Genomic DNA, 72,089 nt, shown 5'->3' with positions numbered 1-72,089 from the left:
TATATAGAAATGAATGAAATGACTGACTTAATAAGACACAATCTACCAATCTTATTAAGGAGTAGCCCTTTTCAGCTAGCAAGATGCCTTTAAATTTTGTCAATAACCACTTGAGTACAATTTCTGTTGATCTGATATGATTCAAATTAATTTCAAGATATTTTTTAAATTTTTAGTAAATTGAATGTTAGATAAACATGTAAAAATATTTCTCCTACTGAGAAGAAATATATTTCAAGCAAAAGGCTTTAGACTTATTGAGGGTAACTTTTATTCCAGAAATCTTGCAAAAAGAATTCATAACATCTATGTTCATCTCGATTTGTTGCTTAGTTGCCTTACAAAATAGAAAAAGATTATCAGTAAACATAAGATGAGAGATTTTAGATCCTTCTCAAAATATTGCAACAAAAGTCCAATTATTCAAAAAAAATTTATGAGTTATGAGATAAGCCAATCTCTCCATACAAATTACAAAGAGATAAGAGACATAGGATCTTTTTGTCTCAATCTTCGCTATAGTTGAAAGTTCTTCAACCTGCTTCCATTCTAAAAATAAACAGAGATGATGAGAAGATAATTTATAATAAATTAGATAGTGCTCTTAAAAAAAATCAAACTCATTTAAGGAATGTTCGAAAAACCCCTAATCTAATATATTATAAACTTTTTTAAGATCAATTTAAAAAACTAAGACACATTTTTGATTTGGTTTTTCACATAAAATAAAAAATTTTTTGGACAATGATAATATTTTTTGAAATACTTCTACCAAAAATAAAATCACCTTAAAGCAGCCCCACCACCTCTTTCAAGTGGAGCAAAAACGATCCTTCTTCTTAATATCATATAAATAGATTTTTTAAATTTAATTCATACTTTATTTTGTTAATAATTTATACTTATATTATCCTACGTCAAAATAAAAATAAAAATAATAATTATTATTATTTATCTCTAATAAGTAATACCCCAAAAAAAACTTTTTAAAAAGAACTCCTAATCCTTTTTATTTTCCGCAAAACCCTAAATTGCACATATATAGAGGTTCCGAATTCGCCTCCCCTTCCCTCCTCTCGCAGCAGCACAGTAGCTATGGTGAGAACACTGAACTCACATTTTATCTTTCTCTCTCCCTTTTCTATTTCCACATCTGATGAATTGAACCCCAATCGGATCAATCTTTTTTAGTTTTTTCTCATTCCATTTTCTGTCATTGTTTTTATTAATTATTAGGCCCCCAAAAGAGGTGTTAAAGCTCCGGTTCCAGCTGCCAAGAAGAAACCCGTACGTTCAGTAACTAATTAACTTCATCGATTTCACATACGCCATTTTCAAATTTATTATTTGAATTCCAATTATTATTGTTATTTGATTCAGGAGAAGGTTACGAATCCGCTGTTTGAGAAGCGGCCTAAGCAGTTTGGGATCGGTGGAGCCTTGCCGCCGAAGAGGGACCTGACGCGGTTCGTGAAGTGGCCGAAGACTGTTCAAATCCAAAGGAAGAAGAGAATCCTCAAGCAGAGGTTGAAGGTCCCTCCAGCTTTGAACCAGTTCACCAAAACCCTTGACAAGAACCTTGGTCAGTCATTAACTCAATCATTTTTCTAATATTTATTTCTCTGATGCATTATTGATTAATTTATTGGATACATATACATTGCTATTGTGAAGTGATTGTTTTGTGCACTACATCCATAAACCCCTAGAGGTATTAGTAATTATTGAATGTGATGTTTTATACCTCTTAGTCAAGGCAGAGAAAAGATTTTACCTGAAGTCGGAAAAGTAAAAGATAAAATCATAACAAGATTTAAACATTAAAATCGTCTGACCTAGTAAAAATTTTGTAAAATCTGTTAACTCATTTAAAATTGTTATAACCGAAGATTTTAAGAATTAAATCGAGATTCTAGCTACTATGCCTCTTACAAAATTTTCATATGGAAATTCAGTAACTTTCTTTGATTTTGTGCCATTGTTGAATATGTTACTCCTCTCACTCGCTTTGTGGCAAAATGCTAGTTTTTTGGACTGTGTGAGTTGCTTGTGAGATATTTTGTTATTCTACTGTAGGTTTTGTTTTGATGTTCTTCATTTTATTTGCTTCCTGTATATCGGTTTTGTGACAAGATGCGCGTTAGTTTGCATTTCTCATATCATAAAGATCTCTTAATGCCTTTATAATGTCGCTTGTAGCAACAAGCCTGTTCAAGATACTACTCAAGTATAGGCCTGAGGATAAAGCAGAGAAGAAGGAGCGGCTTTTGAAAAGGGCTCAGGCTGAAACTGAGGGAAAAACTGTTGAGGCCAAGAAGCCAATTGTTGTGAAGTATGGCCTCAATCATGTTACCTACCTTATTGAGCAGGTTGTGTTCTGTATTAGTTAGCACTATACAGTTGTAGTTCTTTTCCAGTGATTTCTCATGATGTGATGAATGACTTGTTAATCTACGTGTTCCTTGCAGAACAAAGCACAGCTGGTTGTGATTGCTCATGACGTGGACCCGATTGAATTGGTTGTTTGGCTTCCTGCATTGTGCAGGAAGATGGAAATTCCATACTGCATTGTGAAGGGCAAGGCTCGCTTGGGATCAGTAAGTTTATGTTTGTATATTGTTTCAACACCCTTAAGTATCTCAAACTTTTTGACTCATTTAATCTATGTGTTTTTACAACAGATTGTCCATAAGAAAACTGCTTGTGTTTTGTGCTTGACAAGCGTTAAGAATGAAGACAAATTGGAGTTCAGCAGAGTCCTTGAGGCTATCAAGGTGGAGACTGAATCAAGTTCATTTTGTTTAGTTTTCTGCTGTTTTATTGTTCAGGTCATAAGCTTGAGAGTATTTGTGCTTTGGTTTCTTTTCAGGCTAACTTCAATGACAAGTTTGACGAGTACAGGAAGAAGTGGGGTGGCGGTATCATGGGTTCCAAATCCCAAGCCAAAACCAAGGCAAAGGAAAGACTTCTTGCCAAAGAAGCTGCTCAGAGGATGTCTTAGAGGCTTCATATATTTTTGTTGGTTTAGGATTTTCATTTTTGTGTTTTAACTTAAATTCAAGGTTAGTTTTCGAAGATATGTTGCTGAATTGTCTCTACACAAATTTTGATTGTCTTGTGCATTTCATTGTTTTGTTCTTATCAGTTATTACTACCTTTTACTGTCCAAATTCTTAATACAAGACAAGGTCTAAACTTGAAACCGATGTCATTAGTCATTTCTTTATATTTCGATTTCTACCTTCCCTTAGTCCTCTTCTCTCATGGTTCCCTTTTATATAAATTTATGAAAAATCTTAAATGATCCGTGATAATTACTCCAAATGATAATGAGATTTTCAACAAACAAGAAATTTCCTTTCGGTTTTTTATTTTTATTATTGTGAAACTGGTTGGTCTCATCAATGCTTTTCTTTTCGGATTAATAGAATATGTCTACTTGGCACACGGTAAATTGTTGATTTGTCTCTTAAGTGTAAGTATCGGTGATAGATTTTTTTTTTGTTTAGGGTTTGGTTGTCTTTTGGAGATAATTGTTAAAGATTAAATAGGATTTTTTTAATTTTTTTTATATTCATTAGTTAAATTTATTGACTAAAAATTGAGAGGTATTAATGATTTTTAATTTTTAATTTTTAATTTAGGATAACTATTAAAAATGCATTTAAATTATTTTATTGCTGATAAAAATATTTTCAAATTTTATTATCAATAAAAATATCTTCAAATTATTTAAAAATGTGACAAAATATCCTAACTTAATTAAATACTTGTTCTATTAATGAAAAATTGTGATATGAAAAAGATAATAAAAAATAGAAAAAGAATGGAGGAATCAGTTGATTAACTAAAATTTTGATTTATATTTTTTTAACTAATTTTTAAAAAAAAAGCTGGCTGGTTTATTTAATTTTTTATCTCGGACGAGTTGAGTGTTGAGGTGGCATTTTCTTAAATATTGGTGTCAAAACAATATTTATTATAAAAATGTCCATGCAGCGAGATTGGTAATTTGTTTAGGGATGAAAATGGGGTGAATTTTCACATTATCCGATTTCACCCCGTCCTTGTATAGACTTCACTCTACTGTTACCTATGAATAATAAAAATTTACATCCTATCCCATCCTTTTTTTTTTTTGAAAGCAACTTGCTCAACACAATAGCAGTGGAGCACCATAAGACATCCAATTGTTAAAAAAGAACAATTCTAAAAAGAAAAAACAATAACCACACTAAATCCGTCCCCATGTCATCTCCGGCATAGCCATCAACAACTAAAGGGGTCATCACCGCTCCACTCGTTAGCACTATTTGAAGACATGTTGATAATTTCTTCAACTCCTTTGCTCGTTTGCTGAAAAATCCGTCTATTCCTTTCCAACCATAAGTTCCAAACGATCGCGGAGAAGCATCTCAACCGGTGATTACGCTCTTCCAACCTCCTCGGTTCCTCTGTCCAACTAATAAAGTGTTCTTTCATTGATCCTGGATAAGTCCAGCGTCGACCAAAAACTAAGATCCAAGCGCTCCACACCTGCCAAGCAAATACACATCCTAGAAACAAGTGACGTACATCTTCCACCTCATTGTTACAAAGAACACAAGTAACATCGTCCTGGCTAATGATTCCAAACCGGCTCAACCTGTCCTTTGTATTCACTCTTCCTATTAGAACAAACCAAACAAACAGCTCCACTCTAGGCGGAACCAGCCCCTTCCAAATAGTCCTAGTGAAGCTGTAGCTAGTTACCTCCTCTGGGATCAGTTCCTCCTGCATCACCTGCACAAATGAGTTAGTTGTAAAAATACCTCTCCTATCATATTTCCACACCACTCTGTCCTCTCTATTGTTAATTAATTTCACAGGTCTCAAAGACTCATGCAATGCACTCAGAAGTTCCAACTCCCATTGGAAGAGCTCTCTCCTCCATTGGAAACTCCAAACCCACTCAAACCCATCCCAAAAACCACACTCCCCTATAACAGATCCAACTTGGTTTGAAACAGAGAAGAGCCTCGGAAAACGATCCTTTAGAGACCCCCCAACCAACCATACATCCTCCCAAAAACGAGTCCGACGTCCGTCACCAACCTCCATGGACAGGCCTGCGACCATCTTATCCCTTAAATGTTGGTTCCTAATTTGTAGCTGACTAATATCCTTCCATGGTCCACCTCTAGCAGGCAGTTCTTGTGTCGATAGTGGCTCATTGGGATTCAGATTATGACAGGAACATACAACCTTTTTCCACAGTGGACACTCTTCCTTTGCAAATCGCCACCACCATTTAAACAATAGCGCTGTGTTACGAACCATAGCGTCCCCAACTCCCAAGCCACCTAATTTCTTCGGCGCCTGCACTACTTCCCACTTTACTAATGCGATCCCAGTTCTACCTTCTTCAGAACTCCATAGAAACCTCCTCTGAAGCGAAATCAATTTCTCAGCAACAGCTTTCGGCATCTTGAATAAGCTCAAATAGTATATTGGCAGACTGTTCAACACTGATTTAATAAGCACCAACTTGCCAGCTTTGTTCAACACCTTAGCTTTCCACAAGCTGAGTTTCTCCTCCACCTTGTCTATTATAGGCCTCCATGTCTTCACCCTCCTTGGATTAGCTCCTAGAGGGATTCCAAGGTATTTCACTGGAAGGGCATCTCCTTTGCAACCCAGCAAATTGCACATACGCTCAACCCATTGCTCCTCACAATTAATTGGAATCAGGCTGGATTTATCAAAATTGATACTCAGACCAGACATCAACTCGAAGACTCGCAATAGCCTCTTGTAGTTCTTGATAGTCTCCTCTTCTGGTGGGCAAAAGAGGATAGTGTCATCAGCGAACTGAAGGTGTGATAATGCTACACTATCTCTACCAACTAGCAACGGCGCTATACGACCATTCCTCACTGCCTCTCCAATCATTCTGTGCAACACATCCACCACCAGTACAAACAAGAATGGGGATAGAGGGTCGCCTTGTCTCAAGCCTCTTTCCATGTTGAAAGGCTTAGACGGCGAGCCGTTTATCAACACCGACATAGATGCAGTAGCTACACACTCCATTACCCATGCTCTCCATTTATGCCCAAATCCCATCTTTTGCAGTACAATGTTCACAAAACTCCACTTGACCCTGTCATATGCTTTTTGGAAATCAAGTTTAATTAGGGCTGCCTCTTGTTTCCTCAGTTTCAGCCAGTTAACTGTTTCACACGCAATAAGTGCTCCGTCATGAATTTTCCTCCCCTGTACAAACGCACTCTGGGTCTCTCCTACCAATGCTGGCATCACTGATCTCATCCTCCTAACTAGCACCTTCGAAATAACCTTATACACGCACCCCACCATACTGATTGGTCGCAAGTCTTTGATCTCCTTCGCACCTATGAACTTAGGTGCCAACGCCACCCAAGTGATATTGGCATCCGCCGGTAACCTGGCTGTCTGGAAAAACCCCATCACTGCAGCCGTAAATTCAGGTCCAATCTCATCCCAGCATCTCTTAATGAAGTTCATGTTGTATCCGTCACACCCTGGCGCCTTGGAGGATTCACAGTCCCACACAGCCTCTCTGATCTCCTCTGCTGATGGCAACACTTCTAAAGCCGATGCATCTTCCTCACCTATTGGAGCCACCAATCCATCTCTGAATCCCAGAATAGGAGAGTCTTCCTGATGGTACAAATCCTTGTAAAAGTTTCTGATAGCCACCTTAATTCTTGCCTGATTCCGAACCAGCCTGCCATTGATAACCAGAGTATCGATTCTATTGTTCCTTCTTCTTGCTGAAGCTATATTGTGAAAGTACCTTGTATTTCTGTCCATATTTTTCACGTGGCGAGACCGCGACATCTGCTTCCAATGCACCTCTTTTCTCACATACCATCTCTCACAGCACTTAACCAACGCCTTTCTTCTAGCCTCTAGAGTTCCATCATAAACTCCATTGCTGACCATATCATCAATCCTCTTGATCTCCTCCTCAAACTTTGTAATCTTCTTGTCCATCTCACCGAAATTTGCCTTATGCCATCTTCCCAGAGGTTCTGTTAGCGCCTTCAATTTATCTGTGAACTGTAACTCCCCCAAGCCTCTCCATTCCTCCCTCACCATCCTGAGAAAGCCCTCATGTGTAAACCATGAATCAAGGCTTCGGAACGGCCTCGGACCTCCTCTCAGCTTCCTACCCTCCACTATTAACGGGCAGTGATCTGACAAACCCCTTGGTCCACCTCGCAAATGTGCCTCTGGGAACTCTTCCAGCCACTCCACACTAACCAGAACTCTATCTATGCGACTGCAGGATTGCCCTCTAAACCATGTAAACTTCCGGTCGGTGAGCGGCAGATCCACTAAGTTCATGTCCTGTATCCAAAACTTGAAATCTTCCGCAGACCGTGTCAACCCAACCACACCTTTCCGTTCCTCTACATGTACTATTTCATTAAAGTCTCCCATAAAACAGCACGGAACCTGACATAACCCCGCTATATAGCTCAGCTCCTCCCAAACATGAATCTTCTCATCTCTATCATGTGCACCATAAACCAAGACAAACGCACAGTTGAAACTATTTTTTAATATCACTCCTTCAGCACACAACCACCTCTCTCCCTGGTAGCAGTTATTTACTTTAAACACCTCCTCATCCCACATTAACAAAAGTCCACCAGACGCCCCATCAGAGCCTACATATTCCCAGCCTGGACTACCTTGTCCCCATATACATGTAACATCAAACCTCGTCAAAATCTGCCTTTTAGTTTCAATCAAGCCTAACATTTGTAGCCTATGTTTATTTCTTAGGTCCTTCACCATTCTCTTCTTTCCATCTCCCCTCAACCCCCTAACATTCCATGAACTGAAAATCATTTTAAAGATTTTTTACACACCTGTTTTGCATGTTTGGGTCTGCACCGTCTCATTTTCGCTTTCTGCTTTGCTATTTTCCGTTTGCGAGCTATTTCTTCATTCTGTGCTCGTAAGATTTCCATAATGTCATCTTCTTCATTATATAATAGCGCCCCTGATTCGTGTGCCAGCTCCCAAGTCTTTCTATTTTCTTCCAATTGCTCCTCCACCTCTGTTTGTTGGTTGTCGCCTGCTTCAGCTGCACCCGCATCATTCCCCCTTTCCTCTTGGCCTGGTTCATTCTGTCCTATGTCGTCCTCCGTCTGATTGCATAGCACCCTTCTGGTTTGTACACGACATTGATGTCTTCCTGGGCTTCGTTCACCCCAAGTATCATTTCTTGGTCTGGCATTCTGGTTCCCATGCCTCCCCTTTATACCGCAAGCCACCCACGCACCTCCTTCCTTGCAGTTCTCAGGTAGGTCGTGACTTGATCCTTCCCCTGCTTCCTTCTGGATTGCATCGCCACACAAGCCATGGTCGATCGCCGCTGAGTGTGTCTCTTCACTATCCCCGTCCTCAATCCCCACCTCTTCATCATCGCCAATCCTGACCGCCGCTGAACAGAGCTCTTTCCCGTCGCCGGCGTCACTCCCCTCATCTTCAATAGCACCAGACTCGCTGTTTTGGAGGCGGCCATCTCGATCGCACACCATCTGCCCTCCCAACCTTGCGCCAAGTCCAGCTCCTCCGCGGCCGTCCTCGTCGATCTCTCCGTGCCTTCCAGCGACAAGGAATTCTCCAAGGGCGCCGCGGCTGTCTCTCCTGGATGCAAGGGTTTCAGAACCGCGACCCGCTACCCCCACAGATGGCCGACCCGGACGCTCTCTCACTTGCCTCTGACCCGAGCCCGTCAACACATGGAGTGATTGGCCCAACCCATTCTGCCTGGCCCCATCCTGTTCTGACTTGTATAAGGCCCAATTATTTCCTGAACGTGGCTTGATTTGTTTTGCATAGGAATAGTCCTTAGTCAGCCCAATTAGATCACAAGTTTCCGTTTTTTCTGAACCTTCCTCATAGAGCATAACGGCGTTTCCCCCCAAATCAAGCCTATCATGATTGTCCTTAGTTAATGACAGATACGTTACAATTTCCCCGCGATCACGATACGCCCGGTCATTACTCCATTCATTCAAAATTGTGTCCGTAATTACCTTTCTGCCCTTGTCTTCTTCCTCACTCCGTGAAACCCACAACAATCGCTCTTCATCCTGTATCCCTACTTGCAATGGCCCTGCTTCAAGTTTCTGCATTAATTCCTCACCGACACTGTTACTCTTGCTATCGGAGTTCCTTATTGCAGTTGTTTTTTCATCCTCTGATTTACCGGTGCAAAACAGATTACATGCCTCATGCCCAACCTCTCTCACCAGAACATTAAAGTCGTCTGTACCAATTGTTACATGAACCCATTCTTGAATCACATCCATTATGCAAGTGTCAATCTGTACCCGACCTACAGTGAAAGAGCTACATATTTCTGTTTCTCTGGCACATCCAACGACTTCACCCCCATTGGCCTCCTATTGTTTTAAAGGTGTTAACAGACCAAGCGTGCAACGGGACCCCAAAGCATTCCAGCCATACCCGTCGAGTTTCACTATGTTCCGACTCCTCCCATCGCCACACTCTATGGAACAACTGTAAGAGGCTATTCATGTTAAAGGTGTAAGCGTCATCGGCATGGCTGACACTGTCAAAGGTCAGCAGTGCTTTGTACGCGCCCATCTCCCGCACCTGAACAACGTTAGGCACATTCTTGGCGATCATTTCCTTTAAAGAAGCAAAGTTAATGGCTTTGGTCGTACCCCCGACGAGGCTCCTCTGTAGCCATTCCAAATTCTCTGTTGCCACTGCTACTTTCACTTTTTTTTTATATCCATTTCCATGGAGGCCCTTGTCGATTTCCTGTTTCTGTACCTCGTTCCCAAGAGCCTCAGGACAATGCTGATCAACTTTCCTACGTGGCTGCCATATTGCTATTTGAGACTTGTCCCCCTCCGCCCGTCTATTACTTAAAGGTGATGATCCCGGCGTTCTTCTGTATTTTGCTTCTTCCACAAAAACTATCTTCCCTCTCAGTCTCTGGTGATTCATTTCTGCTACAGCCTTCAAAGCTCCTCCTTTCGTTGTGTACCGCACGAAAGCAATCATGTATACATTTCCACTTTTTTGTTTCCGTGATAAATATATATCATTGATGCGTCCCGTCCAGTTGAACAAATGGAATAACTCTCTCTTGGATATGTCATTTGGCAGATTACTCACAAAAACAGAGAAGGATTCATTTTCCAGTCGTCGATACTCTTCTCGATTCCAAACCCTTGGATCCTTGTGTAGTTCCCTACGCTTACCCCTCCCTGTGTATTCCACTCCCACTCCCTCTCTCTCTCTCTCCCTCATTATATAATTACATCCTATCCCATCCTTATAACCTTTTAAATGTTTTATTAACTTTTATACATACATATACCTCCGCTCTGCCCTCCATTGGCTAGAGACGGATCAGAGATACCTCCAAATTCTATTGTCATTCCTAAACTTATTTGTGAGGATTCTATAATATAACAATAGAAAAAGTTCCTTTTTTAGAAAAACAAAACACAACCTAATATTTCTAGAAAACATTTTTTATTGTTGTTCTCGAAACAGAGGCAAAAAGAAATTAGGATTTTGTTTTCGTATTTTTGAAAAGAAATAATATTTTTTTCCCTCTCAGTTACAAATTTATCCATCAAAGTCTCATGAAATCTCACTCTATTCCCAGTCACTTTGTGGGTTCTTCCTTCTAAATATGTTGAAGCCTTAATTGTAATCTTAAGAGAAAAAAAAATTACAGTAAATACTCCTGTAATTTGAGAGATATTAGATAACAATTTAATTAGACATGTTAAATTATTTTATAATTCTTAATTGATAATTTCATATAAAAATAAATACATGTGAATTTTCACCTAAAAATACATTTATGATATCCAAATAATTTAACAACAATTCTCATAAAAAAAATGTACTTATACAGTTATATTTAAAATCTAAGGATGAGTTTAATAAAGTTTATCAGAGAAGTATCTGTGTTCTTAAAAATATAAAAACTTCAATTTACGTTTGATAAATAAGCAAATTCTATATTTGTATTTTTAAGTTTTTGAAAGATAAAGATACTTTTAAAAATAACAATAAATATATTTTCAAAAGAATAGATTGTGTTTTTTTCAATATTAAAAAGTATAATATAATATTATATATTAATAAATATTTATTTTTATGATATTTTTATTGTTAAAATTATTTTAACTCTTAAAAATAATTTTACTAAACACTATTATTACAACTTATACATATCTATATATATATATATATATATATATATTAAAAATGTTTTTATTATAATTTACCAAATATAAATAGAACTTTTGAAAGAAAAAAAAAGCAATTTTGCGCTTTTTAAAGGAATCTGTTCTAAAAGGTTTAATTATTTTTTTAATTAGATCTCTATACTATTTTTAATTTTATAATTAGGTCCTTTCTAGTATAAAAAATGTTATAGTTAACTAAATACAGTAATATTAGAGAGACAAAATAAAGTCATAATTTATCTTATTTAATATCCATTAATTATTGTAATAATTAATAAATACTAAATAAAATAAATTTTGGCTATTTTTAGCTAATTTATTTTGGTTATCAGACATTTTAAAACTGAATATATCTCCAGCAAATTGAAAGTATCCATATTTAAGAACCTAATTAGATCTTTAACTATATATATTTTAGAAAAAATATTTTGTTAATTTTAATATTTTTGACATAAAAAAGATCTAATTACAAAATTAAAGTAGTATAGGAATCAATTAGAAAAAAACAAAAATATAAAATTCTAATTACAAATTTGATAAAATTATATGGATTAATAGAATAATTAAACTGTTCTAAAATGATAAGTAATAAATTAAAAAGTTGACAATTCTTGCCTAATAAAGAAAAGGCCAGAAGGGGAACCATGAGATAGAAGTGCTAATCTGACAACACTTGCAGCACCTTCACTCACAGATAAGATTCCAGTGTTCCTATTTATGTCTGTTTTCACAAAACCAGGGCAGAGACAATTGATGCACAAGTTTGGATGCTTCTTTGCCAGAATTCTTGTGTAAGAATTCAATGCTGCTTTTGATACTCTATTTGCAGATAACAAGGTTGGCCACCCATTGCTTTCTATCAAACCTTCTTTGAAGTCTTCCATAAACTCCTTCAACACCTCATCTATTCTCTCTTCTGTTAGATTCTCATCATCATCTAGCACCCCTTTTGCCCATTTGTTTGATATGTGCTGACACCACCACCATACACAATCTCATTCAAATATAATGTCAAATAAAATTATCAATCAACGCTCAAGAACGATTTTAATACAATTGTACCTTTAACAATCCTCCTCGCGAGGAAACATTAACGATAATAGGTGAATCAGATAACTTGAGAAGGGGTAGAAATGCCTCAGTTGTGTCCTTAGCACCATAGTAATTTGTCAATATGCATTTTTCAGCCATTTCATAAGTTTGAGTCAGTTCTTCCCAGATGATTGTTGCTTCCCCCTGCAGCATCCATTTATTATTATTTGAAACTCACACCATTTTTTAGAGACTTAATCTCACATGTCAACAAAATATGAACACTGACCTTTTCATCTGGATTCACACCACTTATTCCTGCATTGTTCACCTGCACAACAATTTGGAACACATGATATAGGATAACAAAGTAGGTTACTTTACTTCTAAGCTATATACCCTTTAATGTTTGGATTATCTTAAACTGAATCACTGATTACTTTATTGGAAAGAAATAAAAGAATTTTTTAAAACAAGATACTCAGGTGTAGCAGAAATTACTACAGATCACTCAAGAGCTATAAAAAGTAGAGTGGAGTTGATTTTTTTTATTATTGATAACAATACCGAAAATAATAAGAGAATTAGCTTTAGCTTGTTTTTGTTTGTTCTTTTTTATTAGTTTTCTTGCTCCACCTTATTATGTCGAGCTTCTTTGTCTCAGGAAAAAAAAGCAGCCTAGTATACAAATATTCCGTGTAACGCAGGATTTGAGAAAAAGGCCGCACCCAAAGAAGGTAATATATGCAACCTGAATCTAAGATCACACGGAAACAACTCAACCATTGCTCTAAGACTTCTTTTCTCTCAAAAAAAAAAAGTACAATTTAGTAAGATGGTAGCAAGACAATAAATCCTTACCAATATATCAAGTCTCCCAAAGTGTGTGTTAACAAATTGTACCAAAGATGAAATGCTAGCATGGTCAGTGACATCAAGCTGGTGAAGAACCACAAAGTCAGAGAGGCCAAAATCTTTCAATTTTTCAATGGCTTCATTGCCTTTCTTCTCATCTCTTGCTGTGAGAACCACCTTGATTCCATTTGAGGCCAATTCCTTAACTGTCTCAAATCCTATCCCTCTGTTTGACCCTGTAACAACAGCATACCTAATACACACAAACCCTTCAAATGCTACACATTATGTGAACATATTTTTACTATAAAGTTTCACATAATTCTTCTCTTAATGTGGGGTTAAACTTAAGGAAACAATGTATAAAACACATGTATATGACTAATGCCATCTAAAAATAATATATACACACTAAAAATCAGCCATTTAAATAGTCATTGTTATTTATATATATGGATACACATTTTTGTAACTAAATAATCAGTTATTAAAAAAAATCAAACTTGTCGTTGCAAAATAACAAAAACTTTTTATAGTAAAATAATATTTTTTTTATAAATACTAAATAAACATTTTTATATTTATGATTGATTTTGTTTGTACACGTACAATCATCACATAAATTGAAGTTTGTCACAGAAAAATAATGTCACCGAAAAAAAGTATGAATATCATGGCCTCAGAAAAGCTGAAGAAAACAAAGAGTCAACTAGTGTTGAGTAATGTAAGTAATAAAAATAGTATACCTTAGTTTTGCTTCTGCCATGGATGCTAAATGAACGGTGAACAAGACGACTAGGTAGGTATATATTGTATACTATAATGTTAATTAATGCCTTTCAAAAAGAAAAAAGAAAAAAATAGAATAATTGGTTAGAAAATATAGTCAAAAGGAACTCAAATTTAAAGGATTTTCTTTTAGTTTAGTTGATGATGATAATGTGGTTTCATTCAAGTGTGGGCTATTTATAGAAGATAGAGTTGTACGTAATAGATGACATGTTTCTCTAGTAGCCACAAAACTTATAGGGAGACACAACACAAAGATCCAAAAGAATTTCACACCTAATCCTCTGATTATGACTAGTGTGTTTGAGAGAGTATTGTGAATTTGCAGTTTGCAATAAGATGAAATAGCTCACTAAGCTTGAGGAGTCCATGGTTTTTTATTTTTGTGCTGAAAGTGAGAGAGATGATTAAGAATTTTGTCACATCATAAATAGCGCTTTCAACAATAAAGAATGGTTTAAGAACCCTAACTCTGGCAAATTCATTGCGTTTGATAGGGAAGAGCTTGCATTGTTGGTCTGTATTTTCAGTTTCTCATCATATCTTAGAGGGCATTTTTTTTTAAAGAGAAATATTAAAAGTTCATAAGAATTTATTATTTTTTGTTAGGGAGCCACTTAAATAAAGATGTTAAAAACGTCTTTTTCTAAAGATGTTTTTTAAAAATTAAAATTTAACACATATAATCAGTTAAATTATATTATTTTTATTAAAATTAGAGTGGACAAATCAGTTTAACACAAAAATTAATAAATTAAATTTTGAATTGGTGTAAATTAATATTTTTTATAAAAAATTACTATAATATTCCTATTATAAAACACAACTAAAATATCTCTATTATATATATATATATATATATATATATATATATATATTAATTTTAAAAACTTTAAATTCTAACCTTATAACAATAGAGAAAAAGGACTAGAATTTAGAATTTTCAAAATTAATATATATAATAAGAGTATTTTAATCATTTTATATAATAGGGGTATTGTAGTAATTTTTTATAAAAAATAATATTAATTTAGACATATTCAAAATTTGATTCACTATTCATTTATCAAATTAATTTTTCTGACCTAATTTTGATAAAAATAACATAATTTAAATTATTATATGTGTTAAATTTTAATTATTAAAAAATATCTTTAAAAAAAGACGTTTTCTGCATCTTTATGGAAGCATCCCCCTTTTTGTTATCAGTTAGTTATTAATGTTTAAAAATACGTTGTTATATTATTCAACTAAAAGAATTAATAAAAGAATTAAATTGATAGTTAAGTAATGATAAAAAATAATAAATTTTAATGTTTTTAATATTTTTTTAAAACTTTTTTATTAAATTACTGTTAATTTATATTTATTTATTTATTACAAAATACTAATAAATAATTTTTTTTCAATTAAGTCTAATTAAGTCTGACCATGTCTTCTTCTCATCCATCTTCTTTTACCTATTATCCTTTTTCTTCTGCATATCTTCTACCTCTTTTCTTTCTTCTACATCTTTTCTTTTTTTTTTCTTTTCATGTAATTTTTTTCTTTCTATGTTTGTTTTTCTTTTCTCTGTACTTTTTTCAAAATTTTATAAAAAGAATAATAATAGTGAAGCTAGATAGAAAAATACATAAGAAACAAAAAATACAAAAAAGCTTTTATATATGCAAATGCAATAAAAAAAAGTTATAATAAACATATAAATTTTTGAAAAAATAATATAAAAAAGATATTTTTTATGATAAACACAAATTCTTTAAGATAAACACATTTTTAAGAAAAATATAAAAAAATATAAAAAGTTTTTTTTATGATAAACACAAAAGTTTTGTGATATAAACACATAAATTTTTTTAAGATAAACACAAAAATTTAAAAAATATATATAATGTTACAATGATCACAAAAACTTTATGATATTGTTGATCGAAAAATTTTTTTGATGAAGGCCGTTCGAAATAGTAAAGTGGTCGAAGATTTAAACAGATTTCGAAAAGATACACGTGTAAGTATTATTAGATGGAGGTACTCGACACGGAGTCGATCTTAAGGCTCTTCATTAAATCGAACAAGGTACTCGAGTTAGGTAATCGAATAAGTCGTTTGAATAAGTGGATCGAGCAGTTATGGTAGTGAAGAAGTTAAAGGTTCCCATCACGCGAGAAAATCATGGGAAACGTTTATAGCCAAAAGGCGGAGAACGGTTACCAAAGAGTATGCATTTAAGGCTGTGATTTTGTAATTAATTGTCAGTTACCAAAAGTAGATTATAAATACTAGGAAATCTTAGGGAATAGAGGTTGGAACTTTAACTCAGAAAAACATTCAAGCACACTCGTATCCTAAAGAATTCCTGAGCCTGCGACCGAGTAACTTTTCTGTAGGGTTCCTTCCATGTTTTTCATTCTTTCAATTTACTTTCCTGTCAACTTTATTTTTTTTCTTCAAGTAAATTTATCCTTCAAGTATCCTTTATCTTTAATGTCCAATTTATATTTCTGCATTTTAATTTTTCATGTCAAAGCCCTTTGACTCAGTCGAAGTCGAAGGCATTTCATTGCTTTCTTTAAATTTCAACGCAAACCTTTCTATTTTCAGTACATTTCTTTTTTCGAAAACTTCATTTCTTTGTTCCTTTTATTGATTTATAAATTTTAAATTATTTTATTCCCAATACTCGTCTAATCGAAGACACTTTGATACACTTTTAGAAAATTGGTACCTACAAAGAGGAGTAGATTTTGTTCCCAAACCACTAGATATCGAATTACCATCGATTTGCTAAAAATCGACAAAACAGATATAAATCGAAGTTTTTGAAGATAAACAATAAAATTTTTAAGAGAAATACAAGAAGAAAAAATAAAAAAATTTTAACTAAAAACTGAATTTTTTTTCATAAATACAAAAATTTTTAAAAGGGAATATAATAAAAAAATATATAACCTTTCTTTTACCTAAATACATAAAATTTTGAAGATAAACATATGAATTTTGTAAAAAAAAAAAAAAGTACAGATTTTTTAAAAATAAAACACATAATTTTTTTTTTTTACCTAAATGCAGGAATTTCATTCTTTCTTTTGGTTGAATACTTCACGCATCTTTATCGTTATCATAAATAATCTTCATTTTTTTCTTTCCCTGCCTCCGATATATAATGGGATTGTACATATTTAGTTGATTTATTCTCAATTTAATCATTCAAAAATTAGTAAAACATGTGAAAGAATTGACATTCAAGTATAAAACTAAGGTTAATTATCAATTTAGTATTCTAAAGATTCAACTACCGATAAAAGGATCCTAAAAGATGTTATTTATATATAAAAATTGGTTAAAAATCAAAATGACCGAAATAAAATTTTAGATGTTTAGTTAATATCTCTTCATCAATATATAAAAAAAATCATGATAACTGATTCAAAGTTTATAGGGTGCATTTATGGTATTGATAATACGAGATAGAAAGATACAATTTATATTATTATTTTATTGAATCAATTTTTCATAAAGTAAAAAAATTAGTAAGGTGAGAAAATAAATATTTATCCACTCTTAAATTAAAATATTAGAATTTATATACAATGGAAGTTATAAATTTAATGGATATTAAACTCTTATTTTATTATTTTTATTAATTTTTTTACTTTAAAAATTTTTTGTCCGATTTTATTATATTGATTTTGAATAATTTAAAATTTATAATTCTGAATAGATTTTTTTTTATTATATTTTCTTCCTTTACGAGCAAATAATTAAACAAATTTAAAGCAAGTTATTGAAAAACAAAATACACTGCAAATTATGTTATTTATGATTTGAAAAGAAAGTTTCAACAATACTTATTAAAATTGTACCAAACTTTACATTTTTGAATTATGAGTAGTAAGAGAGAAAGCACTGATTTTGTAAATGACATAGTTGAGTGGTCTTCTCTGAAACCACTTTTATATGTTTGCTTAATCAATTCATCTTCCTTTTGCTAATCTCATACTCCTTTTCATCTCTCACACCCACTCACTCTTTCTTCTGATCTACTGCTATGTTTTACCAACTTCACTACTGCTGATGACAATGAAAATATGGTGAAAACTCACATGCAGATATTTGAGAATTATTAAATGATTTGACAAGTTTGACTAAATCATTATCTAATGATTTTCAATGTGAGTCTTTACCTGAAAATATTGTCACCATCTTCATCAAATCATGCACCAATTGCTAACAAAAATAATAATGATTGGGTGGTTAAGGAAAATAATAAATCAACCACATGATACTTTAAACTTGGTAAATTGAATCCTGAATGATCAAATTATCCCCATTTTATAAATAAAATGATTCAAAAACTTGACAACTCTTTTCTAATAAAGAAAAGGCCAGAAGGTGAGCCATCAGGTAGAAGTGCTAATCTCACAACACTTGCAGCACCTTCAGCAGCAGAAAGAGTACCAGTGTTTCTGGTTATGTCTGTTTTGCAAGGACCAGGGCACACACAATTAATGCACAAGTTCTGTTGCTTCTTTGCCATGAATCTTGTATAAGAATTCATTGCTGCTCTTGAGACCCTATAGGCACTCATGTTAATTGGCCAGCCTTTGATTTCTAGTGTGCCTTCTTTGAAGTCTTTGAGGAACTCCTTGAGTACCTCATCTATTTTCTCTTCTCTAAGGTTTTCAGCATCACCAAGCACCTCCTTAGCCCATTTGTTTGATATGTTCTGTGATGCCACATAAAACAATTTTGCCAATTTTGAGAATGTGATGTAGATACTGAAATAATGAAAGAGTAGTATTAGGTAACTAACTTTTTTCAGCATCAATTATACATGTTTATCTTAAAATCTAGATCTTAAATCATAAACCTTTAACCTTAAATTCTAAATTATAAACCTAAATACTAAAGTTGGTTAATGTTGGCTAACTAAAAATTAGTATATAATGCAGTAGGTTCAATCTGATGCCTAATTGCATTTTCCCATAGGCAACATCATGTTAAAAAGAAAAAAAATTTGAAGAGATTTGATGATCTTGAATTATTATACCTTTAACAACCCTGCTTCAGAGGAAACATTAACAACCCTTGGTGAGTTTGATAACTGAAGTAGTGGAAGAAATGTCTCAGTTGTTTTCTTGGCACCATAGTAGTTTGTCAATATACACTTTTCAGCCATCTCATAAGTTTGTGTTAGTTCCTCCCATTTAAATGTTGGTTCATCCTGCATCCATGTTATAAGAATCTCAGATCATTTCGAGAGGATCACGAGAAGCATCTCACAAGGAAAAAAGTAGATAAATTATTCACTGACCTTTTCATATGGATTGACACCACTGATTCCTGCATTATTCACCTGCAAAAGAATATGGAGCAAATAGATTTATTCAACAGAAACTTAGAGGACCAGTAGTTTTTAGTAATTCTGGTCATCATTTGGCCAACACAAATACTAAATTGTCTCTAACAAATAAATTTTATAAATTTATGTGTATAAATTCTAAAAAATATAGGCGCAAATAAATTCTTGTAAATATAAATAAAAATTATATGTTTTTTTTTTTTGTGCAAACATACTGACAAAGTACTAACCCAAAATGATAATATTTGCTGGTCATGTACTATTTTTTGGACTGTGAGTTTACTTGGCAGGTGTGGTGTCGATGGCTATCTGACTTTGGAAAATTGTGGTCTATTCTGCGCTCACAAAAGGAACATTTTGAGAGCTTGGCAGGTGGTGCTAGCAGGAAAGAAGAACGTAACAAGTGGCTCGTATGTTTTTTCTCGGTTATTTGAAACATTTGGCTAGAGAGGAACCAGCGGATCTTCAATAACATGGAAGGAGGTGCAGAGGAGGTGTTCCCTAAATTTGTAATATGTTATAGAGAATGGTGTAGTTTGGACCCCTTTTATTGTTGATGGCAGTACCGAAGATAACACTAAGAACAAGTTTCTGTTCTTTGTCTTTACAGATTTCTTGTGTGTTAGCTACTATTGGCTCCACTGTTTGTGTTGAGCTTACTTGTCAAAAAAAACTAACAAAAAAGGCTTTTCTAAGTATCATTTTATTTTTTATTTTGTATTAGTCCTAAATCATAAACCCTAAATTGCAACCACTGCTGCTTACCAATATATCAAGTCTCGGGAACTGTGTCTTAACAAACTCCGCTAATGATGCAATGCTAGCATGGTCAGTGACATCAAGTTGGTGAAGAACCACAAGCTTATCAGAGACACCACACTCTTTGAGCTTCTCAATGGCTTCAATACCCTTACTCTCATCTCTTGCAGTGAGCACCACCTTGATTCCATTTGAGGCCAACTCTTTAACTGTCTCAAATCCTATCCCCTTGTTTGACCCTGTAACAACAGCATATCTAACAGCACAAAGCCACAAACAATCACACACTACGCTGATATACACAAGAAAAGGAAATTTCGAATATTTGCATGAAAAAGTCCAAAGCCATGCTGCAGTTACCTTAGATTTGCCTCTGCCATAGATGCAGAAACAGAGTCAAAAGAGTGAAGGGGTTTTGGGTAGGCGTAGTTTTATCAAAATAATTGGCATCATTATCATATTATTAATAGTAAGACAGGTGCAGGATTGGAAACCATAGAAAGTTTTTAAACAATAATTAGTTAATTACTATTTTTTCTCTGTACTTTTTCAAAATTTTATGAAAAGAATAATAATAGTGAAGCTAGATAGAAAATTACATAAGAAACAAAAAATACCAAAAAGCTTTTATATATGTAAATGCAAGAAAAAAAGTTATAATAAACATATAAATTTTTGAAAAAATAATATAAAAAAGACATTTTTTTATGATAAACATATAAATTCTTTAAGATAAAAACACTTTTAAGAAAAATATAAAAAGCAAATATAAAAGGTTTTTTATGATAATGATATAAACACATAAATTTTTTTAAGATAAACACACAAATTTAAAAAAATATATATATAAGAAGCAAACACATAAATAATGTTACAATGATCACATAAATTTTATAATGTAAATCGAAGTTTTTGAAGATAAACAATAAAATTTTTAAGAGAAATACAAGAAGAAAACATAGAAAATTTTTAACTAAAAAGTAAAAACTGAAATTTTTTTTATAAATACAAAAGTTTTTAAAAGGGAATATAAAAAGAAAATATATAACTTTTTTTTACCTAAATACATAGAATTTTGAAGATAAACGTATGAATTTTGTAAAAAGAAAAAACAAAAGAAAGTCCAGATTTTTTAAAAATAAAACACATAAAACTTTTTACCTAAATACAGGAATTTCGTTCTTTCTTTTAGCTGAATACTTCACGCATCTTCATCGTTTATCATAAATAATCTTTATTTTCTTCTTTCACTGTCTCAGATATAATGAGATTATACATATTTAGTTGATTTATTCTCAATTTAATCATCCAAAAATTAGTAGAACATGTGCAAGAATTGACATTCAAGTATAAAACTAATGTTAATTATCAATTTAGTATTTAAAAGATTAACAGAAAAGTGTTTAAAAAATGTTATTGATAAAATAATTTTTTAATAATTTAAAAATACGACAAAAATAATCAATCATTATTATATTTTTTATACGGGGAAGAATTGTTTTTCAATACCATCAAACTCTTTAAAATGAAGAACAAAAATCTTTTTCTAAAAAAAAATTAATTGCATAAATTAGAGGTAGAAAAATTATTGGCTTAATTCATAAAATTAACAGAATTCTTAATCTTAACCGAGGATAATTAATTACTCATGTTTTTCAAAGAAATCCTTAATTATCAAAAAGTGTAAATTGCCGAAGAAGAGAAGAAATTAGAACTCTCTTTCCTTATATCCTAACCCAAGAAAAACATAATTCAAAATTCAAACTTCAAAACCAAATAAATAAAAAAACAAAATTAAATATTTTTTCCCTAATTATTGTTTTCCTCCGAAGAGATCTCCTCTTTAACTGCTTGTAATCTTCAATTAATGCGATCATCTATGGGCTTGTGATTGATCTTCTAAAAAGGTTGAAAAATTAGAGAAAGGTTGGTCTTTAATTGAAGTCCTCGAAAATGTATGAAATTCCACGTACCACGTGAAGCAGCCTCTTGATTTGGAATGCTCTCTGTTGGGCTCACGTACCACGTGAACTAGGCTATGTTGTATGTGAGCCAAATTTCTTCAATTTGTTGCTTATGAATGTGCTCCAACGTTGTACGTGATGAGTTTCACGTACTACGTGAAAACCAACTTGCGCGTACGCAGGCATCATGCATACGCGTGATTGCTATATTGTACCACAACTAGAAAATGGATTAATACAGACAGATTTAGTCTTTATTACAGACGAATTTTGTCCCTTTGTAAAAGTTTCGTCGAAAATTATTTACCAACGGATTTTTTTTGTCAAAAAATTACCGACAGATTTTTACCAGTTACCGACGAATTTTTCCTCCGTAAATTCTCCATCCATTTCCCTGGAACGTCGAACTTTCCAACGGATTTTCCGTCAGTAATTACAGACGGATTTTCTGACGAATTTTTCATCGGTAATTACAGACAGATTTTTTGACATATTTTCTGTCGGTAATTACAGACAGATTTTTTGACAAATTTTTCATCTGTAATTACAGACATATTTTTTGACGGATTTTTTGTCTGTAATTACAGACAGATTTTTTGACGAATTTTCTGTCGGTAATTGGCAACAGACTTTTCGACAGATTTTCTGTCTTTAATTTGAACCTTGAAAAATCATCCCACACTCTGAATACAGATAGAAAATCCGTCTGTAAATCCGTCAGTAAGATAAAATAGAATTTTAAAAAAAAATTTCTATTACAAAATAAATATTTTAGATTTATTTTCTAAATTTACTCCATCAAACACACTGTAAATTGAAAAAAAGAAAGCCAAAAATCACATAGATAAACATAATATTAATTACATGATACCTATAAAATTGGATGTTATTTTTCAACACCATTATCCAATATCTCACTGTCTCAATAAAAAAGATATCCCAAAATTTCTTTTAAACTACAACAGAGAAGGACAGGACTTTCAGCCTAAATTTTAAAACTATTTTCTCATGCTCTCTTTAAAGTTTAAACTCTCCAATCTAATGCGAGTTACATGATTCTTCACTCCATGGTAGACTCTTGTGTGGCTGAAACTTGAAAGTATTTGTTCATCTACTTCTTCTTCTTTGATTTGTTTGCATTGGACTGAGCATATGCAGTTCCCTAATGTCAAAAAACAGGACATGAATAGATTTCAAAAGCCTAGCAATGTTTTATAGGATTAAAAAAAAGTGAAGAAGGATAACAAAAACACAACTTTAAAACAGAACTGCAAGAGATAGAGAGAGATGCTTGCATGCTCTTGAAGCACATTTAATTTGTTCTACAGGAACACTCACAGCCACTAATTTCTGATTTTTATGTAACTTCTAGAAAATGTTATAAATGAAAAAAAAGTGGCTCTAAATTTTCCTAGAGCATGCATTAAAAATGCTGTAGGAAACATGGAATCTGATATTGTTGTATACGGTATTCATACAGACCTCGAGTCATTCATCCATGGAAGCATCTGTTGATCTAGTCCCAACTTCAACCTTTGGAGCCCTCTTTGTTTTCTGAGAAAATATTCATAACATTATCAAAAAGAGTATGAAAGTGGCTTGAGAGATAGACAAAAAGTTTAGAGTTTTATTTTATAATTTAAATCATAATCAGCTTCGTTTCTCAATATTATATATGCTTGAACAAAAAAAAAACGTAAAGAAGCCAATCTATATGACATCTGATACCATCCATGTCAGTTAAAACAACACAACACTAACACGATCTCTCCAAATAATGAATTAACTTTGTGACCTCATGACATATGATAGTTAGCAAAGAACAAACAAACAAAAGTCCAACGATAAATCAAGACCAACGGAAACTCTGAAGCTACTGCAACTGGGATTAGCAATCCATTTAATATTGGATTACTTTTGAAAAAGTAGAAAGATTGTTAATACCTTAGATAGGTGTTGTATTTGACCATGAATCCATAGCCCCAGGAGGACGAGGAGGGCAATTCCAAGAGTAGCAATGAAGATAGATTCCATGCTAAGAAAGCCAGTGGCCTCGGCAACTTCAATAGTGCCGTTAAAGAAGGTATTCTGTTAAGGATGCTGGTCTATCTCATACAAAATAGTGCCAACAAGGTCAAAAGTTCCAGGCTAAAATCACATGTATCAAAGTTTATTGAGTTACCATCATTTTTCAAACCAACAAGCAGTTCTGTCTCTTCTCCAGTTGTTATCACTGCATCACATGAAAAATAAAATAAAATCAATCCACAGTGGAAAAAATACAAATAAAAGAATACATTAAAAATCACATTTTGTGGGATAAACAGCTCCATCTGAATCTGAATCAGACTGGCACCTAGCAACTAGCAAAGAAGAAAAGAACTAACTTCAATCATGGTCATGCATAGAATGCATAAAAATAAATATGCATACAAGTTATTTGTCAGACTGAGTGAGATCCAATTTTTAGGGAACGAGAGCAAATAAACCAAAAGATCACAGAGAGAGTAAAATACTAAAATACAAGCTCTATCAAGTTTATTATCAAAACCATGCTAACAGAACAACCATGCAAAGAAACTCTAGCATAGAATGCCATGTTAAAATACACAAATCTATTCATGTGAGAAATGATTCATGACAAACAAAAAAACACAAAGATAAACCCATTCATCCAGCAATGGAAAATGTACCTCAAATATAATAGAAATTATGATGATTTGGCGCTAAGTTTTCCGCCACGACCGATTTCTCCGATTGACCCTAGCCATAACCACAGCTTCCTCTTTGGAAATATACTGCAGCCACTTCTCAAAATCATCGCTACGTCTTCTGAATATCCCGTTCCACATTCGAGAAATTAATCCCTGCTTCTTACTCTTCTTCTTCTTCTTATTCTTTTCCTCCTCTCCATCACCAACAACAGCAATGGCACCAACACTTTCCTTTTTCTTCTTCTCACCTTCTCCAACTACCTTATTCTCCTCACCCATTCTTTTTCGCTCTTTCTTCTTCCCTAAAACCTCAAACAAAATAGAAAAAACAACCAATTAGAGTTTTGTTGACTGAATTTTGCTGTTAGCTATGATACAGCACCGTATTGCTTGTGAGTAAGTGAAAGATCAGCAATTCGTTAGCGAAAAGAAGCGACTAAGAATGTGAAGGAAAGTGTGAGTGAGACAAAGAAAGTGGGACTAAGAATTTAGAAACTCAGTTCTCTGCAGCAGCAACAGGGAAGGGACAGGGCTAGGGCTAGGGATAATGAAATTAGAATAGAATCACAATGGAAGGGGTTAGGGATATGGATGAGAAGGAGGCGGAGGCCTACTTGAACTAACGGTGACGAGAAGAGATGATGACAAACCTCTGGCGAGGAGAGAAGAAGAAGCGACGAGAGCAGCGGCGGAAGGACTCGTAAGACAAGAGCACGACGGAGAGAACTCGTACAACGATGGCAACGAAGGGAGCAATCGCGATGAGGGCGATGGAGGGAGCTCGTGCGACGCGTGCCGCGGCGGCGGCGACAGCGGAGGACGTCACATCTTCAACAGAGAGAGAAGGCAGGGAGTAATTCAAGGAAAACATGAAAAAGTGAAATGAACCATTGGGAGTTTCAGAACCTAACTCCTTATTCTAATATTTTTGACGAAAAATTTTAAATTACAAACGGGTTTTCTGTCTGTAATAATTTAATAAAATGCAGTATTTTTGTCTATTTAATTACAAACAGATTCTCTATCTGTAACTATTTCCCATGAAAAGAATTAATTTTTCCGATAGAATTATCGACGGATTTTTCCGTCTGTAATTTATGCTAATTCATTTTTTTCTGACAAAAAATTCCTCTGAAATTCCGTCTATATTTCTGTGGGATAAAATCTGTCAAAAATATCCGTCTTTAATAACTAATTTTCTAGTAGTTTACGTGAGATCTCCCACATACCACGTGAAAAATGATGGTCATGCGTACGCACGCTGTATGCGTATGCATGATATGTGAAATGCCCCCAATGTGGTACGTGATGGTGTTCACGTTGCATGTCCCTTTCTTATGCTTCCAGGGAAGCTCCTGTTTGTCATAGAGAGCTTTTTGTTTGTCACAGGGAGCTTTCTATTTTGTGCTCTCCACCTCTTTTCTGTTCTATTTCTTTCTGTTTTTCTTCTAAAGCTTCATGTCATCAATAAAATTCAACTAATCAAAGTAATGTTCTTTCTAACCTTAAATTCATTATTGCTTATTCAACAGAAATTCTTAGTAAATAAAGTGAAATCAAGAAGGAAAAACACTAAAGATGTGGATGCATCACGCGTACGCATGAATGTAAATTCCTTCAAAAAGATGTTAAGTTATAGAAATTAGTTTTTTTACACTAAATTTTAAACGTGCATAACTTTTTTGTTATAAATTATTTTTAGTCCTTTTTCGAACATCATAAACTTCACGAACCCAGTATTTATTTAAGATAAATTTCACAAGATTTAAGGATCCGAAAGCTAAATTATGGCCCATCGAAATTGGTTAAAATTTTAGTTTTCACCAAAAGTTCAAAACTTCTAGTTTTCCAAATTCTCAATTCAAAAGCCAATCAAATCACATCAATTTCAATACCTATCACTCCTAACCACCATCATATACACTCCGATCTTTCGAAAAACATATCAACACACAATCTTCAATCTATTTAACAATTCCATTCATAATTTTCACAATTCTCAACATTTGTCATCAACCATTATTAAACATCAATTATTCATACAATCCAACTTATCCTATAGACAACTAGCCCAATTTTTTCAAGTAACATTATAGATTAACTACAAGAAACCAAAATCATATCTTGGTTGATTTTCTCCCCAAGCCCGAAGCACCTAAAATCTCTCCTCTTGTCCACAAGCTCCCAAGAGTTCCAAATCAACTCAACAAGCTTCAATCACCACAATTTTATTCCAAATTCACCAATTTGACATCAACTTCACATATATTCAATATAATTCATATAATTTCATATGCATTTATAAATTCAATACCTAACTTTATAGAATTGAAAAATTCACAAGGGATACCGTTACCTGTAACGACCCAACTTCCAGTACGTCATGATTATACTGAAAACTGAGCGTTACTAACTTACCTTCCTAGACTTAACCATTACTTATTATTAAGTCTGTAATCGTGTTAGCACGAGATTGATTTTTCTTGAAATTTTTTTCCTTTTTACGTGGAACTCCTGGTACGAAAACAACGGGTCTTGAAAAGTTTAAACATTCACATACAAAATTACAGGAAACCAATGAGTAAAGCAGCAAGTAAGATAATTTAAATAGTGAACAATATATATTTTTTCTTAAAATTTAGTTTATAAAATCTTATTTTTAAAATTTTATTAATTACTTTCTAAATCACAAGCTTTTTAATATTCTATTTTCAACCTCAATATTTTATAAAATTATATTTGAATCCCCACTTATTTTCATATTTATAAAAATAATCCGAACTTTTATAAAATATCCATTTTACCCCTGAACTTTACTTATTACCCAAAATACCCAAAACTTATATAATTATAAATTTTACCTTGATTTTTATATACAAATACAATGTTATCCTTCAAAAATAAGATTTAATTACTAATCTCCCTCTCATACCAAAATCGAAACCCTTAACCTTTTTCTTTCAAAATATTACTTGCATTTTAATCCGTTTTCGAATTTTTCGGTTATTGATTTTTCTTAATTTTTAATTTTATCTCTCGGCCCTCAAATCTCACCAATTTTTTTTACTTGATCCTCAATGACATTCCGGTCCAAAAATTTTTGAAACAATTCGGTCCCTGCTGATTACCGATTGAGTTTGGTTAAGTTTATGTTGAATTTTTGCAATATATTAAATTATTAATGTATTTATGAAGTTCATGGCTTGACTGTGATATTCAAAACACATTTAATCATTAAGAATTTATTGAAACTCTATCTCCATATGAAATTAAAATATTCAAAATTTTGGAGAAGCTTTTTGACCGAACTACCGAAGAAGAAAACGTTCGGAATCGTCTATACCTCTTAGAACTCCAGTTGACCGAACTCAAGGGGTAGAGAAGCTACGTCACTGTCAACTTCTATCGACCAAAAGTGATGCCAACACGTAGAGAAGAAGAATACAAACACTTTTACCAAATTAAATTTTTTATTGAGATTACGAATCGCAAAAAATCGAAGCCGAAAGTTCGATGAGAATTACGATTCTCTCTCTCTCGGTCACTCTTCTCTCTTCCTCACCGTTTGCATGCAATAATCTAAGGTTATATGATGAGTAAGGTAATAAAAATAGTTATGTGGCTTGCTTTTATATATGGTGAAAACTCAGGTACAGTTGATTTCACGTAAAGTTGATATTTAAGAATCGTTAAATAATTTAACTGATTTGACTAAATTTTTATTTAACGACTCTCAAATATCAACTTCACGTGAAGTCGACTTCAGATGAGCTTTCACCTTTATATATGCCACGGTTTATGCTTTTATGAGAATGATCATGCAATACTAGTGTGCTCTTGCCTTAATATTAATATGCTTTAATATGTTTATGCTTTTGCTTCCGCCAACTATATATATATATATATATATATATATATATATATATATATATATATATATATATATATATATATATATATATATATATATATATATATATATATATATATATATATATCGTGTATGTATGTATGTGTTTGAACGTAACTAATGGAATTCTATTTATTATTAATAATAATAATAATAATAATAATAATAATAATAATATAAAAATAAATATGTATAAGTTATTAGTATAAATAACATTAGTAATTTAGAGAAATATAAAAATATTTGATGAAGTTTTAGCAATTCTAAATTCATCAAGAAATATCAATAATTAATTTTAATTTATCGACAAAAATCGGACTTGATAATAATATTAATATTATTATCTAGGCTCCATTATAATTAGAACAAGTAAAATAGATAAATAAGATAATAATAAAATTATATTACCATCTATTTTATTTCGGGGTTCGAAATCGACTCGTCAAAATAAAACTAACCGCTTTAAAATATTATTTAAAAAAAACTCGCGTTAGTGCAAAAATTAGAGTTGTTTCATTCTACTCCCCTAAAAGAAAATTTTGCCCTCAATTTCTTTTACCTGTAAACATGTGCGAGTAATCGGTCCTTCCCTTATTTTCTAGTCCTTAGGTGTGTTGTGTTTCCTCATCTCGTCTCAACTTACATATAACCGTTAAAGAAATAAAAGAATGCAATGCACCAGAATCGTAAAGTGCAGTTAGGAAGCGAGTCTTAACACAACACTGACCTTATGTCAGGGAGTCTGAGTATGAGCATCTTCAACAATCATTGTAAACACTCTTCCTGACTGTTGTAGTCTAACTGGCTCTTGAATAAACTTCTTCGGACAATTTCACGCTATATGCCCCGGTTCATCGTAGTTGTAGCAGATATTCGATGCAAACCGACAAGGATTTCTATTATGGTGTCATTCACATTAATCACAAACATTATAAACAAGAGCCATACAGAAGTCAAGTCAGTGTACCAACTTATACCGCTTATTACTATATATATATACATACATACAGATATATAATACTCCGCGTCCTGGCTCATAAAGGAAGTCCCTAATCTGGAATCCGAACTAACCTAGCCAGTCTGAAAAATTTCTAATCTCTCGGTGGGTCTATCCAAAAATGAGAGTCTAACCCGAAATCTCTAAGCTAGGTTGAAGGAGCCACCCAGAATACGCTATCATCTCCTACTGTCCCTGATCGATCATTGCAGTCAAAAGACAATATTTCTTTCACCTTCATATCCTGTTGTGGGTCCTGTTTTCGTCTGAATGGGAAGAAGGAAAGGGTAAAAACTTGAGAGTTTTTAGTAGGGCCGGGTTAGAAGTTAAGTTCGTTTCATTATGTTCTCAATCAAGAACAACAGTCAACAAAGTATAATCTAACTTAGCAATTACAGAACACAGAATCCGATCACAAGCACGCACAATCATAGAAGACACAATCACAAAAGAAATATGCACAAACAAGTATGATGCATGTCTAGTCCTATACAGGTCATGAGCTCATGTGTCTGTTTGTTGTCCGATTCCCGACACTGGTCTTGAGATAAGCGTTCTGTACCGCCGTCCTTATCTCAGCCAACGTCCCCTCCATGAGCGTTATGCATCGCCGTCCTCATGGAAGAACATTCCTTTCAGTTTCCAGTGAGCGTTACGCATCGCCGTCCTCATTGAGCCATCCTTATAGTGTCAAGTAAGTGTTACGCATTGCCGTCCTCACTAGATACTTGGCATTAAGGCCCAATAACACTCAATTTCTTTTTAATCTTTGCTCTCTATTCTACTGCAGCATATATTCCTTTAATTAATATCTTTTTCACTATATGCTCTACTATGGCAGATGTTCATTAAAATCTTCTCAGTCACTGATAAACCCTATTTGTAGGGTTTATCTTGTATTGATTTTAGGAGATTTTATCACCTTTTACCCACATTTACTCAATGAAATAGCATGGTTTTGTATATTCTCCTTTAATTGTGCTTAAGAGTGAAAACATGCTTTTTAGGTCTTAAAATAGCTAAATGTAATTTACCTTGATTCCATTAGATGCCTTGATATGTTTGTTAAGTGATTTCAGATTTAGGAGGCAAAGATTGGATCAAGGGAATGAAGAAAAAGCATGTAAAGTTGGAGAACTCATGAAGAAATGATGGAACCAAAAAGCTGTCAAGTCTGACCTCTTTGCACTTAATTGACCATAACTTGAGCTACAGAGGTCCAAATGATGCGGTTCCAGTTGGGTTGGAAAGCTAACATCCGGGGCTTCGAAATGATATAAATTTTGTCATATGTTGCTTCGCGTTCAGGGGCGCGCATGCGCACTTTGCGTGCGCGTGCCGATTCTGTCCGTGGCCCACTTTAATGAAATCGTCCCCAGCGGTTTTAGGAGCCTTGTGGGCTCAATCCAACTCATTTCTGATGCTATTTAAGCCAAGGATTGAAGAGGAATCAACTAACTTTTAACCATTAGTTTAGTTTTAGAAGTAGTTTCTAGAGAGAGAAGCTCTCACTTCTCTCTAGAATTAGGATTAGGATTAGGATTAGTTCTTAGATCTAGGTTTTAATCTTTGCTTTCTTCTACCTCTACATTTCAATTCTTTGTTGTTACATTCATCTTCTTCCATTCCTTTGTTGTAATTTCCTTTATGTTGTTCTTATGCTTTGTTGTAGATCTACTATTGTTCCTTCCATTTTCTTTCAATTAAATAAAAGGTAATTCATAATAATTGTTCTTCTTTGCTTTTCTATTGTTGATCTCTTACCTTTGTAGTTAGATCTCTCTTTAATTCTTGTAATTTATGTTGTTTACTTTTATTGCCCTTTATGTGTTTGTTGAAATGCCTCTTCTAGATATAGTGTAGATTTTGTTCCTCTTGGCCTAGGTAGAGTAATTAGTGACACTTGAGTTATCTAATTCCTTTGTTGATTGGTAATTGGAGAGATTGCTAATTGGTTTGGAGTGCACTAAAGCTAGTCTTTCCTTGGGAGTTGGCTAGGACTTGTGGCTCAAGTCAATTCATCCACTTGACTTTCCTTTATTTAGTAAGGGTTAACTAAGTGGTAGCAATGAACAATTCTCATCACAATTGAGAAGGATAACTAGGATAGGACTTCTAATTTTCATACATTGCCAAGAGCCTTTTATAGTTGTTAGTTTATTTTCATTGCCATTTACTTTTCATGCTTCTTATCCAAAACCCCAAAACACATTTCTAACCAATAACAAGGCACTTTATTGTAATTCCTAGGGAGAACGACCCGAGGTTTGAATACTTCGGTTTATAAAATTAGGGGTTTGTTTTAGTGACAAACAACTTTTTGTATGAAAAGATTATTGTTTGGTTTAGGAACTATACTTGCAACGAGAATTCATTTGTGAAATTCTAAGCCATCAAAAATCTATTCATCAGTCACTGCTCCCTGCTCTTCTGTGGCAGAGATCTTTTTACTTAATACATCATTTTCTTTTAGTTCTTTTTCTTTTCTTTTCTTTCTCATCCTTCTCTTTTATTTTCTTACATCTTTCCTTTCTCTCTTCTTTTCTTCAATCTTTTAATTCTTTATCATAATTTAACTTCGCATTCTTCCCTCGTCTTTCCTTAATGTCTTATGAAAAAGAGTCATAAGATTCTTAAATTAGATTTGTCTTTCTGAAACCTTTAGGATAGTTTTCTGCTTATCCTTTTATTATGTCATAAATAAAATAAAATAGTAATATATTATAATGATATAAATAATACTAGTTTTAATAATTAAAGAGTATTAATATTACTATTTTTATATTAAAACTTGCTTATTAACGTTCTATTCTTTAAACTTTTAAATATTTTACTTTTAACCCAACATTATAAAAATTACTAATTTAATTTTATATTTCTAAAAATAATCCCGATCTTTTGTCAAACTACATTTTAATATTCAAAATTAATATTTAAGTTGGTGACAAAAACTTTTTCAAAACTAAAATATTTTCTTGTGACCTTTCAAAATATATACTTGATTTTAGATCCATTTTTGAGCGTTTCTGGTTATCGATTTTTTTCACAACTTTTAATTTAATTCCTCAGCCATTAAACCTCATCTATTTTATTCAAAACTAACACAATGACAGCCCCAAATCAATCTTATTATCACGGTTTGGGCAGCACAAATATAACCAAATCACAAGCTTAATCACATATAACAATATATCCACAAAATTCAATATAAAATCAACCAAACTCCATCAATACTTAATTAATCACAACAATCATTTACTTATCCAACTCAAATTTAATCGGTGAGAATTTACCGAAATCCTACCTCCATACAAAATTAAAATATTCGAAGTACTGGGGAAGCTTTTTGACCGAGTTGCCGAAAAAGAAAATGTCCGAAATCATCTGTGCCTTCTAAAACTTCAATTGGTCGAACTCAAGGGGTAGAGGAGCTACATCGCCATTAACTTCCACCCATCAAAAATGACACCAACATGTAGAGAAAAATGATACGAACACTTTTACCGAATTAGATTTTTTATTGGGATTACGAAACTCAAAAAATCGAAGCTGAAAGTTTTGGTGGTTACGGTTCTCTATCTTTCTCTCTCGGTCACTCTTTCTTTTATATTGCTCACCGTGCATGAAAATGAGCTTAGCTAAATGTCACGGTCTTGGACACACTCCAACGCTACCGTGCCGGCATCGGAGTTACTCAACCTCTTGAGCTAAGACCAAGTCAGCCTAACCCTCAATACTTAGCAAGAAAGCTAAGAATACAAGAGAACACAAGAGAAAGGAAGCTTTGGTGGAAGAACACTTTATTGCTCAAGTGTTTGTTACAAATGATTCACACACCCTCACACTAACTCTTACCTCCTATTTATAGCCATCCACCTCCTCAATGGATGGTTAGGATTAAATCTAATCAATGGTCTAGATTAATCATCTAGAACCTTCTTTATAAATATCTATCCTACCACTACTTTCTAAATACTTCTAGATTGTTCCATACAACTCTTCATACTTTTATATCAATCCACACTCTTCTAGAATATTCTATGATCTTCTAGAGTCTTCTAGAACCTTCTAGGGTATTCCAGGAACTTCTAGGACATTCTAGAACGTTCCAGAACCATCTAGAGTATTCTCAAACACTCCAGAAAACTATACAAACACTGTTAAATCTAATCTTCTAAAAATTTACCGTGACATTCTCCCCCACCTAATGCGCAGACGTCCTCGTCGCGTTCTGTTCATGATAGCGCTCTAGGTGTTCTTGGAATTGCCACAGATCTTCACGAGCTTCCCAACTAGCTTTAGTTATCGGAAGTCCTTTCCACTTGATCAAGTATTGGATACTTGGTGGTATTCCTCTTCGTCGCACGACGTGATTAGCTAAGATCTCTTCGATTTCTTTATCAAAGGATCTAATCACCACAGGTGGAGCACGATTCAAATCACCTCTACTCGGTTTATCTTGGTCTTCGTGATATGGTTTAAGCATACTCACATGGAAGACCGAGTGGATCTTCATAGAGGGAGGGAGTTGTACTTTGTAAGCAACTTCTCCAACACGTCCAATGATCCCAAATGGCCCTTTGTATTTATGGATTAAGCCTTTATGAACCTTGCAAAAGGTTTTGAATTGTTGTGAAAGAAGTTTGATCATTACCTTGTCTCCCACTTGATAGCTTGCATGCCTCCTCTTCTTATCTGTCCATTTCTTCATCCTCTTTGCAGCTTTGTCGAGGTAAGAACGAGTGATATCTGCTTGTTCTTCCCAAGACTTAATCATATGATAAGCTCCAGGGATCTTCCCTGAGTAAGGGGAAGGAAGAGAGTGAGGTGTAAGCGGTTGTTGTCCAGTCACAATCTCGAACGGACTCTTCCCTGTAGACTCACTCCTTTGCAAATTATATGAGAACTGAGCAATGTCGAGGAGTTTTGTCCAATCTTTCTGATTAGCGCTTACAAAATGTCTCAAGTAACACTCGAGTAAGGCATTCACTCTCTCAGTCTGTCCATCGGTTTGAGGATGGAAGCTTGTTGAAAAATGAAGCTCCGACCCAAGGAGTTTGAACAGCTCTGTCCATAGTCGTCCTGTGAAGCATGGATCTCGATCACTAATGATGTTCTTAGGCAATCCCCAATATTTCACCACATTCTTGAAGAATAGTCGTGCTGCCTCCTCTGTAGTGCAGTCAGTAGGGGTGGGTATAAAGGTATCATACTTCGAAAATCGATCCACTACCACGAGAATAGATCCAAACCCCTCAGACTTTGGTAAGGCAGAAATGAAATCTAGAGAGACACTTTCCCACAGTCGCTTTGATGGAGGCAGAGGTTCCAACAACCCGCTTGGTGTCTTGTTTTCAATCTTATCTTGTTGGCACACAAGATAAGTCTTCACATAGCTCTCTACTTCATCTCTCATTTGAGGCCAATAATAAGAAGATTCAATGAGTGCCAAGGTCTTTTGCTAACCTTGGTGACCAGCCCACTTGGTGTCGTGGCATTCTCTTACTAATTTTCTTCTTAGATTTTTCCATTTAGGGACGTATAATCTTCTCCCTTTAGTGTAAAGAATGTCATTTTCTAGCCAAAATCTTTTGGTCTTACCTTCTCTAGCCAACTCCACCAACTTCTTGGCTAATGGATCGTGATGCAACCCTTTCTTGATGGTGTGCACAATATCTCCTTCAACCATAGAAATGGTCGCCAATTCAGCCTTGCGACTCAGCGCATCTGCTACCACATTAGTCTTGCCTGACTTGTATTCAAACTCAAAATCAAACTCAGCCAAGAAGTCCTGCCACCTAGCTTGTTTGGGGCTCAACTTCTTTTGAGTTTGAAAATAGCTTGTAGCCACATTATCTGTCTTGACGATAAAGTGTGAACCAAGCAAGTAGTGACGCCAAGTTCTCAAACAATGCACTACCGCGGTCATCTCCTTCTCTTGGACGGTGTATCGCCTCTCTGTATCATTCAACTTACGACTCTCAAAGGCAATCAGATGTTCTTCTTGCATTAGAACCCCTCCAATGGCATAGTCAGAAGCATCAGTGTGGACTTCAAATACCTTTGAGTAGTCGGGTAGTGCTAGTACTGGACCTTCTGTGATAGCAGCCTTCAACTCATCAAAGGCCTTTTGACACTCCTTTGACCATTCCCAAGTGTGATTCTTCTTGAGAAGATCAGTTAATGGTGCAGCCTTGGCAGAGTATCCCTTGATAAACCTCTGATAGTAATTGGCCAACCCAAGGAATGACCTCAATTCAGATACCTTATTTGGCGGCTCCCACTCTTTGATAGCCTTCACCTTTCCTTGATCCATGCAGAGAGTTCCACCTTTAATGATGTGTCCCAAGAAGTGGACTTCGTCCCTTGCAAAGGAACACTTTTCCTTCTTCACATATAGGTTATTCTCTTGCAAGATCTTGAACACGGTTCGTAAGTGTTCTACATGTTCCTCCAAAGTATTGTTATAGACAACAATGTCATCCAAGTAGACCACTACAAACCGATCAAAGTAAGGTCGAAAGATCTCGTTCATCAAGGTACAGAAGGTCGCAGGAGCATTGGTCAAGCCAAAAGGCATTACCAACCACTCATACGATCTATACCTCGTGACACACGTGGTCTTAGGCTCATCACCATCAACAATTCTCACTTGGTGATATCCTGACCTCAAATCTAGCTTTGAGAACCACTTGGCTCTACCAAGTTGATCAAACAAATCGGCTATCAAAGGAATGGGGTATTTGTTCTTGATGGTTACCTTGTTCAGTACTCGATAGTCGATGCATAGTCTCAATGAACCATCATGCTTCTTTTGGAACAAAACGGGTGCGCCATAAGGTGCCTTTGATAGACGAATGAATCCAGCATCTAGCAAATCCTTGAGTTGCTTCTTCAACTCTTCAAGTTCTGGCAGTGCCATCCTATAAGGTGTTGAGGCAGGCGGCTTTGCTCCTGACTCCAATTCAATCTTGTGGTCCACCTTCCTCCTAGGTGGTAGTTGTTTTGGCAACTCAGGAGGCATCACATCTTTATTTTCTTCAAGGACTTCCTTGATTTTGGGAGGAACGTCTTCTCTTTCAGATGTTGACTCCTCTTGTAATAGAGCCAAATATGTAATCTCTCCCTTCTTGAACCCTTTCTTGAGTTGCATAGCAGAGAGTATCGGGGGTCCTCTAACTTTAGAGACTGTAGGGACCATGCATGGAGACCCTTTCTCCATGACGCATACTACGTCGTGTTATGGCATAGGCATTATATTTGCCTTCCTTTGCAAATCGAGCCCGATGACTATTTTAAAATCATCCATGGGTGCTACTGAGAAATCTACAAGGCCCTTCCAAGAACCAAGAGTCATCTCAACCCCTTTTGCTACTCCCTTAAGGGGTTCACCCTTGGTGTTCACGGGTTTGAACCAACCATTCTTTTCGGTGATCTTTAACCCAAGCCTCTTTGCTTCATCAGGCGTGATGAAGTTGTGTGTAGCACCAGTGTCGATCATAGCCATGACATGTTTTTCATTGATAAAGGCTTTGACATACATCAAGCCTTTCTTTTCTGCAATGCTTGCCTCTTTGCCCTTCACAGCATTTGATTAGAGAGTATTGTGAGGTGTAGTTAGATATTTGCTTTGAGAGAGTGTGGGTGTACTGGGGTGCCGGTGTTAGAGAGAAAGAAGTCTATGTGTTGTAACAATTTTCACATAGTGATATTCTCTGGTTGTCATTTGACAACACCCGTGATTTTTTCTCCGGTAATTGGAGTTTCCACGTTAAATTCTTGTGTTGTGATTGTGTCTATTTTATTTCTCTGTCAAAGGTATTTTCTCAAGGGAGAATGGTGTCTTATTCCCAACAAGTGGTATCAGAGCTTCGGTTCGGTGGGATTTATTCTTAGTATGCTCTGTGGTTGCAGCCTAGTCTGACATTCCACATCAGAAAAGAATTTTGTCCTGTAGCTTGAGGTTGATCTTTGGTTGCTGTTATTGTTGCTAGAAGGCAGTGTGACACTATGAGAGTGCAGTTTGGAAATGTTCTGGCTAAGGAAAGACTTGGTATTTAAGTGTGTCCATTGTGACCCACCTCTCTTTCCTGGGGACCCTTCCTAGTGCACGGTCTACAGTTGAGTTATACTATTCCAGTATACGGTTGCAACAATGTCAGGATATTCAAGTGCTGTGAAGTTTGAAATAGAGAAATTTGATGGAAGAATCAATTTTGGCTTGTGGCAAATACAAGTCAAGGAAGTGTTGATACAATCAGGTTTGCACAAGGCGTTGAAGACAAGAAGTATCCTCATGGTATTGCCGCACTGCCATGGATAAGGATAAGTTGTGGCAATTGGGTCCACAATTGCACACGGGCATTGGTTGGTGTTGAGATGCAAGGTGTGTGGCGGAGTTAGGTCGATGGCTGAAGAACTTCCAGGAAAAGCCAATTTGGAAGTTGCACCATGAATTTTCAGCAAGGTTTCGATCTGTACCAAGGCGAAATGCTTGGAATGGTCTAATTCCAAGTGAGTATACTTTCATGGTGGAGTATGATAGTTCTCTGAACTATGATTGTCGGTATAGACAATGACAGCAAAGAATTGTCGGTGTTGACAATGGAAGCTGAAGATGTGTGACTATTTCAATCAAAGTGGAGATTGTTAGGATTTAGTTGAATTAGTCCCACATTGCTTAGGATAGCAAATGGAGTGGGTGGCCTAGGCTATAAATATGAGGCTAAGTTCTCCATTTGTTTTTGCACCAGTCAGAAACACTTTAAGCTTGTATCTGATTTTTCTTTTCCTCTATACTCTTTGATTAGAGAGTGTTATGAGGTGTAGTTAGATATTTGCTTTGAGAGAGTGTGGGTGTAGTGAGGTGCCAGTATTAGAGAGAAAGAAGTCTATGTGTTGTAACAATTTTCACATAGTGATATTTTATAGTTTTAAGTTTTAACAATTTTCACATAATGATACAGGTATGCGAGTTTGATATATTTTAATAGTCCTACCTGTATTTTATAGTTTTAAGTTTTAACATTATTCTGAACTGAATAAGATTATATATTATAAATTTTTTCTAGTCCCATTAATTAGATATTTATTGTCAAAAGAGATGATATTGTAAATGTAGGACTACAAATTTCACATAGAAAATAACAAGTACAATCTTTTGTTGCCGCATCGCAATGACCACTTGCTCGCACTCCATATATTTTCTTGCAATCATTGTTGCATTGGTCAGCTCATGGGATACAATCTCTTTTATTTTCTGCACAATACAATCTTGCTTCTGATACTTTTAATAATCTTTCATGGCCTATACGCATCAAATAAAAATCAAGATTTTATTATTTTTATTATTTTTTTCACAAAATTTTAAAAATAAAAATAGAAAACAAAAACACAAACTAAAAATATGTTTAGATTTCATTTGGTTTTAGATTTTTTTTATTTTTAATTATTTTTATTTTTAGTATTTTATTTAAGAAAAATAAAAGTAATAAAATTTTATTTTTTATTTTTAATTATTTTCTTGTTCTCTATGAATACTAGAAATAAAAAATACTAGTTGGATTCTTCAAAATTTGTTTTTGAGACACATGAAGAACTAACTTATGCTTGATCATTTATTTTCTAAATTTGTTTGAATTTTTTGGTCAAATATCATTTAAGCATGACATGCTTATAAGTCATTAAAATTTTCATTTATTCTGTTATAAAAATAATAATTTGTATATGTAGTAAAATGAGCATCCATGATATTTTATTTGAATACAGAGATTTTTCTTTCCTAATGCACAAGGGAATGACTTGATAGTGTTAAAATCATGGACACTATTTTTTTTTTTTGGAATCTATCATTTTGTTGGAACACCTGCAAAAGTTTATATGGTTTGACCATCTTTATATAAAAATAATCATCCAATTTTTCACTAAAACAACTATATGCACATGTAATAATTGAAACAAACAGCATGTTTAAATTGTAAGCAATTAAATAACCATCCTAGTAAGATAAAGAATAATCATCTAACATCATAATGAAATAAAAAAAAAAAACATGAAGAGCATTTGTATATAACAAAAATAACATTTTCAATTATACAAGCTAATACCAAAAATAACACTTACAAAAGTAACTACAGTCAGTAAGTTTATTGATTGTTAGCTATTTTGTTAATCAGATCTATGAGATTAATTTAAACATCCATGCTAAAAATTAAGTACAACATGAATAGATTATTTAAATTTTATCTATTTAATAAACAATTTTAAAAATAATCTTAATAATAATAATATCATTAATTAATTTTGTTATTTAATAGAATATACTAATAAGTTTTCAGCGGAGCTATGGGCCTCATGAATAGAAATATCGCTGATTGCTCATTAAAGAGCAAGGTCTCCAATGAAGCCAAATCTTAAGCTTGTACATGCCACGTAAATTTGATTAAATAAATACACACATATCCAAGATTACAAATTCTAAATAGTTTCAAACAACGTTAAATATATATGAGATGATTCATTAGCACATGCAAATTCTTTATACATGTATTTATACTATGAATTTACTACCATAACAATCTTAAATGCATCGAGAATTATTATCTTGAATCTAGTTAACCGATTTATATAAAATAGAAAATTCTACTTGCACTAAAAATAATCATTTAATTCATATGAAAATAACCATTCGTTATCAATACATCAACCTACATTGCTTACTTTATTAGATTACTCACCCTCCAAGTCGCAAAGGATTGAGAAGGTTGTCAATTGCATGCGTAGAATTGTCGTCAGTGACTAAAGATGGAATATGACATAGCGATTGCACCAAATTACATTCTATTTACGTGCTTCTGAGGGGTGATGCACGTATGAAAACGACACCCTTGTCTGTCTTCTATATGCCGTGAATGAAGATGTTGGGAGGGTAAAACCCGCCGGCTATAGAGGAGGGACTGCACAACCACTACAAGAAAAAAGATTTTTAGCGACAAATTTTTAGCGGCCATAATATTATTGCCATAATTTTTCTTTTTAAAACCATCTTTTAGTGGCAATTGTATATTTACCATTAATACCATAAATTATAATGGCAATTTAAACTATTACTACACACACATCTCCATCATTCCATCTTTTTCATTTTTCATTGCTCGAATTTCTTTCAAGTTTTCATCTCAATGTTAATCGCGATCTGAATTCTTTTCTCGGACAAGCTAGTGCTGATTTTGATTGAAATCTGAATCGCGTTCTAATCATCAGGTATGAGTTCCTTAATCTCCCTCTCAATTCTGATTCTTGTGCTTCCAATTTGTGTTATATCGTAACCTGGTGCTTTTTTCCAATTCGTTTTTGTTCAATATACATTACTGAAATTCAATTGTCACTGTTATTCTGAAATATTCATTTGATAGAATGAATTAGGATTATTAGAATGTGAAATTGAGCTTTGCTTTTTCTCCTTTATTTAATGGTTATAGATAGAAGTAGGAGGTGATTCTGATTTGAGGAGTGAAGTCAAGTTAAACCTAGGGCTGCAACATTTGGGAGACAGAGGTTTGATTGGTTGGATTAGGTTTGAGATTTATTATACATTTGTAAAGCTATTTTGGCATAGATGAATTAAGATTTTTGTTTATATTTGATGGAAACCTGTATTGCCTTTGATTTTCTGTATTTAGTGAGTTAAATGTAATCTTTGCTGATTGAGTGTTAGGGATCTTTCCTTCTTCTAATTAGGTGTGGCTTTAAATTGTATAGTTTTTATTGCTTGGCTCTATTTTAATTTCTAGGGTTTGAAGCCTTATTCAAATTGAATATATGTTTGATGAAGTGAAAAAAGCCTCTGCATCTTGCATTCCTTACATCAAAGCATTCTTGTTGATACTGCTATAACTCAGCATAGTATGGGTGATGAAGCTACTATAAAGGAAATAATTTCTGAGGTGAATACAGATAATGTAAGTTGGTTGTAAACTTAAATCTAGTGAACTTCCTTATGAAAATATTGTTATCATTACTGAGATTTTTAAACTAACAGGATGGAAGAATAAACTATGAGAAATTCTGTGCAATGATGAGAAGTGGAACCCCACACCTAGGACAATTACACTAAATCTCTTGAATTCGGTCAATTTCACACCATTGATCTATATTTGTTGAAGTATTGTTTGGTACGAATTTAAATTCGAGCTGTCACATGTTAGTGTACTGAAGCCGAAATTTTCATGTTAAAGTATCAGCTATGATGTCCTATGAGGATTTATCATTCTGTATGTTGACTGAGGAAAGAGCAGCAATGAGGTAAGGCAAGTTTGGTTTGTTGAATCTGTAATGAAGTACAAACTTAAATATAGTTGTTCAATTTGAAATCCTTTCTTGCATATTCTTTCTGATCATTACTTTTTATTCTTGTGTGATTACTTATTGAAATCCTTTCCTGTATATTCAATTTGAAAGTTTAGTGAAGTTACTTATTGAATGAATTCTAAAGAATTTAAACTTTATTTATCATTTTAATTTTTATAGTATTATTCTTCCTGAAGTAACACCAAGACTTCTCTTCAGATATTTTATTTCTGCGTTAAAGTACTGCTACTTAATGCTTTTATTTCTTGTTTGACACATAGGTCTTGAAATTCTTGATGGAAAGAAAGTGTCAATGCCCTTTATAGTCAGGTTACAATTGGAATACTAATTCTGCAAGTTCGTACTATTATGTTTATATTTCAGATGTATATATTTGACTGGAACAGTGTTTTCACCAATTTTTAAAAATAGAGTGCAAACTAATGCTATGAGCTGATATTTCTTATTGAGGATTTCTCTCACACAATTTCTAATGCAATATTCAAAATCATTTATTCCTGTCAGGATTGTGCTATTAGTTTGCTCTTTGCATTGCTTCCAGTATTGAGTGGTACATCAGGTGTTCTTGAGGGAATAACATACATAACTAAATCGTGAGTAAATTATAGAATTGATTGTTAGTATTTTATAAAAAGTTAATGACTAAATTAATTATAGTTTTTTGGTAGCTGCCTCTATTATCTCTGCTATATTTGGCTATTCTGAATATCTATTTCTTCTTCTACTATGTTCTAATTAACCTGAGATTGAATTGTTTTATTGAACAAAATGATTAAAAACTTAATTAAAATAAGCTTGATTATCATACATTGCACAAGTTAAAGTAGAACTGATTTGATGGTCCTGTACTTGTTTATCTTTTATCAGAATCACTAAATCTTGCTATCTAGAAAAAGCACTTTATGTGAATGGATTAGTGATTTTTTTTTCTTGACTTCTTGCAATAACCAATTAATTAGAAGCCAAAAAGGATATAAAGTGGTGAAAAAGCATTTTATATTTTGGTTGAAGTGTTAATTAAATATATTCTATTAGACCATCACAACCTATCGTATATATAACGTAATGTTAGAAAAAGAGAAAATTATTCCAAAGACAAACAGAATATAAAAAAATCAAGTAGAATATAGATAGCATATATAGGAGATATATGAGCATTTTTCTTGTATCGTAATCTTCTTTTATTATGTTCTACTGTGTATTATGTTCTAGAATTTAGTGCTTTGTTAAGTTCGAAGGTTGCAATGGACGATGGTTTAGTTACGTCTCACTTGCAAATTTCACTCTATCAGGTATCAATCTATTATCTATTCATCTAGACCTTTTCGTCTCAGTTTTTAACCTGGATTAATTTAATTTTTTTAACTGTTGCTGTTCATCAGTGATGTTAAGGTTTTTGAGCTGGTTAATTATCGTCAGTATTGCAAAGATCAGCTAGTTCCATGGAGGTGGATGAACTTGTTTGCCCCAAGATGATGCTTCAAGTTTTGCAGAGACACGTCAAATGCTAGGGAACAGTTTCAAAATGGTGAGCCTAATATCTTCAACTACTAGCAGAGTTCCTTTGATGTTGTACCTCTCTTAACTCTCTCTTTCTCTCTCTTACTTATTATTCTTCCCTTATTTTTAGCTTTAAACAAAATATAACCTACCATTTAAATCTTGCTTCTATTACTTATGTGTACTTATCTCATTATTGATTAATTCATCCCAATTTTTCTTTTTTTTGGGCTTATTTATTTCAGCTTCCTCCTAAATGGATCGACCAATTTGATTCTGGCATTCATCAGGTCACTTCTGCGGGAAGCTCATTTTGAGATAGAAGGGGACATAGTCACCCTGCAGGAAGCTCATTTTGAGTTTATAGATTTGTAATATTTTTGTTGTTTAGATTTGTAACATAATTTATTACTTTTCAAGAAAAATTTGTATATTAATATTTTGAGTTTAATGAAATATTTCATTTTATAGTAATTAATTTTAGTATATTTATATTATACATAACAATAATAATTCAAAAAAAAAAGAATATGAGTGATTATTTTACTTTGTCTATATATTGAAAAATAATGCCATCTAAATTTATTATTGGTATTTTTATTAAATAATCTCGTTTTATTATGAATGCAATTAATTGAGTTAAAATAACAATTTATTTCATATTTAATACCGTATAAAAATTAGTGTTAACTTAATAAAATTAAATAACTAAAATTATAATTGAATAAAAATATCATTTTAAAATTTAAAATATTAGAAATACATTTTCAAAATAGACTAATCAAAGTACCAAACCTATTTTCATTATTTTCAATGTTTGAAAATGAATTCTCTTTCCACAAATCAATCGTATTTTTTGAAATGTAAAAAGTTAAAAATAAAAATTATTTTTAGAAAATAAAAATAAAAAACAAAAATAGAAACTATTTTTGCACACCAATCAGCTCCTAAACTATTTCATATTAAATGACTTATATAACGGTGATATCATTTATTGTCATAAATGTTAAATTAAATAAGTTATTATTATTTTTTATTTGGAATTAAATGAGAATAAAGTCATAGATACTATTTTATTTGTATTTTAGAATTGAATGGGTGTCACACTCAAATATAAATAGTGACTTCAGAATTTTGGTTTCTAACATATCAAAACCACCTTTGTAGTTCTTTTTCCATCAATGTTGTGATTCAATCCTATCAAAAATACAGAAAATTTTGGTAGAAGAAAATCAAACAATCAAACTCTCTCAATTGTACTCATGAATTCAGATTTGCTTTCACATTCAAATATTTTTTTTTTAATGATTTAACAATGTATGAATGATCTTGAAATTAAAGAATCAAAAAAATTTCCAACAACAAATACTAAGTTAGAAAATTAAATTGAGTAAAATAAAATTTTGGAATCAAACTAAAACACTAAATATAATTTTAGTAGACAATTTTAATATTAACTATATATATAAGAAAAAAATAGTTTAAGAAGTTACAAGAACAAATTCGTTTATAAATTTTTGCCATTCATGAATAGTAATAGAGTCTATATAGAATAAAATAAAGCAAACTATAATTAGATAGTGAAAATATCCGCCTCATTGTGATCTCTATTTGTATCTTATCTCATTGTATTATAAAATGTTAATAATTTATACATACCTGGTTTTATAGTATGTGTAACTTTTTCTAGTTTTATAATGTAAGCAAATTGGAATAAGTATGAAAAAGAAAAAAAGTGTTTTTATTGTCGTTTGAATTAATTTTGAAAGTAAAAATAGGTTTATTTGATTTTGAAAAAAAAAATTAAAAAATTGCATCCATTCTAAATTTTAAAGATTTCGTAATTAAAAAATTTTACATCTTTTTCTTTTTTGTCAAAATCGAATAAATCGGTTCAATGCAAATCGTATTAAAATCAAATTGAATTGGACTTAAACTACTTTAAGTGGGTTGATTTATTCGGTTTTAAAAAAATAAAATTAAGAGAAAAGGAAAAATAGGTCCTTGATTTTTTGTTTTATGGACGTTTTTGTCCTTGATAATTAAAAAATACTTTTAAGTTCATGACTTTCACAAAACTTGGACAGATCAGTCCTTGACGGAGGCATTTGGACAGATCAGTCCCTGACGGGGGCATTTGGATGGAGGGACTGATCCGTCCAAGCTTTATAAAGGTCAAGGACTTAAAAGTATTTTTCAATGGTCAAGAACAAAAATGTCTGCAGGACAAAAGGTCAGGACCTATTTGTTATTTTCTCTTAAATTAAAATCTGAATAAATCAATTCAATCTAATATAATTTAAATCATAATAAATTATTATATTATATTTTCGATCCAATTGGATGGATCGTTACTTTTAAAATAAAATAAATTTTATGATACCTATAATTTAATGTCTAATTTTTGTTCAACTTATTTTTTTTCTAAATTTTTTAATATTTAAAAATTATATATTTTTATATTTTTAAAATCAAATATTAATTTTTTTTATAAATTAGACATTATCTTTTAGATAGTATAGCAATCACCTTTAAACAAAATCAGTACCACCAACAAACTCTGATTCTCCTCGTTGCCCATATCTCGTACTGTAAGTTCGCAACAGTAATATCTCGTTGTTAATAATACAATGTAAAGATTCCTTGGATTATCCTCGTATTCTTTAAGGAAAAAATCAGTTTAAATTTTGAAAAATATGATAACTAACTACCCATGCTTAATTTAAAACGTGCCAAATCATATTTCATCTTTAAATATAATAACCATGACTTTTGACTAATCTTCTCCATTTCTTCTATCGTCAGTTTGAGTTCATCTGAAATTTGCAATGGGTGAGGTTGATCGATGGTCAAACATTCATCAAGATTTGTTAAACGAAGTTACAAAGCGGTTTTATTCATATGACAATGACTACCTTCAACTACGATTGGTTTGTAAGCAATGGAACTTGAAACTTCCAAAGATCCCCACTGGCAACAAAGTTCCGTGGCTGCTACTACCTATTAGTGGTGGTGCTGCTAAAGAATCTTTTGAAGCAGTTCGTTCTCTTGAAGAGGAGGACATCTATCATATCATGCAATTACCTACCATTGACGAAGCAACGCTTGACACAGATGGTCTTGAAGAGGAGGAGATTTATCATTTCATGCTATGGGAGCTTCAAGACAACAGCATATGCGGTTCTTGTCATGGATGGTTGATCATCGTAATGGTATATGAAGGTACGATAAAAATGTTAAACCCGTTTACAAAGGTTCACTTAGATCTTCCTCCAATATCAACTCTCTCCAATGTAATTGATATTAATGGGAAGGAATGTATTAAAATTCCTATGCATAAAACCCAAATTTGGAAAGCTATTATAAACTCAGCTCCTACAAATGACAATAATAATGATTTTATGGCTGTGGTAATATATGGATGTAAGAGTAACTTAGCCTTTTACAAGCCCAATGACAAGAGATGGCTTAGATTTTCAACAAGACCCATGTGCGATGTCATATTTTTTCAAGAGAAAATATATGCAGTAGATTATGAAGGCCAACTATACGAATTTGATACCAAAAATAAATCAGGACCAATGGGAAGAATTTATGAAGCCACACCACCTCCATCGGATAAAGGAATCTTCAAGTGTTACTATCTGATTGGATGTGCTAATGGAAGTTTATTGATGTTGATAAGACCTGTAACACGTCGTTACAAGGTTGTGGAGACCGTCAAATTCTATGTCTATGAATTGAAGAAAAATGAAAAAGCATGGTCAAGAATATATGATTTGGGAAATTATATATTAGTAATTGGTCTCAATTCTTCTGTTCAAATGTTGTCGAGCAAAGGAAATCAAATCTACTTTACTGATAACATGCGTATCGCGCACTCACCATACCTTGCTGAGCTTCATGACGTTGGTATCTTCAATTTGGAAGATGGGAGTTTCAAAAAATTGTTAACAGATGTGAAATTTTTTTGTCCTCCTGTTTGGATATTATCCTAAGTTTTTTTTTTTCTTTTATTTTTTAACCTTGAATTTTTAAGCCTCTGCTATTAAGTCTTTATTTTATTCTTCCTTTGATCAAGGCATGCTTATCGCCTTTTTTATTATTAGCATACAAGTTTGTTCGCATTTTACATTTAATTATATTTTAGTCAAATATATTTATTCTCTTCACCGTGTGTTTTTAGAGGATTTTTTTAAAAAGTGATAATACACTGTATATATGATGCGTGAGATGTGAAATACACATGCGTTAAACTCATCCAAATATGTGCATATCGATTTATTTTTTCTCTCGTCAAGGGGAGATCAACCCTCTCTCTGGAGAGTACCCCAGAACAATAGGTTCTGTATTAGGAGCATAAATCACCATCTCAACACAAATCTAAACCTTTGAATCACCAGTTTAACAGAACAAATTCACCTCAAGTTCGAACTACAAAAAAGACAGAAGACTAAAGAAAGATGAGTGGAATAATCTAAAAAAAAAGGAAAACTGGACACATGAGAAACCAAGTTGGCCTCTGCCCAATCAAGAACCCAACAATAATATGCAATACATGCAAAGGAGTGCTGACAAAGAAAAAGGACCAATAGATATCAGCTGGCCCCTCAATACAAATACCAACACAAGAAGCCTCAATACAAAAAGCAGGATGGACTACAAGCAAGCATACGAGCCCACTAAGACCAATCTGCCTACTATCAATGAAGGTGAGTTATATGGGGAAGTGAGTGAAGAAGGCCTGATTACACAATTGGGGGTTAATGCAGCGAGAAATAAAAACAATGGCGAGTTAATATGGGCTCCAAGAAACTCAGAGACAAAAGGAGTAAGGAAATTGAAACGCACACCACTGAAACAGGGGACCAGTATTATGTGGAGCTAGCTCCAGAGGAAGAAGACGAAGATAGAAAAGAAGACGACGACCAAAATGAGGAATCAAGCACCAACAAACCTGTAGTGAAATTGAACTAGTGCAGAAAATTGTGGACAAACTTCAACTGAAGAGAACAAAAGAGGCGATGGAACAAGAGGACAGACCTAAGGAAGGAAAGTGAGGAAGACCAGAAGCAAAGGCACACGAAGAAAATCAGATTCGCAGAGGAAGACCAAGAAATGGAAGAGGCGCAAGTAGGAGGGGAAAACTCATCATACACAGAAGAGGCACATATCCAAACCATGGCTGAGGAGGCAGGCCTTATCAAGCCTCCGACCTCGCCATGATTATTTTAAGCCGGAACTGTCGCGGTGTGGCCCCAGCGGTGACAGTTGCTGAATTGAGAAGCATATGCAAAAAAATATCAGCCTGCCATTGTTTTTCTAATTGAAACAAGAGCAAAAGTAGATAGTGTTAGGAATAAATAGTATGACCACAATTCAATTAATCATGTGTCAAATAATTTATTATTGTTATTATATTAAAATGTTAATATAATAACGTCCTTAATTAAATTTAAAAATTTATCGTTGTGATAGTGATCATAATATTGAGAGATAAATCTTTTATAATTTAATCTAAATTGTTCTTAGTTATAGGATTATTAAAAAGGACATTAATAATCCGAAAAGATCAATATATATATAATGGTTTTCATTGGATGAAGATTAATAGCTCTCATTTATTAAATTATATATATATATATATATATATATATATATATATATATATATATATGGTGTATATAGAGATATGACCATTGAATTCACTCACTTTTGAGAATTCCTAATGGTTATAATTATTGTATATTTGTCAATAAGATATTCTCAAGATTAACATAGTAATAGAGTTTTCTTTGACCAGTGACTATCATAGTAATTAACAATGTATTTATTATACTTTGATTCCGGACACCTAATACCTTAGGGTGCTAGTTGAATGGATATTGGGTATGATTTAAATACTTGTAGAATTAATGATTAGTCAATAAAGAATCCATCAACTCTCGGTAAAGAGTTTGAGCTCTATAATTATAATGACTGAGATGAATAAAACATTGGCCAAGGAGATTGAATGAATGAAGAAATGAGTTTCTTAGGTCATTCATAGTTCATTATAATAATGGTAACAAATTAGAGTTTGACAATTAAACCATACTCTAAAAGTTAACCAAGAGCTGGAAAGATGGAAGGAATTGTACTTTGTTCTTCTGAGGTTCTTGGTAAAAATATATTACTTCATACTATCGGATCATTGAGGAGTGTTGCTAGACGCCAACCTTGATTAGTAAATTTAGTATGACTAATTTACTACCCGTTTAGTATTGAATCTATGAGGTCACACACTAACGAGTGTTCTAATCTTTCCTGTAGATGTAACACCCTACCATACAAAGTCTTATGCTTAAGTCATAATTCAGAGATGGCCAGGTATTACGACCTCAAATGTAAAAATTTAGTACGTATAGTAGTATGAATGATTGTTTATAACTAGGAGCCTTTATAGAAAAAGGGGTAAATAAAAATCGCAACTCGAAAGCGCAACACTCCAATCGATAACGTGACGAACAAGGATAAACCAACGCGAGATTATATATATACAAAGGAGTGTCAAAAACAGGAATATCAAGACTCAAAATCCGGCTGCGAAGATAACCGGTCCGAGCATAGCAATATATACATATGATAAAATAAGAAAAACCCCAAAGGAAACCCAAAGGGACACAAATACAGAAACCTATTCTCCAAAATCTCCCATAAGAGGAGTCATCACAGTTTGTATTATTTAATGGAGATAAAAGTATCTAAGCAAAACATATAAACCAAAGCATAGCCCCGAGAACAAAGGATCTTCGCAAATCTAGAAGTCTCCAGCATGCCTCAGCGGGAAATCTCACGTCCTGCATCTGAAAACCACAAAATCCGCATGGGTGAGAACCAGAGGTCCCCAGCATGGTAACAGCTTCCACATATATAATACATAATAATAGAGGAAAGCCGAAGGCAATCCTAGAACTTCCTCCAGATAATTCAAAGCTTATAAACAAGCTAAACCATAAAGTTCTAGGATTGCATAAATAGAGAAGAATTTTATGGCGTGCAAAGAGTTGCAAGAGGTTTCTCAATTTAGATTAGATTTCCATTAGTCAAGGAGTTGACAGCAAAGGTTGGTCTTGGTGTGGATACGCATAGCGCCTTCGTACCATCAAAGTAGAAAAGGTTTTTACTAGCGTACTCAGGTATTTAGATCTGATCTATATATTGTATATTATTGGAATAAAGTTTAAGCACAAAATAGATCTTTAAGGATTACTTTATTTTCTTCCGCTGCGTGTGTTATGAACACATAGTAATCCTTCATATAAGTTGTAGCCCCGTAACGCTCTAGTCGTGCAGCCCCTCCCCTACAGCCGGCGGGTTTCACCCTCCTAACGTCTTCATTCATGACATATAGATGATAGACAAGGGTGTCGTTTTCATACGTGCATCACCCCTCAGAAGCACGTAAATAGAATGTAATTTGGTGCAACCGCTATGTCATATTTCATCTTCAGTCACTGACGACAATTCCACGCATGCAACTGACAACCTTCTCAATCCTTTGCGACTTGGAGGGTGAGCAATCTAATAAAGTAAGCAATGTAGGTTGATGCATTGATAACGAATGGTTATTTTCATATGAATTAAATGATTATTTTTAGTGCAAGTAGAATTTTCTATTTTATATCAATCGGTTAACTAGATTCAAGATAATAATTCTCGATGCATTCAAGATTGTTATGGTAGTAAATTCATAGTATAAATACATGTATAAAGAATTTGCATGTGTTAATGAATCATCTCATATATATTTGACGTTGTTTGAAACTATTTAGAATTTGTAATCTTATATATGTATGTATTTATTTAATCAAATTTACGTGGCATGTATAAACTTAAGATTTGGCTTCATTAGAGACCTTGCTCTTCAACGAGCAATCAGCGATATTTCTATTCATGAGGCCCATAGCTCCACTGAAAACTTATTAGTATATTCTATTAAATAACAAAATTAATTAATGATATTATTATTATTAAGATTATTTCTAAAATTGTTTATTAAATAGATAAAATTTTAATAATCTATCCATGTTGTACTTAATTTTCAGCATGGATGTTTAAATTAATCTCATAGATCTGATTAACAAAATAGCTAACAATCAATAAACTTACCAACTGTAGTTACTTTTGTAAGTGTTATTTTTGGTATTAGCTTGTATAATTGAAAATGTTATTTTTGTTACATACAAATGCTCTTTATGTTTTTCTTTTTATTTCATTATGATGTTAGATGGTTATTTTTTATCTTACTAGAATGGTTATTTAATTGCTTACAATTTAAACATGCTGTTTGTTTCAATTATTACATGTGTATATGGTCGTTTTAGTGAGTAATTGGATAATTATTTTTATCTAAAGATGGTCAAACCATATAAACTTTAGCAGGTATTCCAACAGAATGACAGATTTCCGAAAAAAAAGTAGAGTGTCCATGATTTTAACACTATCAAGTCATTCTCTTGTGCATTAGGAAAGAAAAATTCCTATATTCAAATAAAATATCATGGATACTCATTTTACTACGTATACAAATGATTATTTTTATAACAGAATAAATGAAAATTTTAATGACTTATAAATATGTCATGCTTAAATGATATTTGACCAAAAAATTCAAACAAATTTAGAAAATAAATGATCAAGCATAAGTTAGTTCTTCATGTGTCTCAAAAACAAATTTCGAAGAATCCAACTAGTATTTTTTATTTCTAGTATTCATAGAGAACAAGAAAATAATTAAAAATAAAAAATAAAATTTTATTACTTTTATTTTTCTTAAATAAAATACTAAAAATAAAAATAATTAAAAATGAAAAAAATCTAAAACCGAATGAACTCTAAAGATACCTTTAGTTTAGTTTGTATTTTTGTTTTCTATTTTTATTTTTAAAATTTTGTGGGAAAAAATAATAAAAATAATAAAATCTTGATTTTTATTTGATGCGTATAGGCCATGAAAGATTATTAAAAGTATCAGCAGCAAGATTGTGTTGTGTAGAAAATGAAAGAAATTATATCCCATGAGCTCACCAATGCAACAATGATTTCAAGAAAATATATGGAGTGCGAGCAAGTGGTCATTGCGATGCAGCAACAAAAGATTGTACTTGCTATTTTCCATGTCAAATTTGTAGTCCTACATTTACAATATCGTCTCTTTTGACAATAATGGAATTAGAAAAAATTTATAATATATAATCTTATTCAGTTCAGAATAATGTTAAAACTTAAAACTATAAGATATAGGTAGGACTATTAAAATAGATCAAACTCGCATACCAATCTATTTATCCAGTTTAAAATTATGCCCGTAAAAGAATAAAATATTAAACGAATATAGCCTGATAAACTCACAAAAATGACAAGTTAAATGGATAAACCTGAAAGTTAGACCCATTCAACTTTTCTTTTGCATTTTCACTAAAAAATTCAACTGAATTCCATCTGACCCGTAACCAAAAAACTTAATCAATTAACCTATTCTGTTACCCCACCGAGTTACCCAAAACCACAATTTTTTAAAACAAAAAAAGAAAAATCTTAGTTTATGATTCTTTGGCCAAAATAAAAAGCAATGCCCACCCAATCAGAACCCAGCCGACCCGCAGTTGAACCCACAAATTAACCCGCCAACCCAATTAGATTCCAATTCCTCTCTGTCTCTCTCTCTCTGAAGAAACCAATGCTACTGGAGCTTCTCCTCAAGAATCAAGAGGATTGTTTTCGAGGAACATATCACCATGATCACCATTGTTGTATTATTATGTATGACATACAAACATTGAGAAAAAAGAAAGGAAGCAGACAATAATAAACTAACAATAAAAACACCCAGTGAAGCCCAACCATCAATGGCACAAAATGCAACGTGAAAAAAAAATGAAGAAAGAAGAAATGAGCACTGAACCTTAAAATAGAACTACAAGGAGCATCAGCTCAACATTTTTTTAAAACCAAAACAAATTAAACTGCTATTCATTCACCATGGAGAAAACTGGACTGATCACTTAAATAAATTAAGCGTTTTCTTCGGTGTTGGAAGTGCTTTCTTATCATTTCGACAATTCGAATGAGTGCATGTACAGCTAACAGCATCGCATACTATCCCTGCATCAACGCAACGGCAATGTTCTTTCTAGACACACCCTGCAAAACAGTTACAAAAGATGATTCTCTCTGGAGGGCTGCTCCCCGATTGTGGCATTTAGTGGCTAAGCAACCACAATTGTCATCGCAGTTACGACCCGTTGTCCTGCACGAGCAGAGATTGCTGGTCTTGCAACCAGAATTCTTCGTGCAGTTACAGCCACCTCCATGACCCGCTGCTCCCCCTGTTACCTAGATTATTTTTTTTTATTTGTATTTTTTTATATAGTAGGAGTACATAAGGAGTACATAGTATATAAGGGGTTATAACTCAAATATTTTTTAAGGGATTTTTCATTCTTTTCAAAATGAGAACAACTTATTCTTTTTCCTCTCTTAGTCCCTTCTGGCCATTAACATCACAGCTTGAATAGCTTAGGGAATGAAAAATCCCTTAAAAAATATTTGAGTTATAACCCCTTATATACTATATACTCCTTATGTACTCTTACTATATAAAAAAATACAAATAAAAAAAAATAATCTAGGTAACATCCCGCCTCCACCTCCCGCCGCTAGTGCGGCTCTGCCAGCGCCTACCACCTCAACTTCCATTAATTTGTGGAGAAAAAGAGAGAGAGAGAGTGTGTGTGTGAATGTGGAGGATGAATGACATTTGCCAATCCAATATATAGGCAGCCAATCATTGAGAGAGAGAGAATCCAATAACAAACTTTTGAAAGAGAGTGACAGAGGATGAGAGGAGACGACGTAACAAACAAACTTTTGCAAACAGAGAGAGAGAGAGAGGGGATTATGCACATAGTCTTTCCACTTTCACAATCTCGTGGATTTGCTTGGTAACCGTTGGATCCATCTCGGGTATAACAAAAGGATTTTCATTACTCATCTGCAATATATAGCATGAAATACTCAATGTCTTAGATTTTGTGCTAAGCTTATAAATTTAATAAGTTAACAAAAAGAATATGATTGCAAATTGGGTCTATTGTTAATATTTTTCTCGTTCCAATCTTGCCCTTGAGTGTGCCATCATAAACTATAGGGGTTTGGCTGAATACAAACTTCTAATAAACTATGAAAAATCTAATCGAAAATTGAGTCAAACTATAGTACTCTAGCCATGACTACATGAAAGGTTGACATAAGAATTATGAACCTTTTATTACCTATTACTTACTGTGAACATTTCTTTTCTTTCGTTTCGATTAACATGAAAAAGAGACTAGGTACTATATAATTTGAATAATTTTATTAACAAAAATCTATTTTTTATGAATATAAAATTAATTCTTTTTTTAATTTGTCATTTTGAATATTTATGAATAAAAATAACACGTCAAAATTATTTTCTCATATCACAAAATATTGGCAGACTATATTTTATAGATTAATTTCCTTGTCTGTTATTCATTTTTTAGATTAAGTTTTAAAGAAACATAGAAATACTATAAAATAAAATTCAAATTTTAGAAAATGGAAAGAGAATAAGATTTTCAAATAAATTTTATTTAAAATACTCTCTAAAAAATTATGTATAAAGTCATTTTGATCTTTTAAAAGTATAATGACTCAATTTCCTTCTTAAAAGAAATTATTTGGTAAGGTAAAATTTGTCATATATCACATTCTAACATTCTTAACAATAACAGGTAAACAGAAAATTATCAAAATGGACCAATAGAACTCACATGGGTATCTTTTGAAGAATCAAATTAAATATATTAAATTTTTCAGAACCAAGTTAACTCCCACATGATCAAAAGCCAATTTTAACATTAACTCATTTTCACGTTGAGCAGTAAAACACTGTATTCAATATGGCATATAATAGCTGAAACAAAATTTAATTACTAATCTCCCTCTTTAACCAAATTCGAAACTCTAAACCTTTCTCGTTTAAAATATACTTGCATTTTAATCTGTTTTCGAATTTTTTGATTATCAATTTTTCGTAACTTTTAATTTTATCTCTCGACTTTCAAATCTCACCAATTTTTTTTACTTAATCCGATGTAACAACTCTAATTTTTGCACTAACGCGAATTTTTTAAAATAATATTTTAAAGCGATTAGTTTTATTTTGACGAAACGATTTCGAACCTCGAAGTAAAATAGATAGTAATATAATTTTATTATTATCTTATTTATCTATTTTAATTTACTTGCTCTAATTATAATGAAGTCTAAATAATAATATTAATATTATTATTAAGTCCGACTTTTACCGATAAAAATAATTATTGATATTTTCTAATAAGCTTAGTGTTACTAAAATTCTATCAAATATCTTTATATTTTTAAGTTATTAATGTTATTTATATTAATAACTTATATACGTGTAACCTTTTATATATATATATATATATATATATATATATATATATATATATATATATTATTTTATAAAGTTTCTTAGTTACATTAAGTAAAGCTCCTTAGTTACATTCATATATATATAATTAGTTGGCGGAAAGCCATTAAAGAAATGGTAAATAAAGAAAAAAAAAACAAATGAGGCTTGTGTATGCATTGACACATAATTATTTTCATCTCATTAATCATCATCATCTAGTTTTAGCTAAGCTCATTTGCATGCACGGTGAGCAATATAGAAGAAAGAGTGACCGAGAGAGAAAGATAGAGAACCGTAACCACCAAAGCTTTCGGTTTCGATTTTTTGAGTTTCGTAATCCCAACAAAAAATCTAATTCGATAAAAGTGTTTGTATCCATCTTTTCTACATGTTGGTGTCACTTTTGATGGGTGAAAGTTAATGGCGATGTAGCTCTTCTACCCCTTGAATTCGACCAATTGAAATTTTAGAAGGCACAGATGATTTCGGACGTTTTTTTTTTCGGCAACTCGGTCAGAAAGTTTTCCAGTACTTTAAATATTTTAATTTCGTATGGAGGTAGAATTTCGGTAAATTCTCACCGATTAAATTTGAGTTGGATAAGTGAATGATTGTTGTGATTAATTAAGTATTGATGGAGTTTGGTTGACTTTATATTGAATTTTGTGGATATATTGTTATATGTGATTAAGTTTGTGATTTGGTTATGTTTGTGCTGCCCAAACCGTGATAATAAGATTGATTTGGGACTGTCATTGTGTTAGTTTTGAATAAAATAGATGAGGTTTAATGGCGGAGGAATTAAATTAAAAGCTGTGAAAAAAATCGATAACCATAAACGCTCAAAAATGGATCTAAAATTAAGTATATATTTTGAAAGGTCACAAGAAAATATTTTAATTTTGAAAAAGTTTTTGTCACCAACTTAAATATTAATTTTGAATATGAAAATGTAGTTTGACAAAAGATCAGGGTTATTTTTAGAAATATAAAATTAAATTAGTAATTTTTATAATACTGGATTAAAAGTAAAATATTTAAACGTTTAAAGAATAGAACGTTAATAAGCAGGTTTTAATATAAAAATAGTAATATTAATACTTTTTAATTATTAAAACTAGTATTATTTGTATCATTATAATATATTACTATTTTATTTTATTTATGACATAATAAAAGGATAAGTAGAAAACTATCCTAAAAGTTTCAGAAAGACAAATCTAATTTAAGAATCTTATAACTCTTTTTCGTAAGACATTAAGGAAAGGTGAGGGAAGAATGCGAAGTTAAATTATGATAAAGAATTAAAAGATTGAAGAAAAGAAGAGAGAACGAAAAGATGTAAGAAAATAAAAGAGAAGGATGAGAAAGAAAAAAAAAAAGAAAAAGAACTAAAAGAAAATGATGTATTAAGTAAAAAGATCTCTGCCACAGAAGAGCAGAGAACAGTGACTGAGAAGATTTTAATGAACATCTGCCATAGTAGAGCATATAGTGAAGAATATATTAATTAAAGGAATCTCTGCCGCAGTAGAATAGAGAGCAAAGATTAAAAAGAAATTGAGTATTATTGAGCCTTAATGCCAAGTATCTAGTGAGAACAGCAATGCGTAACACTCTAATTATAATGAAATCTAGATAATAATATTAAATATTATTATCAAGTCCAACTTTTACCGATAAAATTAATTATTGGTATTTTTTAATAAACTTAACCTTACTAAAATTCTATAAAATATCTTTATATTCCTAAGTTATTAATATTATTTATATTAGTAACTTATATACGTTTAACCTTATATATATTATTTTACAAAGTTTCTTAGTTACATTAAGTAAAGCTCCTTAGTTACATTCATACATATATATATATATATATATGAGGCTATTATTATTAGTTGGTGGAAAGCCATTAAGAAAATGGTAAATAAAGAAAAAAAAAACAAATGAGGCTTGTGTATGCATTGATATATAATTATTTTCATCTCATTAATCATCATTATCTAGCTTTAGCTAAGCTCATTTGCATACATGGTGAGCAATATAGAAAAAAGAGTGACCGAGAGAGAAAGAGAAAATCGTAACCACCAAAATTTTTGGCTTTGATTTTTTGAGTTTTGTAATCTCAATAAAAAATCTAATTCACTAAAAGTGTTTGTATCCTCCTCTTCTACGTGTTGGTGTCACTTTCAATAGGTAAAAGTTAATGGCGATGTAACTCCTCTACTCCTTGAATTCGACCAATTAAAATTTTAGAAGACACAAACGATTTCCGACGTTTTCTTTTTCGACAGCTCGGTCAGAAAACTTTCCAATACTTCGAATATTTTAATGAGTAATGCTAGGGGACCAGCAACTTTTATGATTTGTAGCCATTAAATAGCCATCAATGATAGTTTTAATGGTGTGAGATTGGTGTGAAATTTTATCTAATAACTCACTTTTCTTCGTTGGTTACATGCTGGTCAGAATTTAACAAAGTTAATGACTCTTAAACTTTTTTTATTTTAATTTCGTACAGGAGGTAGGGTTTTGGCTTTTGTTGTTTTCTATTGTATTTTTATGAGTCAATAGAAATATAAATTTGAAGTAAACTTGGTGTTAAATTTTAAACTTGTTTTAAACTTTTAATGATTCACACCCTTAATTGCAAATATGTTATGTCAACATAGACACCTAAATACATTTTTGATTGAATCTAACCGTTTAAGTTGGCAATAATAATAATCTACCAACTTATTTTTTGATATTTTACAGTATCTTACAATTCGACAAATTAAAAATTAATTCGTCCTAAATTTAAATTTTATTTAAAAGTTTATCACTGATTAATGAATTGTTCCATTTAAAAATCATAATTTACATCTTTTTTTTTAAATTGCTTAAAAAATATTTTAACATACTAAATAAATAAAAAGTATTTTTATATTATTGTATCCAAACATAAAATTTGTTTAGGTGCTATTTAAGTAGTAATATTTTTATTTTAATATGTTTGACAAATTTTTAATAGTAAAAATAAAATACTAAGAAATAAAAATAAAATTTTTAAGAAGCTATAACTTATATTTTTTTTAAAAATATCTTTTTTACTTAAAAAGATATTTATAACATAATAAATAAATAAAAATTACTTCTATCTTATTATCTATGATGCACCGACATTGACACGGACACAAGACACGACACGACACGGGACACGCCGAGACGCGAATTTTAAAATCTTACATGACACGAGGACACGCATATATATAAAATATAAAGTATTTTTTAGATAAATTGTAATGATATTTTTATATTTTATTGATATTAAAATATGATTTAAAATTTTTAATTATTTTTAATGTCTTATTTTAATTATATTAAGTATTTAAAATATTTTTTGTTTTAATAAATAATAATATATATTATATCTAAATTTATTTTAAAAATATATATTAAGAATAAGACTGGACACGTGATAGTATTTAGGTGTGTTCAGGTATATCCGAAGAAGAATTTTTTATTTTTTATTAAGACACGGTTGGAGACAGCAAACACGTGTGTCGGACGAGTGTCGGTGAGTGTTATATCCAAAATGTGTCCGACACGCGAACACGATAACTCAACGAAGTGTCCGTGCTTCATAACTTATTATACTTAAATATAATTGATAATAAAAAGTGATTTTTATATGAAATATTTAAATATTAAATTATTTTAAAAAATTCACTCAAACAAACCAGCCTTGTTGAAATTAAATTCAATTAAGTTCAATTTATTTTTTTTATTTATGCGAATAGTAAACAATAATACATAATAAATAAATTCACAAAATAATTGGATTAATTGAAAAAAAAAGCATAATATGCAATAAATTAATGTCTTAATTTTTATGAAAAATGTGCGTACACATTTTTTTGTCTTCAATATTAATCGTTGTACATCTATAGGTTGTATCTCTGTTTTTGTATCAAATAAAATTTAAATATTATTTATATAAAATTTTTTATCTAACTACAAACAAGAAATAAAAAACACAATTAACAATAAAGAGATACCAATTAATTAAACAGTATTTGGTCATTTTTATCTATCAATCAAAGACTTCTCTATACACAACATTAATCATACAATTTTTAAAGATCCCATGATTCTGATTAAAATCTCTATCCCTTATTTACTCTTAACTCTTGAAAATGTCACATATAACTGTCGTGCACAAAAATCAATCTTAGTAAGTACAGTTCTATGGTTTTCAACATCTATCCTCGAGTCTTGTTAATTGTCATACCAATGGCCCGAAATTAAAAAACTCACATAGAACCATGAAATTTTAAAATTTAACATCAATGATGGAAAAAAAGGTTGGAAAACAAACCTCTTGCTGAGGTAACGATGCAATAATTTCCTTTATTTTTTTTGGGGAGTTTCTTAAGTTGCTTAACCAGTGGCTTTGCATTACTAGAAGCTTCTTTAACACTGGTCACAATAACTTCAGGCTGTTGAAGCAACTGAGCAGTCCTTTCTCCTCTATTGGCATAGAAGGCAACCCTGCAGTACAAAATCCACCACTTGTTTATTATGGTCAGTCTTCATACTAAATCTTGCATTTAAAATAACATAGCAGGAAGGCACAATATATTTTCCAATAAAAATACAGTACAACTCAAGCAAAGCTGGCACATACCAGGGCATATATCCCTTTCCAAACGCTTAAGTAAGCTTTAAAATCAGTTTCAAACATAGATAAATTTCAACCTAATTTTTGGCATGTATACTGTAATAAGCCAAACACATGATGCATGTGGTCTTCCCTATTAGAAAAGTTAGAAGAAAAGCAATGGCAACAACGGAATAAAATGTATCAAGATCATACGTACCCTGCTCCCATAAACAATAACCCAAGAACCCAGCTTGGGCAACTGCTTCTTTGCAGATAACATAAGGCTCTGGAAAACTGATGCTGGTGTGAACTCGGTTCCATCTTCTTCAGTAAAAGAGAAGATGATGCAGAAAATGATCGAGAAGATTTCTTCAGTAATGCCTTGGGAGCAAGGGACGAACTATCTCTAGTAAAATCTTTCTGCATTTCTTGTTTTCTAGTTTGAACTGCATTCTCGTTATCACTCAAATAGTCAGACTGTGTTATTTCTTCCAAAAGTTGGCTGGTTTTATCAGATATTGTTTCAGAAGATAACGCGCCAAGCAAAGATTCATCATCAATAGGCAAGCCTTCGTCTCTTTCAACACTGACATCACCAGAGAAACCGTTTCAACACTGACATCACCAGAGAAGATAACTACTTTCTCCTCTTCAGGAACAGCCACAACATCTTGATTTACTTGTAGAGTTTCAATGGTATCAGACTTATCTGCTCACTGTAAGGCAATCTCTGCATCATTTACACGTTGTGTAGCCTCAAGTTCAAAGGCAACAGATTTGTGACATCCTCCTCGGCTTTCACTGCATCCAGCTGTGCCTTTTCAGCAATTTCATGCAATTTGCTAACTTCCGTCTGCAACTCCTCCTTTCTATTTTGCAACCGTTTAAGCTCCACCTCAGAGTTGGCTAAATTTGTTTGGCACTCCTTGATATCTTCTTGAGCAACCAAAAGTGCCTTCTCCTTTTCTATTATGTCGTTTTCATCATTGCTCTCATTAGAACCTTGTGCCGAATCACGCTCTTCTTTTGCAGCCTCCAATGATTCTATGGCTACCTGAAGCCTAGCCTCGGCCAATGAAAGAGCCATGGTTGCATTCTGAACTGCTTCCTTTGCCATTTGTTCCTCATTGGAAATTTCTTGAATGATGTCAATGGTAGAATTAACACTGTTCCAAGCAGTTGCCGCTTCATCATGCAAGAAAATCGCAGTCTTGGATATCTTCTTCACCTTTCAAATGGTCATTGGGCATTCACTTTTCTCGTTTGGTAAGTCAACGTCATATACAAAATATAACTATAGATAATTCTCTGCTTCTTCTGCTTAAATAAAGTACAGCAATTGTGTGAATGCATAATAGAGCTGTTTCTTGAAGAGAATGAAGTCGAAAACTAAACACCTATTATAATTTTTTGTCTCATTTAAGACAAACAGTTGATTTTATGAAAACGTCATTTGAGATTTTTCTACCTTGCAGGTTCGGTTACCCTCAATGGACGGAAGGGTTGCCTTGGTTCCTTGGGCAGATATGTTGAATCATAGTTGTGATGTATGTACGGTCTATTCCAAAAAAATTTCCTTATTATGATTTTGCCCATGAAATTTTCTAACTCCAATTTCTTTTCACTGGTTTAGGTGGATACCTTTTTGGATTATGATAATTTATCAAAGGAAATTGTCTTTACTACAGATCGGCCGTATCAACCAGGTGAGCAGGTAAACATAAATTGAAAGATTGGAATTTGTTATCTAGGATAAAGTTAGCACCAAGAGTTTCAAACAAAATGATAAGCTATTAATTGATTAAAGCTTTATTTGATCATGATATTTTTCATCAGTATGACATCATCGGAGTAAGTTTAAGCGTTAAGTCCAAAGATTAGATTTGACTGCTTGTATCATACTACTTAGGTGTTCATTTCATACGGAAAAAAATCAAATGGGGAGCTTCTATTATCGTATGGGTTTGTTCCAAGGGAAGGCGCCAATCCTTGTGATTCAGTTGAGTTGTTAGTGTCACTCAAGAAATCTGATAAATCCTACAAGAAGAAATTAGAACTCTTGAAGAAGTATGGATTATCAGGGTGAGTACCTAGAACTCCAAAATTTTACCACAAATATTAAAAAAACCAAATGAATATGGTTTTTAAAAATACAATATAAACTAAGATGAACGGACATTATGAAAAAACAGAAGTTTTATTTATCTTAAAAATTAATTAGAAGTGTATGTCATTGTTTTCAGTTCAGTATTAAACCATATTTATAATTGCAACTATATAGTTTACAAGTTAATGAATATATATATATATATTGAAGGAAAGAGCTCAACATAACAAGGTGAAGCAACTAAACAAAAAATAAATGCTAATCAAACAAACAGACATTTCTCCACAGTCATATCTAGTAATGCCGTCAACAACTAAAAGATCAAACTCAATCCACTCTTATAGCTCTTAATTGATTTGTTGAAAAAATCTGCAACACCTGAGAAACCCCTAGCCCCCACCAGTCCTCTTTTATCATTTTGAGAACCCTCATGAGTGATCCAAGAATTTAAACTCCGGAACAGCCTCGGACTCCCTAGCAAACTACTATTCTCTACAATTAAAGGACAATGATCAGATAAACCTCTTTGCTCGCCTTTCAGCATTGTCTCAGAAAACTCTTCAATCCATCCCACGCTAATCAATATCCGATCAAAGCGACTGCACAATTGACCCCGGAACCACGTAAATTTCCGATCATTCAGCTCTAGAACCACCAGCTTCATATCTTGTATCCATGTTTTAAAAACTACTGCTGATATTGTAAACATACTAGCTCATTTCTTTTCTTCCACTTGCACAACTTCATTAAAGTCACCCATGTAGCAAATAGGGACTTGACACAAACCATAGATAAAACTCAACCAGCAGAACGCAAAATTAAAATTCTTGTTCGTCAACATCCCTTCCACACACAACCATCTCTCCCTTTTATAGCAGTTACGCAAGTCAAATATCAGTACGCCCCACAACAACAAAAAAACCTCTAAAAGCACCATCCGTAACTCACAAGAACCCAACCCACTACATCATTTTTCCAAAATTACATTGCATCAACTTTGTATCCGCCTGCTTTTTCGTCTCTATTAATCCTAACATGTTCAAACTAGATTTTGTCTTAAATTTTTCACTATACCCAAGCTTCCAACACCCCTTAGGCCCTCACATTCAAAAACTAAAATCATTTAAAAATTGTATTACACACCTTATTCCGATTTTTAGGACGACTCCTTCTTGCTTTCTCTTTTTGTTTTGCTTGCTTCCTTTTCTGTGCAATAAGCCAATAAGTTCATTCTGAGTTTGAAGAGCAGCCATAATATCATCTTCTTCATCATAAGGAACAGCTCTTGTCGCAAAATCCCAAGCTACTCTATTTTCCTCCAAGTCTGCAACCCAACTACCACCTTGCTCTACCTGGTACGGCTCACTGTCAACGTCATTATCCGAACATCCCGACTTCTCCAAGTCCCTTATAGCCCCTTCCTCTTGGACACAAATTTCCTCCAACAAAATAGTTTCACCCCCTGAATCTAATTCCTCCACTTCACCATCCCTCATCGAGTTAGCTCCAGTGTTCCTTTTGTCAGTCACATTCACCCTATTTGCTCTGGCACAGGATCCATTCAACCCCCCAACTCATTCCTAACTACTGTTTTTCCTACCTCTCCTGCGCTTACAACGTCACCTTCTGCACCAGCCTCATATATCTTCTTTGTCAGTTTCTCATCAGAATATGCCATCAACCCAACACCATTTCCTTTGTTGGCTAAGCAGTTTTTTGCCAGACTCGCCTTTTGCCCTACACCATCGATCAACTCTTTCCCGGCGCCGGTCAGCTCAGTAGTGGCTCGACAAGCTCCTCGCGGTTTGCTACTATCCACATCATCGTTCTCTGCCCGATGGTCATCACAATCGCCACCACCAACAACCAGCCGTCCTGCTTCCAGCCCTCCCTTTCCCCCACCATTCTCCTCGTCGCTATTGGGCCTCACAAACTCCACAGCCGCTACGTGAAAGGCAGAACCTTCCACCCTCTTCTCTCCCAAGATCGCGCAGTTCCCTTCATCGGCACCCGCAACCTCTGCCAAAACAGACTTAGGAATACGCAGAATAATGTACGCACCATCGCACCCCACCTTAAACTCTTCTTCAGCGCAACCGAAGCCATGACCATCCACAACAAGAAGCTGCTGGTCTCTTCTATCCATGTAAAGCGCCGCTGAATTTCTTCTAGTTGTGAGTACCCGCTGGTTATATCATTGTTGATTATTTAAAATTTGATGTTGAGACTTGTTATATGTATTTAATTTTTTTATTTTATAAAACCGCAAATCCAATCCAATCCAAACCGCTTGAAATTGGATCGGATCGAATCGAATTTTTTTTTAAAAGCATCCAATCCAAACCACACCGCAAGTAAAACTAGTGTTCGGATCGGATGAGTTTTTTACTCAAAACCGTCCAAACTGCACCACGAACACCCCTACCTGTTCCATCAAATGAGCCTGTTTGGTATTGACTCATATCATACCATTTATGTTTGTGATACTGAGCACTTCTATTGGGCCCCTTGTAATTTAAACAACCCATATTAGAGTTCAATTTTACTAAAGTAGCCTCCCCAAATCTTACTCCTCCATAGTCCCATGATACCATTTTTTCAGACGTGGCTTCATTGCTGCTTAATGGGGATCCCAAAGAATCCGCAGATACCATAACTGCCTTCCAAATCATAGGATTTGCCCTTTTTTTGTTTGAATTTCCTTGCTGCCATTCATCCAACTCCTCAATTGCAAAGACCTTTCTACCCTTATCATGATCTTCTCCTCGTGGCACCTATGTCACCATCTCTGCCGCCATGTCCTCACCTAGTTTTGAAGATTCCTCCCTTCCTTCATCAGCTTTGTTGTATCCTTCCTCAAAGGCAACTCCCCCTTTTGTTACCGGTCCTGTCTTCTGCAAAATATTCACCTCGGCTACACCCACAATCGATGTACTCCTTCTCCAATGGACTGTTACTATCTTCATCCTCCTTATCTTTTTCGCCTTAACGTCAATGTGCCTTCTGTACTTATTCTCTCCCACAAAGATTTCTATTCCCTGCAATCGCATTCAATTCATCTCTTTTGTTGCTTTCAAAGCCCCTCCTTTTGTCGTGTACCTTATAAAACAAAAAAGTGAATTCTTCCATACGTGATAGGTATATGTCGTTTATCCGATCTGTCCACTTAAACAGATGAAATAATTCTTTTTCGACACATCATCAGGTAGGTTATCCACAAAAATTGTAAAAGAGTCATTCTCCAATCGTCGATACTCTTCCCGATTCCAAACCTACGAATCTCGTATGTGATATGGTTGCCTAACTCTATGCCATCTTGTGTTTTCCCACCCCATCCCTCTCTCCCACAATCTCTCAATCCTCTACTTATTTCAGCAAAAAATCCATAAAATATCCAGCTTCATATTTGAATAAGAGAAAATTAACATCGCACGGAGAAGATTGATGGCAGCCGCAGTTGAGTACTCACTCTTTCTCAAATTTAGAAACTATGCCTGGTTGACAGAGGAGACAATTCGTCGACGCAGAAGCTTGATAGCAGAGGCGAGGAGATGAATGGTGGCAGCCGCGACGCCAAGCTCTAGGCTTTCTAATGGTTTAAGAATACTATAGTGAAAATTTGGTATACAATTTGTTTACTAAATAAACATATAATTAAGTTACCCAAAAAATAAACATATAATTAATTAATCGTAGTTATGAATATATTTAAGCTATTTTATTTATAATTTTGTATTTTCACGAGAAAATTGTCTATCATAAAATAAGATATATGATGGAATGATTTGTATAAAAAGTTTTAGCACAAAATAAAATTATGAATAATGAGTTTGATTTTTGTTGCTTTTTATTGTATTTTTATGAGTCGATAAAAGTATAAATTTTAAGTAAACTAGGTGTTAAATTTTAATTTTGTTTTAAATTTTTAATGGTTCATACCCCTAATTGCAGATATGTTATGTCAACATAGATACCTGAGTATATTTTTGATTGAATCTAAGTGTTGATTATTATTGTTGGGAATAATAATAACCTATCAACTTATTTTTTGGTTTTTTATAGTATCACTGATTCGTCTAGATTTAAATTTTATTTAAGAGTTAGTTATTGGTTAATGAGTTATTCTATTTAAAAATTATAATTTACATCTTTAAAAAAAAGAATTTGCTTAAAAAATATTTTAATTTACATAATAAATAAAAAAAATATTTTTATATTGTTGTATCTAAACATAAAGTTTTGCTTAGGTTCTATTAAGTAATAATATTTTTATTTTAGTATTTTTGACAAATTTTAATTAATACTAAAAATAAAATACTTAAAAATAAAAAAAATCTTTTTAAGAAGCTATAATTTATATTTTTTTAAAAATATCTTTGTTACTTAAAAAATGTTTATAATATAATAAATAAACAAAAATTACTTTTATGTTATTATATTTAAATATAATTATAATAAAAAGTCATTTTTATATAAAGTATTCAAATATTAAATTATTTTAAAAAAAATTTAGAAAAAATTCACTCAAACAACACAAGTATTATTGAAATTGAATCCAATTAACACTACAAAATCATTTCATTCTATTTCAAATTTTGAAGACTTTCCACAAATAATTTTTTGAAACAGAAAATATTTATCTTTTCTAAAAGTAATGAATGAAATTTCTTTAATTTCTTTAATTTCATATTATTATTCCAAAATCTATATTCATTCTTTTTTTTTTAATTTTTGGGGAGACTCAACCATTTTTTTCATTTTATATTTTTGGTCTGTACTGAAGTCCAAAACTCCAAATAATAGAAAAATTTTTCGGGTGGGAAAATCTTTGAAATATCCCGAGTTACTACTTACTAAGCATTGATCTACTCAATGAAATGATTCCTTTTGGCACGTGTTATCATGAAAGTCGGTCAAACCTTAACCACTTTTAGTAACCATAGAACTCACCATATATATATCAAAGTAGACATATGATCGAGTGATTCTAAATCTTTGCCATGATCGAGAATATTTAACGCTATACTATACACTAATAATTTAACTCATATCATATTCATTTATAACATGAAAGAAACTACGTGCATATGTCATTCAAACTACATTAACAAGTCTGAGTTTAGTTTAGATGGTAAATGTTTTTCATAGTCAAGGACAGCAGCCTTTCAAGAATCTCCCTCTCCCAAATTATTAACAAGCCGATATATTAAATCAAGAACTCTCTCGAAGTTACGAGCCAAGGAAAGCACTCGTTTATCAACGTGCTTCAATTCAGGGCACCACCGAATGTGCACACGCTGAAGACGAGGCATTGAACCATTTCCTAATCTAAGGCATTTGAGACGCACCCTTGTCATGTGAAGCACTCCAAGGACCACCCCAATTCAGATTATCCGCACATCTTGCAATCCTTCCCAAAGCATGTATGTCTTCGGAGTTCAACTCTTTGGCATTCACATGTGACAACTTAATCTTGCTAAGACTTGGCGGAAATGCAATTGCATCCAACGAGAGCTTTTTCAGATATTTTAGGCAGTGCAGGCTCCTCAAGTGTTCTTTTTCCTTTATCCGAAAATCAAACAGATATCAAGTTGGGAAAGCAAACCGCGTTGAGCAGGAACTCTACTTCAGGAGTAAGATGCACATATTAAGGTTTGGAGATTGGAGATTTTGCATCTTGTCCCTAGTTCCTTCTTCTTATGATAGTGTCAAATACTCGTGACTGTAGTGAAGATGTCTCAGCTGTTTAATCTGTCCAATACTTATGTCTGTCCCCTTGTCTCCTCAAGTTTGCACAAATAATTTGGAACGTCCCAATATGCGCCTGCTCTCAAGGACCTTAGATGGATCAACTTCTCCATAACCTCCTCATGTGCTACTTCCTTAGTGAAAGGCGATAAGTAAAGCACATTAAACGAACATGTCTGTGATTCACTACATGTTACTGAACAAATCTCCAAAGAGATCGTGGATCTGGCATGTTTTACTAAGTTACGATCCGCTAATGCCTTCAAGTAATCCTCGCCAATATCTTCAGGCTGCGGTGGTGCCTTTGATGTTCCGGTTTGTCTTACTTGTATGAAACCTTTGTCTTCAATATCTTCTTCGTCATCATCACACCAATGAGGAACTAAATTCTCAATACTTTTCCATTCTGTTTCTGATCTCTTCCTCTTTGCAACAATAGCCAATGGCAAATCCTTGCAACTTTCGGCAATTGATTTACCAATAGGCTCTAACTCAGCAGGACACAACCTTTTTCTCCATTCAAACGGCTAGGTTCATGGTGAGGTTCCTTTGACCCTGCATATATAACATTTCGTGTAGTCACCAATATCCTGCTCCCATTATTGTGTTTTGGGAGAAGATAATCCTTCAGCTTGTTCCACACCTGAGTGTCCCACACGTCATCCAGCACTACCAAATACTTTCTCCTTTTCTCATTCAAATGTATTCAACTCTTGTTCGTTTTCCGTTATATGTGTGGATGATGACATCAGAGATCGAACAAGGCTTGAGAAAACTTCCTTTTCTCTATAATCTTTGGAAACAGTTGCCCATGCACGGCAAGGAAATACCTTCCTCACCTCATTGCTATCGTAGACAATTCGGGCAAGGGTAGTCTTGCCCGACCCGCCCATGCCAACAATTGAAATAACATTCCTCCTCGTTGAATCTTCTTCCCTCAGTTGATTAGTTACATCAATGAAATCTTTGACAAATCCCACTACATTCTTTTCCTTCACACTCCTATTGATACCAATCATATCACCTTCACGAATGCAATGTGTCTCAAGCTCAACACCATTTATCACAGGAGAATTCTGAAAGATATCTTCGTTTTCTGTTGTTATGATGATCCTACTGTTGGAAAAACTCAACACAGATTTAAATCAAGAACCTGTCTAATAGCGGAAGTACCAAAAATAACTTTCCCACAACCTGTGCAATTAAATGGGCAATACCAAAGATACTCCAAGCAACAAATATAATGGCAGAAATTAAATAATTAGACACCAAAATTTTAACGTGGGAAAACCTCCAAAAGAGGGACAAAAAAACCCACGGGACCTAGTCTACAAAAATCTTTCACTATCAGAATAATGGGTACACAAACAATTTTCCTAGTAACACTAGGGCATCTCAACAATCAACAAAATACATCACCAAAACTGGTGGAATCAATATAAACCCTCCACAAAGTGGGTATCTCAAATCAGGCAAAAAAGAAGGCAATACAACAAATAAGTTATATCCTAATGTTCATCTCTACACCAGGAACAACATACTAAAATTTCATAATAAATGGAGCAAGTTTACCAAGTCAATGTGATTAAGATAGCCATGCTCTTTTCCCCCAAATTTTTCCTTCTCCAACACCGAAACCCTTGCTGTTTCTTTTCGTTCGTTCAAAATGAATGAAGCCTTCAAAATCTCTCTCTCCCTTCCTCCGTGGCTTAAAGCCACTTTCTTTTATTTATTTATTTATTTATTTTGTTTTAATGTGTGGGCCTCACTTGAGATTGGGGACCCATCAACAAATCTCTCCCTCACCAACTCAAGTGGGGATAGGCTGCTCCACCAAACCTGCCTTCTCTTTGCATGAATCAAACTTCACTGCAGGTAAACTCTTAGTCATCATATTTGAACCATTATCATCAGTATGGATCTTCTCTAGTGCATATGACTTCATCTCAAGCGCTTGACGTATCAAATGATACCTCACCTCTATGTGCTTCGATCTGGAATGAAACGTCGAATTCTTGCTGAGATGGATAGCACTCTGACTGTCACAAAATAACACAAACTTCTCTTGATTGATGCCTAACTCTTGTAGGAATTTCTTTATCCACAAGAGTTCCTTAGAAGCTTCAACAACAGCAATGTATTATGCCTCTGTAGTAGACAAAGCAACACATTTCTGAAGTCGAGATTGCCACGACATAGCTCCCCCTGCAAAAGTCATCATATAACCAGAAGTAGACTTCCTTGAATCAAGATTCTCAGCCATATTTGCATCTGTGTAACCATCCAACACAGGTTAACCACTCCCAAAGCATAAACAAATTTTGGAAGTACCATTTAGGTATCTGAGAATCCACTTCACTGCTTGCCAGTGTTCCTTGCCATTATTAGAGAGAAACCGACTAACAACTCCAACTGCATGAGCAATATCTGGCCTGGTGCAAACCATAGCATACATCAAACTGCCAACTGCAGATGCATATGGAATCTTCTTCATTTCTGCTTTCTCTTTCTCACTTGTAGGACATTGTTGCGAACTTAGCTTGAAATGACTAGCAAGTGGAGTACTAACAGGTTTGGAATTACTCATGCTAAACCTCTCTAAAACCTTCTCAATGTACTTCTGCTGCGACAACCACAGTTTTCCATTCTTCCTATCACGAGTGATACTCATGCCAAGGATTTTCTTTGCAGGACCCAAATCCTTCATAGCAAAGGATCTGTTTAAGTCTTTCTTAAGACTTTCAATCTTCTTAGTATCATGACCAACAATCAACATGTCATCAACATAAAGCAAGAGAATTATAAAATCACCATCAGAGAATTTCTTAACATATACACAATGATCAGAAGAAGTCTTACTATACCCATAACTTTTCATGAAGGAATCAAACTTCGTGTACCACTGTCTTGGCGCTTGCTTCAACCCATATAAGCTCTTCTTCAACTTGCATACAAGGTGCTCCTTTCCTTTAACCTCGAAACCCTCTTGTTGCTCCATATAAATTTCTTTATCTATGTCACCATGAAGGAATGCAGTCTTCACATCAAGCTGCTCAACCTGTAAATTCAAGCTAGCTGGCAATCCAAACACAACTCGAATAGAGGACATCTTCACAACTGGAGAGAAAATCTCCTCAAAATCAATACCTTTCTTTTGCTCAAAGCCTTTCACAACTAATTGAGCTTTGTACCTTGGTTGTGAGACATTTTCATCCGCTTTCAACTTGAACACCCATTTATTCTTGAATACTCTCTTACCCTTCGGCAACTTCACCAATTCAAAAGTATGATTCTCATGCAAGGATTTCATTTCTTCTTGCATGGCCTTCAACCAATCTTTCTTATGCTCATCAGATATAGCTTCCTGGTAGCTCTCCGGCTCTCCAGTTTTAGTGTTCATCACATACTCATGAGGAGAGTATTTCTGAGAAGGATGACGCTCTCTAGTAGATCTTCTCAATTCAGGCTCAATTGGTGGTTCAGGTGGAACTTCAACATCTGGCACCTCAGGTTGAGGTGTAGGTTCATCATGCAAATCATCACCATTATTATCA

The 72,089-nt window shown here is 33.3% G+C and overlaps 2 protein-coding genes, 3 long non-coding RNA genes and 1 pseudogene across 10 annotated transcripts; 4 read left to right on the top strand and 2 right to left on the bottom strand.

Moving 5' to 3' along the window:
• Positions 1-817: 817 nt before the first annotated feature.
• On the top strand, positions 818-3,206 carry LOC112797408 (large ribosomal subunit protein eL8y). The gene is made up of 7 exons (XM_025840321.2): positions 818-1,098; positions 1,237-1,287; positions 1,381-1,582; positions 2,200-2,369; positions 2,469-2,597; positions 2,682-2,774; positions 2,870-3,206. The coding sequence occupies exons 1-7, from the start codon at positions 1,096-1,098 to the stop codon at positions 2,999-3,001; spliced, it is 780 nt and encodes a 259-aa protein (XP_025696106.1). The 5' UTR covers positions 818-1,095; the 3' UTR covers positions 3,002-3,206.
• Positions 3,207-11,814: 8,608 nt separating this feature from the next.
• On the bottom strand, positions 11,815-20,586 carry LOC112797410 ((+)-neomenthol dehydrogenase-like; annotated as a pseudogene).
• A 2,333-nt stretch (positions 20,587-22,919) lies between these two features.
• Positions 22,920-24,198, bottom strand: LOC114927670 (uncharacterized). The gene is made up of 3 exons (XR_003818372.2): positions 23,988-24,198; positions 23,526-23,597; positions 22,920-23,205 (listed from the first exon to the last, which is right to left on the bottom strand). It is a non-coding gene; the product is annotated as an uncharacterized lncRNA (long non-coding RNA).
• A 16,560-nt stretch (positions 24,199-40,758) lies between these two features.
• On the top strand, positions 40,759-44,007 carry LOC112797404 (uncharacterized). Of its 6 annotated transcripts, none has more exons than XR_011881411.1 (9): positions 40,759-40,926; positions 41,457-41,624; positions 41,705-41,793; positions 41,907-41,967; positions 42,294-42,342; positions 42,538-42,626; positions 43,246-43,325; positions 43,416-43,561; positions 43,779-44,007. It is a non-coding gene; the product is annotated as an uncharacterized lncRNA (long non-coding RNA). The 6 variants fall into 6 exon arrangements; XR_011881412.1 differs by having other exon boundaries at positions 41,907-41,972; XR_011881413.1 differs by lacking the exon at positions 42,294-42,342.
• A 2,354-nt stretch (positions 44,008-46,361) lies between these two features.
• Positions 46,362-47,531, top strand: LOC112795238 (F-box protein SKIP23-like). Its single transcript, XM_025837178.1, has one exon. The coding sequence runs from the start codon at positions 46,362-46,364 to the stop codon at positions 47,529-47,531; it is 1,170 nt and encodes a 389-aa protein (XP_025692963.1).
• Positions 47,532-62,154: 14,623 nt separating this feature from the next.
• Positions 62,155-62,775, top strand: LOC140184352 (uncharacterized). The gene is made up of 3 exons (XR_011880808.1): positions 62,155-62,227; positions 62,314-62,386; positions 62,590-62,775. It is a non-coding gene; the product is annotated as an uncharacterized lncRNA (long non-coding RNA).
• Positions 62,776-72,089: the final 9,314 nt, after the last annotated feature.

Source organism: Arachis hypogaea, chromosome 4, assembly GCF_003086295.3.
Source record: "Arachis hypogaea cultivar Tifrunner chromosome 4, arahy.Tifrunner.gnm2.J5K5, whole genome shotgun sequence".
Classification (NCBI taxonomy): domain Eukaryota; kingdom Viridiplantae; phylum Streptophyta; class Magnoliopsida; order Fabales; family Fabaceae; genus Arachis; species Arachis hypogaea.
This window is presented reverse-complemented; position numbering and strand designations above follow the sequence as displayed.

Excerpts from the sequence above, each read along its gene's own strand:
- LOC112797408 (XM_025840321.2), top strand. Across the intron at positions 1,288-1,380 it reads CAGCTGCCAAGAAGAAACCC|GAGAAGGTTACGAATCCGCT; the intron begins GTACGTTCAGTA and ends TATTTGATTCAG. Across the intron at positions 2,775-2,869 it reads GAGTCCTTGAGGCTATCAAG|GCTAACTTCAATGACAAGTT; the intron begins GTGGAGACTGAA and ends GTTTCTTTTCAG.
- LOC112795238 (XM_025837178.1), top strand. The coding sequence starts at position 46,362 with ATGGGTGAGGTTGATCGATGGTCAAACATTCATCAAGATTTGTTAAAC.